This window comes from Alligator mississippiensis, chromosome 2 (assembly GCF_030867095.1).
Source record: "Alligator mississippiensis isolate rAllMis1 chromosome 2, rAllMis1, whole genome shotgun sequence".
NCBI lineage: Eukaryota > Metazoa > Chordata > Crocodylia > Alligatoridae > Alligator > Alligator mississippiensis.
In genome coordinates, this window is record NC_081825.1 from 175,461,870 (window position 1) to 175,533,958 (window position 72,089).

General features: G+C 48.0%; 1 protein-coding gene across 1 annotated transcript; it reads left to right on the forward strand.

Annotated features, from left to right (window-relative positions):
• Positions 1–18,779: 18,779 nt before the first annotated feature.
• Positions 18,780–31,913, forward strand: LOC109285500 (proto-oncogene Mas-like). Its single transcript, XM_019496748.2, has 2 exons — positions 18,780–19,021; positions 28,684–31,913. The coding sequence occupies exon 2, from the start codon at positions 28,747–28,749 to the stop codon at positions 29,710–29,712; it is 966 nt and encodes a 321-aa protein (XP_019352293.1). The 5' UTR covers positions 18,780–19,021; positions 28,684–28,746; the 3' UTR covers positions 29,713–31,913.
• Positions 31,914–72,089: the final 40,176 nt, after the last annotated feature.

Consider the following 72,089-nt stretch of genomic DNA (forward strand, 5'->3'; position numbering starts at 1 on the left):
TGTATCAGTGTCCCTGCACTTAAAAACCACAGTGCGGGCAACTGAACTAAAGCTCATTGAATGAGCTATAGTTCAAGCACCCCTGCAACCATTTTTAAGTGTGGGGATGCTGATACATGAGATGCTGGAGGGTGCTGGAGCGTGCCAACTGCCACACTTGATTAATCAAGTCTGCTCCAGTGCACTGGAATTCCAGCACATCAGAGCAGCATCTCTGTTCATGTATAGGCACCCAGGGTGTGTCTACACATCATCCTACAGTGAAGTGCTACGTCACCATATGGCACACTATGGTGACGTAGTGATCATGTTGGTCTATATGTGCTCACCAGCTATGTTTCTGTAGTGAAGCACTCCCTGGATATAGCATGCTGCTCAAGCGATATGGCTGGGAAATCTAAGCATTCACCCCCCACACAGCACAGTAATCACCCGTACTGTGCCATGCTTTAGTACTTCCAAAAGGAAGTACTAAAGCATGGTGCCATAGCAACACCATTGTACGGCGATGTGTAGCTGTATCCCATAGGTACTAAATTTAATGTGCATTAGGAAAAACATCTTAAAGCACATGTAGATGCACCTCCTATAAGTTAGATGTAAGGCCTTCCAGCAATTAGTTTGAGCCAACTAATGGAACAATAGGGCTTGAGGCCTTTCATTGCTCACAAAAGTTAACAGCTCACCAGGAATCTAAGTTTTCTGTTTCCCACAGGAAAACACAAAAAACCCCACATATTTTCCCTTTTACCCAAGAAAAATGCGGATTTTTCATTTTAACGGAGAAATGCATGGATTTTGCTCTTTTGCATTGCTGTCTCTGCAGGCTGGCAGAGTTCCTGCCTGCAAGGAGCAGCGTGGAGCAAGAGAAGGATGGTTAGGCAAGGGTTGCCATGTCCATATACATGCACATGGCCACCAGACTGCCTGGAGAGCAGCTCCTGCAGGTAAGTCTGGGGGGAGTGGGAATTGAGGCCCCCATAATGAGGGAGGGAGTTGGGCATGGCAGGGCTGGGGCTGCTGTCCAGCTGGGCAGTGGATGGGGCTTGGGGCCCAGGCCCATAATGCATGGCCACAGGACCCTGGCAGGGAGTGGGATGGGGCCATGAGAAGCTCATCTGGGAGGCAGGGCATAGGGCTGGCTCCCCATCACTGTACACACTCCCAGAGGGTCAGGGGGGACCTGTGCCCCCCCCAGATTCGTGTGCAAGGTGGGGGCTGGGGTAGATGCTGGCTACCCACTGAAGGCTCAGGCTCCCGAACCTGCTGCCCTTTCCCGGGGCATCCACAGCCTGGAGGATGGGATCTAGTGGAGCAGGGCCCTTCAGGGAAGTTCCTTGATAGTGAGAGCCCTGTGCTGTCCTGGTGATATGCCCACTGTCCTCCCCACAGCAATGAGGTGGTAGTGCAGGGTTGTGCCCCTTGCTGCTCTGAGGTGGGAAAGGCGAGGGTCACTAGGACAGTGCAGAGCTCACAGCAGTGGCACTGAGCTTCCCTGCCTGTCCCTGCTCTGCCTTGCTACACTGGGTCCTGCCCGCCAGGCTGCAGAGGCCCTTGGGGGAGGGCAGCAGGGTGAGGAGCCCAAGCCTACACTCACCCCCATGACGCACACATATATGGGGGACATGGGTTCTTCTTGCCCCCATGGGAGTGTATGCAGTGGTGGGGAGCCGGGCCCACCCCCACCCCACGCCTGAGCCCACAGAAGGCAGTTTGCACCTGCCCCCCTCCACTATGGGCTCTGCTGTGGCCATGCCACATCTGGGGGAAGGCAAGCTAGGCTCCACACTCTGCTCTGCTGTGGCAGCAGGGTCTCAGACCCTGCTGTGGGGGGCAGGGAGCTGTGGAGCTGGGTCCCTGGCCCAATAGCCCTGGCAGCTGGGGGGGCCCTCCAGCAGGGCTGGAGGGCAAGAGGTGTGGTTAGAGAGTGAGGGGCACCAGCAGGTCTGGGGGGTTGTGGGTGTGGAGTGAGGGGTACCAGCAGGGCTTTGGGACTGTGGGTGGAGAGTGAGGGGCCTGGACCTGCATCCTAGTGAGCTAAGGGGGCAGAGAGATCTCTGGTTTTCCATGATAAGAAACCCAAAATCAAATACCAAAATTTATAGGTACTTAGACTTTATTTTACTATAGTGATTGAGGCGTGGTAGGCTTCCAAATTGCTTTAAAACTGTAAATATATCAATAAACATTGTGTTCAATTGACACCTCAGAGTGTGTAGACAAAATAAGAGGCATGTGTGCATGACACTTTAAAATAGCCTAAATGCTTTTGAACCACTTTAATGGTGTTGTAGGAAATCTGGCAATGTAATGTACCTTAAATGACTTGGGGTGCAGCAAACTAAAACTCCTCCACAGCTCTGCAGGAAACCCTTCACACAGCATGGCAGCAGCCTGGGAAAGCAGGCTTCACCCAAGAAAAGTAACAAGCCTGATCTCTACCCCCCGGAGTCTGCCTGCCTGAGCTGTGTGGGGACCCGGCACTTCATTCTGTGGCTGCAGTGCCCCCCAAGACCACCCAAGTCAGATGCCTGCAGGTGAGTGTCACCTGGAAGGGGGGAGGAGGGGCACCACTGCTGTGAAGGGAAGCACCAGCTCCCTCCCCACAACCCCACACAACTCAGGGACCACTCCATCCACCAGCAGCTCACCTTCCCTTCCCCGCCAGAGAGGCAGGTAAGTCAGCAGGGTGTGTGCACAACATACAATTTTAATCAGCCCTAAATTGAAGCAGTGTTTTTTAAAACCCACCGCTTCAATTTGGGGTCCCTGTTTCGTCTACACACACCCTCTATATATATAGTGGCATTTAATTTTAAGCGTGGCTTTAGGGGTTTTTATCAGAGAATTTGTGATTTTTAATCAGGGAAAACCAGGATCACTGCAGCTCACATTCTATAGTTTCCTATAAAACAAGATATTACAAGAGTCCTGTGCTGATGTCCTCAATAAAATTCTATCCCTTTGTGACCTGTGAGTTACCATATCCTGAGGGATTCAGTTCTGTGAGAAAAGGATAGGTTATAAACTTAAGTTTTATTAAATAATGCAATGAATAATCATACATACCTAATCAAATGTTCACTGTTTCCTGATTCTTAGCTATAGTATGGACTGAACAATTATTATAAATAAGGAAAACAAGGTTTTTAAAATAAAAATCTAAAAAATTCATCTGCCTAACTTTTAGGTTAAATTTTACGGCATGTCTAGATAAAACGGGAGCCCTAAATTGAAGTGGTGGGTTTTCAAAAACACCACTTCAGTTTAGGGCCCTTTGAACCACCGTGTCATGCACGTACCTTAACTTACCTGCCTCTCTGGTGGCAGGGAGGAGAGGGTGAGCTGCTAGTAGGCAGAGCAGTTCCTCGGTTGTGGAGTGGTGGTACTTCCCTCCACGGCAGTAATGCTTCCCCCCCCTCCCCTGCCCTGCTGCCAGGTGGCACCTGCCCAGAGGCATCCAGGTAGTCCCGGGGGGCACTGCAGCCACAGAGGGAAGCACCGGGATCCGGCTCAGCTCAGGAAGGCAGGCAGGCTCCAGAGAAAAAAAAAGATTTTGCTTGGAGCCTGCCTTCTCAGATTGCTGCCAGGCTGACTATACAGGCTTCCTGCAGAGCCCCTGAGCTGCATGGAGCCCAGTGCTTTGCTCCACAGCTGTAGTGCAGCAAAATAAAACTCCTCAGAGGTGTGTAGATAGGCAGTTCGAGCGGGCAGGGTCTTCCTCCGCACACACCGATCACAGTTTGAGCATTTAGTCCTTACATCTTCAGCCATTTTGGGCGAAAAGAACCGCTCACGGGCTAGCACCAGGGTGCGCTCCACTCCCATGTGCCCAAAGTCATCATGCAAGGCCCGTAATGCAAGGGCCTTATACTTCTGAGGGAGGACCAGCTGCCAATATTTCTGTCCTTCTGGGTCCTGCACTTCCTGATGTAGCACTCCATCAAACAAGCGAAGACTTTCCCACTCCCTCAACAGGAGGTGGGCTGCTGGGGTAGCATTATTAAGGGTCGTAGGGTGGGTATTCCCTGTTCTTTGGGCACGCAGCACCTCTCACACATCTGGGTCCTGTTCTTGGAAATCCAATTGGAGGGGGTTTTCCCTCCTGCTTAGGGCTCACCACTTCATCTTCCTTTATCAAGGCCACCTTCTGTGACCACAATATCTTTCAAGGTTGGGTTAACCACTATCACTGTAACCAGGTCTTGGTTGAGCCCTTTTTTCTCAATCACACCATCAGGGACCCTCAGCACACCGGGTCTCTCTCTCTCCCAGTGGGAGTCTTCACCACCAGCAGCTTATTATTTTCATCCCTCTCAATCCAATTGCATAGAGTAGGCAAAGCCCTTTGGCCCTGTGCAGGGACTCGCTGGGGCTTTGCTCCAGAGAAGTGCAGGGTCCCCACAACCTCAGGGTGACACCACATCTCTCTATGCTCCCATCGGTCATATGCCTCTGAGCACAAGGCATGTATTGTTAACCACTGTTGGTAACCTGGGCCAGCTTGTCGTTTACAGTAGCGAGCAAGAACCTAGAAAAGGCTGGAGTTGGTCCCCACAATGAGAGTGGCCCCTTTCATCCATCCTGGATCAGGGCACACTAGAGCAATGGTTGACACTTCTTCCTCCACCCCAGCTATTTCAGCAGGGAATTTTAGCCTCACGTTCACATAACCTCTGTAAGGATACTGTTCCTAGCTTAAGCCACAAAGTCCCAGCCCCGTAAGGGGAAGCAAAGGCAAGTGTCTCAGATGTTCCTCATAGAACATGTTCCATGTATAAACTCACTAGGGGGGACCAGAAGAGTTTGGGGGAGACCTTGTTTCCCCTAGCGCCCCCCGGGATAACAAGGAATAATGGCCACAAGCTGTTGGAGAGTAGGTTTAGATTAGACATCCGTAAGAACTACTTCACAGTTTGGGTGGCTAGGATCTGGAACCGACTTCCAAGGGAAGTGGTGCTGGCTTCTACCCTGGGGGTCTTTAAGAAGCAGCTTGATGCCTACCCAGCTGGGGTCATTTGAGCCCAGTTTTCTTCCTGCCCAGGCAGGGGGTTGGACCTGAAGATCTGCAAGTTCCCTTCCGACCCTACTTCTATGATTCTGTGATTCTATGATTCTATGAAGGATTCAAATAGGATGGTAACCTGGGACCCGCTGTCTAGAATGGCCCAGCATGGGCGACCATTCACAGTCACAGGGACCTCTGCATGGGGTCCCACTAGCCCCTTTGGCAGTGAATCAAAAACCCATGGCAGAGCTCAAAACCCATGGAGCTGGTGTGCATGGATTTCCTAGCCATAGAAGGGGAGGGGCACCGAAAGGGAAATGTGCTGGTTGTGACAGACCATTTCACCCGATATGCCCAGGCCTTCCCTACGCGAGATCAAACAGCAAGAACAGCTGCCAAAGTACTGTGGGAAAAGTACTTCTCCGTGTTTGGGCTGCCCACAAGAATCCACTCCGATCAGGGGCGAGATTTTGAGAGCCGGTTGTTGCGTGAAGTACTGACAGTGGCTGGCGTACACAAATCGAGGACTACACCCTACCACCCCCAAGGGGATCCCCAACCTGAGCGCTTCAATTGCACTCTTTTGAACATGCTGGGTACCCTCCAGCAGGAACAGAAGGCTGCATGGAGTCAGCATATCGCATACCTGGTGCACGCCTACAACTCCACTAGGAATGATGCAACGGGGGTCAGTCCGTATTTACTCATGTTCGGGAGGGAGCCCCGATTACCTATAGATTTGTGCTTTGGGGTAGAACGAGTCTACCAACAACTTTTGACTCATGGTCAATATGCACAACAGTTTCGGGACTGTCTGCGTCGTGCATATCGACTGGCAGCCGAAATCTGGCAGTATACGAAATCTCCCCTGAGTCTGGACCAGGTCGAAGTCGTGTGGTCCACCAGAACCTCCCACTGCCTATTGGTGAATTGGTGTGGCCCCCTCCACCCGAGAGTGAGCTGCGAGAAGACAGGCCTAGGTCTCCCCGTAGAAGGAGGCCTCACACCACCCAGCCAGCAGTTGTACCTGCAGCTCCCCCTGAGGACTCAGACTCTGACTGGTGGTACCCTACTGACTTACACCCAAGCTTAGGACCTGCCACTCCTCAGGGCGAAGGGGAGATGGGGACTGCTGCTCGTGGGGCCCCGCCTGGTGAGACCGAAGGAGAAAATATCCCCATGCCTTTACCTGCCAGTGGGGCAGACTCCTCGAGTGAGAGGGAACCCAAGTCACTGGGGCCCTCGCAGAGTCCTGCCCCAGACCGCACCCCACAGCCAAGGCGGGAGCTTCGGCCAGTCCGCCACTTCACCTATGATGCCCCAGGGGTGCCAGGGGAGGCCCCCATTGCTGCCCTGTGGGTCCAGTAGTCCCCCAGGCTGAGGCCTGTGCTTCACCGGAGATGGTGAAGGGTTCCGCGTGGGAGGATGTGACGGGCTAGCTGGCAGTGACCTAGACCAGGGGTTTTGAAAGGGCAAAAGATGATTGGAGGACTTGGGATTCCCTTTCCTCACCAATCAGGCCCAGAGATTCACCCCTCATGTCCCCTGATTGGCCTCTTGGGTCACCTGCAGGGGGATAAAAAGGGCAGCATGGCTGACTCAGAGGAGATCAGCAAGGGACTACGAGGAAGGAGCTTCAAAGAGCTGGCAAGAGCTGAGCCAGCGGGGTGGAAGCAGTTGCTCCAGAAGAGCCTGAAGGAGCAGGACCTGCAGGCAGCAGTTGGACCCTCAGCAGCACGGTGTGTGGCCGGCAGGAGAGGCTTCCTGCTGGGCTCCAGGATCCCCTACGAGAGGCTGTGGCCAGCAGGAGGATCTGAGCAGTGACCTGAGCGGTTCCCAGCTTGGCTTCCAGCTCCTCCAATCAGAGGCCAGGCAGCTCGACATGAGGTCAGGGCTCCAGGAAGGTCAAGACCCCTAGCAACTTAGAGCAGTACCAGCACTGGTGGCTGTGTGGCAGTGTTCCTACCTACCATGTGGGAGATCTGAGTTCAAGTACCAGTTTTGGTGACTTGGGGTGAGTGAGCTAACAAGGAGAAATTCCTCTTGCAGTAGAAAGGAGCCATTGTGTCTTCTACCCCTCCTGGCACGTAGGCCCTATATTTCTTTGACATTTTGTATTTTGTGCCTTTTTATATTTCCCCAACCAGTATTGTTTGCTCTGTTGTTTGTGTTTTGTGTTTCTATATTTTGTTAACCCTGTCTTTTGCAATGATTGTAAGTGTCTAACCTTTGTTGAATCAGCCCCCTTGGGGCATTGTGGTGTCCACTATACCCCCCTGATTATGCCTGTTATGTTCCCTCATTAAAATGTATATGGTTAAGTCCCCAGTGGTGGTCTGTTCTATAGGGGGAGGAGAATCCGTACACCTCCCACAGCACTTGTGCACCTGCTCTGATCCCTTCAATTGGAGTGCGGGTACCTTTTGGAGTACCGCCCGGGTTACACAACCAAGAGGACGAAGCTTCCCAAAGCAATCATCCCACTATTTGCAACAACAATGATGCCAACAGCATAGATGTCAGTGCAGGCCAGCTGCAGCAAAGGGTGCACATCACAGAAATAGTGGTCAGTTTTGTTGAGCCCCCAGGAAGGGACCTGGGTGGTCAGGAGAATCTGTATGACAATGCACAAAAACCACCTAGCCAGGAAGCCATAACCATCTGGCCACACAAGTGCCTGGTCATGATGATTGTGTAGTGTGGGGGTTTGCAGATAGTTATATACTGATCATACACCACCGCTGTGAGGCTGAAGATCTCTGTGCAGCCAAAGAAATGGACTCCAAACAACTGTGGTATGCAGCCTACAAAGGAGATGGTTTTCTTCTGTGTGAGGAAATCTACAATCATTTTACAGGCTGTGACAGAAGAATAGCAGATATCTACAAAGGACAGGCAGCTCAGGAAAAAAAATACATGGGGGAGGTCAGACGGTGGCTGCTAATTATAGTGACAACAATTAATGTTTCCTCCATTATAACTATATAGAAGAATAAAACCGGCACAAAGCATATTTTTATATGTCTTGCTTTTGAGAAAGATCCAAGAAAATGAATTCAGCGACATTGTTAATATTTTCCATGTGTTCTTCATAAGTGGCTGTTCTGTAGTACAGTGGTAATTCACCTGGCAAAATAAGATGTCTTTAGTTTAGATTTATGTTAACAATGAGATAAATATCAACATTTATGAACCGAAGAGGTAGATAGAGATCAACATGAAGATAAGGGCAGGTCACAATTGGTTTCTGTATTTGTCCCCTTTTGGGTAAATTAATAATTATTCCTTAGAAGAAAGCAAGACATTCTATAGCACACTGGTTCACAGATACGTGTGAAAAGAGGGGATTACAGGTGGAAGTTAAGCTTCAAGACAGGTCAAGCAAGGCTTAAATGTTTAAGCCCGAACTCAAGTGAGGGACGTATACACAGAGCTACTGACTATTTTAGGATTGCTCTTTCTCTAATAATAAATTCTATCGTGGACATGAGAAGCCATTGTATTCCTGTTAAAATTTAATTTAAATGGACATATTTCTGTAAAAGATTTAAACAAATTTAAATTTTTAATCGAAAAAATCCTCAAAATAATCCCATCTGGTTAGAACTATATTGATTTCATGAGAACTAAAAACATCTTATTTCCACTAAAGTTTGGCTTTTTTATGTCCTGATTGTCACCAAAATCAATAGAAAGTATAAACTTGGGCTGGATGAGGGATCTGGATGGAAAGTTATGGAAAGCAGTGGGAGCAAGGTGTCCATCTAAGGAGTCTGGCTAAAGTAGGCTAAGATGCACACTCACTTTAAACCTAACCTAGTCTGCACCCTAACATACAGACTAAACAGCATTGTAAAGTCACTTCCTCATCTCTGAAATCATGTTAGACCAACTGGTGAATTTGAATGACAATCAAACTTTTCTGGCTTTCAGTTTTCATCAAAATCAACAGGAATCGGCCCAACAATACCTAGAACATTCTTGAAAAATTGGAATTCATCTTGTATAGTTTTTGGAAGTAATTGAATTAAAAGCAGACAAACAGAGAAATCCTGTTGAATGCAAGTGCCTTGCTTCAATCAAATTAGTTTTTTAATACTAATATACTAATTGGTGGAACACAATTTTGAAAATTTAATTTCATCCCATAAATTTCAGTTTATGATTTATATGTATTTACCATGTAAAAAAACACCTTGAGAGGCTGGACACCTTCAAGTCAGCTAGTTCTGATAGTATCCACCCCAGGGTACTTAAGGAGCTGGCAGGCATCATAACTCAGCCCCTGGCAAAGATCTTTGAGAACTTGTGGCACTCAGGTGAAGTGCCTGAAGACTAGAAGAAGGCCAGTGTGGTGCCTATCTTCAAGAAAGGGAGGAAAATAGATCTGGAGAACTACAGGCCAATCAGCTTGACCTCTATCCCTGGGAAGTTCTTGGAAAAAATTACCAAAGAGACCATTCTTGGCAAGCTGTCTGATGGCAACATCCTGAGGAACAGCCAGCATGGGTTTGTTGCAGGTAAGCCTTGCCTGACCAATCTCATTTCCGTCTACGACCAGGAGACTTATCACCTGGACAAGGGAGAAGAGGTTGATGTCATATATCTGGACTTTAAAAAAGCCTTTGATCTGGTGTCCCATGATCTCCTCATGGAAAAATTGGTCAACTGCATCCTCGACTACCTCGCAGTCTGGTGACTGGGGAATTGACTCTGAGGTCAGACCCAGAGAGTGGGAATCGACAGAAGTAAATCATCATGGTGCTCCATGACCAGTGGTGTCCCTCAAGGCTCCGTCCTTGGCCCTATACTCTTTAACATCTTTATTAATGATGTGGACATTGGTGCGTGAAGTGGACCGGCCAAGTTCACTTATGACACCAAACTTTGGGGTAAAGGGTCCACACCTGAGGATAGGCTGGTGATGCAGGCCGATGTTGACAGGCTCAGAAAATGGGCAGACAAAAACCTGATGACAGTCAGTACAGAAAAATGCATGGTACTCCACCTCAGGGGGGAAAAGCCACATCACGCTTATGGGTTTGGCAGTGCTATGTTTGCTAGCACCACAGCCAAAAGGGACTTGGTGTCATGACTAACCACAAGATGAACATGAGCCACCAATGCGATGTTGCAGCTGGTAAAGTAAACAAAACTCTGGCTTGCATCCACAGATGCTTCTCAAGCAAATCTCAGGATGTCATCCTCCCACTGTACTTGGCCTTGGTGAGGTTGCAGCTGGAGTACTGCATACAATTCTGGGCTCCACAATTTAAAAAGTATGTGGAAAAGCTTGAGAGATCCAGAGGAGAGCCACCTGCATAATCAGAGGGCAGGTAAACACGCTTTATGAGGAGAGGCTGAGAGCCATGGGACTCTTCAGCCTGGAAAAGCACAGGTTCAGGGGTGACTTAGTGGCTGCCTATAAGTACATCGGGGTGTGCATCAGGATCTGGGGGAACACCTGTTCACCAGAGAGCCCCAAGGGATGACAAGGTCAAATGGTCACAAACTCCTCCAAGACCGTTTTAGGCTAGACATAAGGAAAAACTTCTTTACTGTCTTAGCCCCCAAGGCTTGGAATAGACTGCAAGCACCAACTCTGGACTCTTAAGAAGATTTGGATGCTTATTGTGCTGGGAGCCTTTGACTCTAGCTGACTTCATGCCCCTCAATGATCTTCCAATGTCCCTTCCAGCCCTAATGTTTATGAAATCTATTTGTGTTTAAACATAAAGGCTGCCATCAGGTGCTCTAATAAAGACAAAAAACAAAATGAGTAAAATTCCATAGTTAGCATTACAAAAGGAATTCTACTATAAATGCTAAGCCTTTAAGTGTTTAAAAAAAAATGCCCTGCATAGACTTCTTGTCAGGCTTTAACGCATCAGGGTAATTAAGATCCATTTAAGCAGTTTGACTGAACTGGTTATGATCAGGAAGGATCTGGAAATTTAACACATTGTTTTACCCTTTCATGCCTGTGTGCCTCATAATGACCTTGTGAGGTAGGGAGTTCTGATAGGCCCTATTTCTGTATAGTATACAGGCAGTTGCCAGGATCACACGGGAAGTTGATACTGAGAGACAGAATTTAACTGCACTATCCTGTAGGAGCTCTTTATTTTTTTTAATGGAATCATACTCCTAAAATAAGTTGAGGTTATGAGGGCAACCATCTTTTTTGTGAATCCAGTCTTCATTGTAGTCACTGCAGCATCACCCATGACTTTTAGTGTGTTTTGGATCAAACACTGAGTTCACTTTAGATCAATCTTAGAGGCAGGATTGAATAACAGAAATAGGACCTACCAAGGGTCAGCTCACACTCATAAGATCCACACTTGGCATTTCAAAGAGGGTGGCAGCTACCTTCATTACATCACTTCCATCTCACTTAATTCTTTAAGGGCTAGCAAATTGCCCATCAAGAATGGAAGTGGGGACAGAGCCCTGCATTCAGCCTCATGCCCCTCCCTTCCACTTCAAGTCCGGCCCTGCTCTACCACCCCCCCCACTCCGGGTCCAGCTCCGCTCCACCCCCACCACTGCTGTTCTGGGTCTGGCCCTGATCCACCCCCCTCCGCTGCTCCAGATCTAGCCCTGTTCTACCCCTGCCCCCCTCTGGGTTTGGCTCTGCTCCACCCAGCTCACCAGTTTAGATCTGGCCCTGCTCCCCTACCACCGCTCCAGCCCAACTCAACTCCCCACCCCCCCAGTCTGGGTCTGGCCCTGATCCACCCCACCCTGCCACTCTGGGTCCAGCCCCACTCCACTCCTCCTACCGCTCCACTACCCCCTGCCACTCTGTGTCCACCCCTGCACCCTGCCCCCCACATCACCACTCTGGGTCTGGCCTCTCTTCATACTCCCGGTGCTCCACCCCCTCCCCCCCGCTGCTCCAGGTCTGGCCCTGCTCCATCCCCCAGCCCCGCCACTTCAGATCCAGCCCCACTCCATCCCCCCCAGCCGCTCCAGGTCCAGCTCTGCTCCACCCCCCCAACCCGCTGCTCCCCTCCCCTGCCACTCTGGGTCTAGCCCTACTCCACCCCCACACCCCCTGCTGCTCCAGGTCTGGTCTTGCTCCACCCCCCACTGCTCTGGATCTGGCCCCATTCCATCCCCCTGCTGCTCCACCCCCCTGCTCTGGGTTCAGCCCTGCTCTACTCCCCCCTCCATTCTGGGTCTGGCACTGCTCCATCCCCCCCGCCCACTACTCCAGGTCTGGCCCTGCTCCACCCTGCCACTGCTCTAGGTCCAGCCCCATTCCATCCCCCTGCTCCAGGTCTCTACCCCGCCCCCCGCTGCTCTGGGTCCAGCCTTACTGCACCCCCCTGCACTGCTCTGGGTCTGGCCCTGCTTCACCCCCCAGCCCCACCACTTTGGATCCAGCCCACTCCATCCCCCCAGCAGCTCCAGGTCCAGCCCCACTCCACCCCCCGCCTCCTTCCCCCTGCTGCTCCCCTCCCTTGCCGCCCTGGGTCGGGCCCTTCTCCACCCCACCCCTGCTGCTCTGGGTCTGGCCCTACTCCACCCTCCAGCTGCGCTGCTCCAGGTCTGGCCCTACTCCACCCCGCCCACCACTCTGGGTCTGGCCCCATTCCATCCCCCTGCTGCTCCACTCCCCTGCTCTGGGTCTGGTCCTGCTCTACCCCCCCACCCCCGCTCTGGGTCCAGCCGCACTCTACCCCCCCACCGCTCTATCCTACAGCCCCACTGTGCATGTGGTTGGCCCGCATCTGGCTCCCTCCCTCCCTGCCTGTTGCCTTCCCCTCCCTGCCAGCTGGTTTGAGGGGCACTGTTGCCAGGCAGCAGGGGGAGTGGCACCACTGTGATTCTCCACTTTGCCCTCAGGCAGGGAGACAGTGGGGGGGAGAAGCCATGCTGCTCAGGTGTCTGGGGCATGTTTGCCACCATCACAAACTTCCCCAGCAGCAGCACAAACTTGGGCACATGCAGCTTGGTCCATGCAGCCAATCGCCGCCTGCCATCTTGGCAGCACATGCACAGCTGCCCAAAAGTATTATGGACAGACACACACACAGACAGACACACAGGCAGACAGACTAAGCCTTTTTATTATATTATAATTCTGCTGAGAGCTGGGATCCATATAAGGAGCATAGGTGAAAATTGGGTGGACCTGTATTAGCTGAGCTCAAGCCAGAAGCAGAGGATACAGATCATGATTTATGGCCCAACTGAGATTAGGCAGGAAGATAACACATCATGGAATCGCTCTTCATTCCCCATACGTGGTATGGAGATCTCTGTGAAAAATTACTAGGTATGGCCTCATCTAAGCAGTATGGGAAAAAATTTATTTCAGTGCCAAGAGGTGCATGTAACACAGATTTTGCGTGTCCAAAAAATTATTGTTCACCTTGTATAAAAGCTGAATTATGCTTACCCTCCTCAATGCCTTAGGTAGCCATGGTAGCCAGGATCTCATGAAAGGAGTGCAGGAGCAGCAATCTGTGCTTCAGAGGGGACTACACATTGCCACTTACACTCCCACACATACACCAGGACAGGTGGACTGCACTGCCAGAGCATCATCGGGGGACTTTTCTTAAGTTTCTCAAGTGGGTAATAATCTTCCATCTGCCCTTCCTTCCCCTCCAAACTCAGCCACATATTCCCAACCTTCTCCTTCTCCTTCTCTCCCTCCTCCTTTCCACCTACCATTGCCATAAACCCCAGCTGATCCAGGGCTTGTGGGTGGAGGGGAGGCTCTAGAGCTGTTCCTACTTTCTCCCAGCCAGCCTGTATATGAAGCAAGGTTTAGCCAGAGACAGCAGCAATGGTTCCATTCCTCTACACCTGCTCCAAGGCTGAAAGGAAATATCTGTGGGGACGAGGAACTGAAATATCTGTGGGGACCTGCCTGCTGCTGTTCTTGGCTAAACCTGGTTCCATGCAGAACCTGGCTGAAATGGATGAGAAAGGCCCTTGTTCTTCCCCCTACCAGTCCCCATGACAATCATAAACAGTGGTGGGTGAGGGTAGCATGGGCATGAACCACTGAGCACAGAAGGGAAGTGAAGGGGGATTCTTATTTGCTTTGGGGACTTAAAAAAAGTCCCCAGCTGCTGCTCCTGTGGCATGTTTGATTAAAAGGAGGGGTGCATCTCTGGCACTGGATCAGTTCCTGTATGCAGTTACATTCTTATGCTACAATATTAATATTTTCATAGCTCTTCAGGACTGGAAGAGAGTCAGATTGCAGAAATGCTGTTTAAACCCTGCAAATTATTGGCAATCAAATAGCATGACTAGCAAATGCTTGATACAGCTGACCCCTACCTTTTGTTCAATAATTAAAGAACCAGCCCAGGAGACAAGAGACTAGGGGTTGGGCTCAGAAACCCCTCAGGTTGTTTGAACTTTTCACATCACAAATTAGTACTTCAATCACTAAGATCCCAGCCAGACAGCATGCTCCAATAGAGACCTAGCCACTAGGCAGTCAAAGGGAAAAGAATCATGGGAAAGTATCAAGCAACAGATTAAGTGAGTCCTTACTTCCATTGTTCATTGTGCATTTTGCATTATAGTGTCATGGAGAGAACTGCATAAACAGTACTGGGTGGCAGAAAGCAGGCTTTTTCACATGGTGATCCACATGTTGAAAACTGCCTTCTCGTGGAGCTGGAATAGATGCTGAGGCTATGCTGCTGGTAAAGCCTGTGAAAGACAATTTTTGTCACAATACAGCTTCAGGTAGGAAAGGCCTCTTGGAAGACATGTTCCAGAATCCTTGTTGGGAAGCAATGTCTACCTTTGTTTTGAAAAAGGAAAAGAAAGCCTGGTGGATTAAATCACAAAAACAATGTGGTCTCAAACTTTCCTTTAAGAAAAGGAAGTCACACATGCGCAAATCTTAGACTTCTCCAGCTCTCCAGCTCTCCATCACTATCCTACCCCACCAAAACAAAACAAACAAAACACAGGGGAGGCACAGTGGTGGTGCTCCGCCACTGCCATGCCCCAACAACAGTCCCAAAAGTGTGGGGAGAGGGCCCAGCCCAAAAGCGGTGGGGATGAGGGTGGGGGATGAGAAGCGGGGACGGGTCCAAACGCGGAACTCTGTCCCCACCCACCATGATGGCAGGGAGCACACCACTGCTGCCCCACTGCCGCCAGGCCCCGAAAAAAGCTGGCAGAGAGGGGGAGGAAGTGAAGGGAATGGGAGGGGGCACACGAAGGTGGCACCCCGCTGCTGCTGTGGGGCCCTGCCAACAGCTGGATGAAGGGGAGCGGCAAGGGGAGTGGGTAGTAGAAGCAGATGAACACAGGCTGGGAGGACCTGGAGTGGAGGGGGTGGGAAGCAGCACCAGACTCAAAGCAGGGGGTGGGGAACAGGCCCAGACTTGGGTGGGGGGCAGGGGAGCAGGGCCAGACCCAAAGTGCTGGGGAGGGGTGGGGGCTGGAGACAGTCCTCTGTCCCTGCCCCTTACACCCCCACCCCCCCAGTCATTCTTGATGGGCTATTGGGTAGTGCAATTTATATTTCCCATGTTGCAAGTGAAGGTCATTTCTTGTTTTGTGCCTTGTGCCCACAAAAACATTCTATCATCAGCTTATAATCTCCCTTCATGAAATTGAGGACTGTTATCAAATCTTATCTTGGCCTTTTCTTCTCAAGACTAAATGCTCACAGTTCTTCTAAATTGTCCTTGAAAGTCCTAAGTCCAAAACCTCTAATCATTTGTGTTGCTCTCTGCTGTCTATGTCTTTGTTGCAGTGCTCAAGCCAAAACTGTAGTGTCTGAATCATATATGACATCAGCTGATTCTGCTATCAGCTATTCTGCTATCCCCTATAGAAATAAATGAAGTCCTAGAGGCTTGGTGGTTACAGCACTGTGCTGGGATACAAATTCAAACCCCCTCCTGGGTGAGAAGAATCTAAGTCTAGGTTGTTAACCATGAGGCTATTGGGCTGAAACACAGCTGTGCTTTTTCTCTCTCCCCAACAACTAACATTCATTAGTCATAAGTTTTTGCTTAGCGACAGTTTTAGGACTTACCAGGCCTTTCTCATGTACACCAGTAAGAATACAATGCTGTGTGCTGATGCAGCCCCATGGAGTCTACTCAGTGAGCCTGTGGACATTTATGCACCTGGAGCTGAATCACAAACTGTAATTAAATACCATTTAGGCACATGAAGAGAATTAGTTCACACAGGTCTACAAAAACATTTCCCTGACCTTGGTCATGGATGCCAGGATTTTATCAGAAACTATACATTGGCCTAGTGGGTCAAAAAGAATTTCATTTATTATGCCTCTATATGCATCTTATGGAATGTGAGAGTGTCTGGATTTCATGTGCGCTTACTCATATCTTTACATGATGTAATCTGCACATTGGCAAGAAATTCCAACTTCAGAGATGGTGGGTCAAGTGTCCTGTGGTGTTAATTCCCTGAACTCCATCACAATGGATGGAGAAGATCTTCATATCAACACCAGATTTGGATCTGTCCAGTACTTCTTTGTTCTGAAACATTTTAAAAATCTTCTTTCACAAGCTTTAGTCTTCTTTATGGGCTAGTCTTTTGTCCTTTCAGTGAACATCCTAGTTGCCAAGGTTGTCATGAGTGTTGACCCTAATCCAGCTCCCATCCGCATACAAAAAGAACTAATTCAAGTTAAGTAGTATTTTAAAGGTGGCTTGACTTGGGCTTTAGGGACATTTATACACATACATTTGTCTGCTCCAACACACTGGAGATCCAGTGCATCAGAGCAGACTCAATTGAGTCTGCACCGCATGCAAGCTGATGCGCCTGGTGCTGCGTTGCATGCATTTGTATAAACAGTGAAATGCGTGTCAGTGCTGAGAAAATGGCAGCAGTGTGCTTTTGAACTAAAACACCTTCTATGTGTTTTACTTCAAAAGTGCCACTGCCGTTTTCTCAGCACTGATGTGCAATTCGATGTTCATACAAATGCATACACCACACTGCTGGAAGCTCTTAAAAGTGCCCAGTGCTGCAATGCAAACTTGTACAAATCTCCTAGGTGACAGCTCAGGTACTGCTTTTACTTGGACTGGCATGCAGCCACTCCTTGGTAAGATGCAGGCTAAATTACTCAAGTGCTGAGAGTCCTCCAATAGTTTCTGTTAGTCCTTCCTTTGTGGGCTCAGAGGAACAGTCAAGTTCTCCCACAATTCTTAAACTGTACAGTGGTCTTAACTCTCTGCAACACACAGTAAAATGGGCAGTCCCTAAAGATGTAGAAAAACGTGCATGTAATTCTACTGGGCACATCTACCCATGCAGGTAATTTGCACAAATAAATTTAAGGGTTTATTGCTCTGGAGTTTATTTGTGCACAGCGTATGGAGCCTGGTTAGATCACCCTGAGCTGTCAGGGGACCCAGGGAGTCAACCTGAAAACCCAGGATTGATCTGACTGGGCTCCATGGACTGCAGAGGGGCTGGCTGGGGCATGAGAATGCTTCAGCATGGAGGCTGCCTGCCAGCTAGCCCTGTACTGAAGCACTCTTGTGTCCCAGCCACCCCTGTCACTGTCTACACATGTGCTGCAGCACATGAAACAAGGCTACCACAAGGTAGTATTTGTGTTTAGGCAGACTACCCTGCAGCAGCATTTATTATTCTACTGCAACTTAATAGGGTCTCATATGTAGACAGTGACATTTTACTACAGAGCTAATTAGTCAGCTATGCAGTAAACATTTCATGTAGACATGTCCTCTGAGGATACAGTAACAACTGTGGCTGCTCATATCTTGACTAGATAAGCTTGATGCTATGGCACAAGGGCCAGTTGCTCAAGCTAACTTGGAGGTGAATTCATTGCCTTAGAGTCCTCCTTTGCTCATTCTTAGGATTGGCCTTTAGTACACTCTCTTATTTTAATGAAATCTTCTCCTGTTTTGCCTAGAGTTGTAGTCCATTAACATCTTTCCTCACATGAATATCAGAGAAGTGAGGATGAATTAAAGCTATGACCTCCATTATTTGGGTTTGCAGGGTGTGCCTTTTTTTTAATTGTTAGCAACTTTAACTTTTTAATAACTAGGTAATTTTCACATGAAATATCTATACCATTATGCTTTGGAATATAGACAGCCACTAGGTAATATGTAATGATGGTTAGTACCAGTCATTACTGGAGACAGGCAGCTGAACTAAGACGAACCCAGGCCCAGTTTGTTTCAGCCATTCCTTGGACTCTTGGGGAAAGGATAAACACCTTATCCAAAAGGGATAAGCGCCTTATCCAAAACAGAGCCAGAACAAAACTACCATGACCAAGATTTAGGAGAGAGTTTAAACCAGGATCCAGGAAGAAGTCAGCAGATGCTAAGGAACCTTCAGAGCAAACAAAGAGCTTGTCTACGCACACAAATTGATCTTGTTAGATATTGTAGAAGAGCTTCCCATGTGGATGCATTTGTTCCAGAGTAAATGTGTCTTTTTAGCTGTAATCCTAGTTCTAAATCCACTGCTGAAGTGATTTAGGGTGTTTTCTGTCCCTGTGATAATGAGCAAGCAGAAGTGTGAACTATTCTCTTTTCCATATCAAATGCAGGATGCAATAGGTTGCGGAAAATGTGTTGAGTAAGGGAGCTACTGAGGATGACTAAATAGTCATTTTTTGTCAGGCAGTTCTGTTTTGCTTCAGAATATGAGGCTAGCTAGAAAAGGAAGCAGCAAGAGGCCACTTCCTGAGCCTAAGTGGTTATATGAGAGAGCACAGAGAAGTAAAGAGGAACTGCGGTGGCACCAGTTTAGTGCCTGACCCCATCAAAAGTGAGGTAGATGTTTTCTGCAAGAGTCCAGGAGTGACTGGCTGCTTAGAAAATGACAAGACAAATCTTAGGACTTTCTAGGCTGGAAAGTCTATATTAGGACTTTGTACCATATTCTTGTCCAAATATCCTGTTAACAGCATCACCGACGGAACTACAGATCCACTCCAGGCCAGCTGCTACAGGCAATGCATCCAGACCCCTAAAAATTCATAGAAAGGTGAGAAATCCATGGGTGATGCCATTCGTGCTTTTATTCATTTGCTGTTTTCTGACATGACTTCAGAGGCATATAGAAGGTGTAAGAGACTCTACCTTCCTTTTGATTAGAGGGTGGAAGTGGGGTATATATAGAGAACTATATGAGTAGTTTTGGAGAAAGAGACACCATTTCTGTTCTGTGTCTGTACCGTAGCTACCTGGTTTAGGACTGGTGCTTCTGGGTGCTATACCAATACCTATCAGATATATTAATTGTACAAGCAGACCAGGATTTTATTATGCAGACATACTGCTTTAGCAGCTGTATCCCTTTCAATGACATATTAAGGTACCTGAGAAAGTGGAACAAAGCAGCTGCAGCTCATGATGGTTATTTAGTCCTTGCAGGTGCAAATAGGGCTTGTTCTTTTGAGCATAAAGTTATTGAGATGCTTGACTTCAGTATCCAATAATTTACCTAGAGTAAAATTATTTGATTGAGGAGAAGCCCTGAGTCTTGCAGTTATCATTGAAAGATCTATGGAAAATGATGCTGGATAGGTAATCTCTGCCAGTAATCCTAATTCATTTGGGACAGTATGTGTGTCAGGGCTAGGCACTTCTTTTGTTGCTTCTCCCATTAAGGCCAAAGGCATGTCTATACCAGGACTACAGTGCCCACTGGATGTCATGTTTCTGACCATGTTCCATCCACTCTTTTCTACAGTAAAACTTCAAACCCTGAAATTTGTCAGTTTAAAAAGGGACTATGGATTCCTATCTCATTACCTGGATTAGTTTTTGTAACCTCCCACCCCACCCCCTGCATTGTTCCTATAGGTTAACTGCTTGTTTTCTTCACTCCCCTTCCTCCTTGTCTCTCTCTCTCTATCTCTCCCCCTCCCCACTTCTCTTTTGTATTCTAATTGATCTTCCCTTTAATTTCTCTCTATTTACACATGGCTTTCTGCATGTCCTTCCAGTATCTAATGAAGTGAATTTGGATTCATGAAAGCCACTATCTGGGCTCATCTATGCAGGACATTTACTGCTCAGTTGACTAATTAACTTCCTAGTAAATGTCTCAGCGTCTACACATGTGCCTTAATAGGGTGCACAAAAGTAATAAACTGCACAGCAGGGTAGTACTTGTACATAGAAGTACTACCCTCCTGTAGAGTATTTTTCTGCACAGCTGGCCACGTAAAGATGTTGACTGGCTGGCTAGTTCACAAGGGTGCTTCAGTGCCAGTGCTACCTGCCAGCTACCTGCCAGCTAGCCCTGGCTGGCTAGTGCACAAGGGTGCTTCAGTGCCAGTGCTACCTGCCAGCTAGCCCTGCATTGAGGCACCCTCATGCTCCAGCCAGCCCCTCCACAGCGTACTGAGCTTGGTCAGAGCAGCCCCAGGCTGGCAGGCTGACCCCTGGACCCATTACCAGCCAGGGCTGCTGAGACCTGTCTCAATGTGTTGTGGTCCAGATGTACATGCAGACATGTTCCAGGGAGCTTCCCCAGGAGCAATAAACTGTGAAGCAATAAACTCTGCAGTTTATTGCTGCCCCTTAATGGCATGTATAGAGGTGCCTTCTGTCAGTGAAGACATTCCATGGCTTCCTTCTGCAGTAATTGTACAATAGCTATTCTGACCGAACTCCCCATGTGGATAGTCTTATTCTGAAATGAGTGGGTTATTTCTGATTTCTTAAATCCCTATTTTTAGTGGATTAAGACAAATGACACTCTAAAATAGTGTCATTACTTAAATATACAGTTCACCTTTATTACAGAATAACTTCATAAAGAAAATACTTAAGTCATTATGACTCATGATTATTTCCAGTGGCATAGCTTTTGTTCAGAGTTTTCATAAGGTACTTCTAGTCATTAGTATTCAGTTTCGGAAAACATCTGGATTAGTGAATTCATTTCCTAGAATATAATGGGACTATTCAGGGTAATGTTTCCTTATTATCCCTGCCCTATGATCTCTATCATAGATTCTGGAGTAGAGTTCTTCCTGCTTTTTTGCTGAATCAGAAAATAGAACTAAACACTGTTGCTGCACACAATTTAAAAAGTAAATCTGATTGGTGGACTCAGTTCTTCATCTATGGAATCATTTGAATCCTAATAAATATATACAAAGATGCAATTTTAATCACTTCAGATAGATAGATATCTATATCTATATATAGTGATTAAGAATGAATTCTTATATATATATATTTCCCTCCAGCTGTCTAAAACATTGAGGGGGAAATTCAACTTAGTTTAAGAATTAACCATAATTTTCTCAACATTTCATTTTCTATAATCAAAATTATGGTTATTATGTAATTCATATGAAAATAGTCTGCAGCTCTTAGTCTTCTAGCAGGCTTCCAGTATGATCGTAAGTGGTAGAAAGTTTGCATTCCCTTGGTCCAACAATTAACAGAAAAGTCTGCTTAGATAATTGTGTAGACCTTGGCATGGAATCCACCTAACTTCTGTCCTACATGTTGAGAGAAGATGGAATGAGATTTATGGCACAGAATCAAACAGTCCTTCTCCTGTGCATTTCAGTAGAGTTGTTTAAAAAAATTTAAACAAATCATTTCCACATCATAAAACAGAGCTTTGTCAACATTTTTCTTTCAACAGCAAAAAAGATTGTTTTTGAAGGTCTTCCCCTTGGGAAAACTGAAGAAAAACATTTCATTTTTTGCAAAGCTTCAACAAAAAGGGTAGAAAATGCATCCCCATCCCATTCCCCCAAGCGAGTATATAGCCTGACAGTGCAGACACTTTCTTGGGAAGTGGAAGATGTGGGTTTGAAACCCCTTAGGCTAAATCCAAGTTTCCCATTTCCAGAGTGAGTGCTGTAACCAGTGGGCTAATACGTAAAAGGTAGGTACCACCATCTCCTCTTCCAGCCATATTGTAAAAGAAAAGAGGGGCCCCTGCTAATCAGTTTCAAACCATGCCTGTAGGCATCAGATTTAAGGAGGGGACTAGATTCTTAAAAAAACCCTTTATTGGCTGTAGTTGCATGGGCTACAACAAGGAGAAATGCAAAGTGCTGCACCTAGGGAGGAAAAATGTCCAGCACACCTACAGCCTAGGGAATGACCTGCTGGGTGGCACGGAGGTGGAAAGGGATCTTGGAGTCCTAGTGGACTCCAAGTTGAACATGAGCCGGCAGTGTGACGAAGCCATCAGAAAAGCCAATGGCACTTTATCGTGCATCAGCAGATGCATGACAAATAGGTCCAGGGAGGTGATACTTCCCCTCTATAGGGCGTTGGTCAGACCGCAGTTGGAGTACTGCGTGCAATTCTGGGCGCCACACTTCAAGAAGGATGCGGATAACCTGGAGAGGGTACAGCGAAGGGCAACTCGTATGGTCAAGGGCCTGCAGACCAAGCCCTACGAGGAGAGACTAGAGAAACTGGACCTTTTCAGCCTCCGCAAGAGAAGGTTGAGAGGCGACCTTGTGGCTGCCTATAAGTTCATCATGGGGGCACAGAAGGGAATTGGTGAGGATTTATTCACCAAGGCGCCCCCGGGGGTTACAAGAAACAATGGCCACAAGCTAGCAGAGAGCAGATTTAGACTGGACATTAGGAAGAACTTCTTCACAGTTCGAGTGGCCAAGGTCTGGAACGGGCTCCCAAGGGAGGTGGTGCTCTCCCCTACCCTGGGGGTCTTCAAGAGGAGGTTAGACGAGTATCTAGCTGGGGTCATTTAGACCCAGCACTCTTTCCTGCTTATGCAGGGGGTCGGACTTGATGATCTATTGAGGTCCCTTCCGACCCTAACATCTATGAATCTATGAATCTATAGGACCCATAGAGAACAGCACCATGTTTTTCCATTTAGTTTCTCCATGTCCTGGCCTGACTGTCTTAGCTACAGGGTCCATGGGTAATGAAGAGGATGATGATCATGATGGCCTCTTCTACCTTATTCTCATGACTAAAGCACAAGACATCCAGACAGACATGGTAGGCAGGGAGAATGGGCAAATCTGTGGACTTTTTTGGCAGCACTATAGGAAAGTGGGGCACGAGTGGGGAATGAGTCCATTTCCTCAATTTGTGGCACTTTATCTACTTAACTGCCCAGGTTTAAAGACATATCTTTTTCTATTGCAGGAAGCAACTCTGTCTCAAGGGATTATTCAGAATGTTGAGATTTCCTTTAACTCATATGTGTCTGAGTGTCCCTGATTCCTGCTTCCCTCTTTTCTCCCTGGTTTTCTCCTTCCATCTTCCATGGAAGCTCCTCAGACTTGGCACAAAGTCACAATTTGAAGGCAGGGCAGATCTGTACCTTATAGACTAATCAAAGGGTGTATATATACTTACCTAAATATAGCTATAGATATGAGCTATATATAACATAAGCTGTTGTGGGCTGGAGTGCACTTAATTAGATGCTTCTTTATCAGATAATAAAAGCCTCTCCTGGTGAGAATCTTTTAACTTTTTTCACTTTCTATGTCTCTCCTCTGGGCATCATCTAGTTGTGCTTTCATGGATACTTCCCTGGGCCTCAGTTGCCTGTGACCTCAACAGAGTTATAATGCTGAGGAGGGAGGAAATTCACCTGTTCTTCAGAAACCAGGGGGATCTCCACCCTTACTTTGCCAAGGAGCTGCATTGGTTAGTGAATGCTGGGAGGCTGTCCCCAGAGGTGTAACTGACCAAGAATGAGCAGTCCTTCCTCTCCCTTCCCCCTCTCCCTTTGCCTCCAGAAGCTTCAGCCTGAAATTTTATGTTACAGAGTGAAGGGTACTCTGGGAATTATAAGTCACTGGAGTGTTGCTGGATTTTGCTGCTGTTCAGGGGAGAATTCACCCTGTTTTTTGCAGAAGATACTCATGTCAAGAGGGCAAAAAAATCTCTTTTGATTTCTGCAACAAGAACATGGAATGAAATCTCCCCCTCAGCAGCAGTAATTTTGTTTCACTCTTGAGAATTACAATTTTTAGAGCAGTGATTCTCAACTCATGGCTTGTGGAATACATGTGACCCAATCAGCACTGCAGTCCATGTGACATCTTGTCACATCCATTTTTTAATAGATACACAGAAAGTAAATTGTGCGGGTGAGACCCACACAACACATTGAGAGCTGCAAATGTGCTCCACAATAGCAAATAGATTGAGAGCCACTGTCCTAGAGTGTCCTACACCTGACACAGGTCTGTGCCTTCCTTGGTCAATTCTGGCATCTCCCTTCTGTTAGACACTGCTGGAGGTATGTGCCACACTCACCTCCCCCTTGTCATACCACTTTTCCTCACACAACACGGTTAAACAGTACTCACAAAAAATCACCTCCACCCACCTCATAGAAGCTAGTGCACATCACTTTTATGCTCTGAAATGTAGCACAAGCATATTGGTTGCTTCTCCAATTTCCCATTCCCTCATCTGTCCATCTCCTTGCTTGTACTTCCTACTAGTACTTTAATGCAAAGTTGTTTCAAGGCTCTGATATCATTCAAGTGTTTGCTTCCTCATGGTTTGCACTGGCACAGTAGTTAAATCAGAGGCAGGCAAAATACAGGCCAGATTCAGCCAGCCAAGCTATTCTATCTGACCTGTGGGGCTGCTAAAAAATTTAGAAAATTAGTATTTATCTTCCCCTGGCTGCTGGTCAAAGATGACAAGGCACCAAGGGCACTAGGACCCAGAAGGAGCCAGCAGCAGGACAAAGCAGCTGCAGCAGAAAGGCCTGCCTGGCCTCAGCCCACCCCCAGCCAGAAGCCTAACAGTCCCTGGAGCTGTTCCCACCTCCCTCTGCTGGAGAGGGAAATTCAGATAAGAAGGAGGGGCGGGCAGGGATGAGGCAATTGCCCCAATCCTCAGGGCTGGACTGGGCTGGGTCCTGCAGTTCTGGTACTGCAGCCAGGAACCACATGGTGCTGGAGTTGGGGATGGGCGGGGAGGAATAGTGGTAGCGGCAGGCAAGAAATCAGGGAAATGGCGGCAGTAGGTGGCAGGAGAGTGAGGAGAGTGGAAGTGAGCAGGCACGGGGAAGCACAGTGAGAGCTGGGTGTGAGCATGGGGCCCATGCTGGCAGGGGCCCCCTCTCGCTGCTGGTGCAGCCCAGCCCAGCTCCACAGAGCCCCTGCTGGCCTGGGCACCATGACCCTGCTGCTCTGCTCTAGGTGTCCTGCCCAGCTATTGTTGAGCTCCTACTTCCCGCTCACTACAACTCCCCCACCACCTGCCACCAACATTTCCCCCTTTCCTGCCCGCTGTTGCCACCATTCCTCTCCACCCCCCACAATCCTTGGCCTGCACTCTACCACCACACGGTTCCCGACTGAAGCTCTGGACCTGTGATTCTTGGCTGGCTCCGTGCGGTGCTGGCCAGGCTGGGCCAGGTTGGCTCCAGCTGTATCCTGAGGTCTCAGCCATGCAGCTGGGATGTGGTGGTGGAGTGCTTGCAGGGGATGGGGAAGTGGCAGAAGAAAGGCAGCAGTAGCAGATGGGGGGGAAGTGGTGATGAGCAGGACATGGGGCCCACACCAGTGCCCCAGAGGCAGGAATGGCAGGAGGACAGAGCCTGGGCTTGGAGGAGTGCTGGCAGGGGCTCTGCCTGCCATGGGGGGGTTGTGGGCAAACCCTCCCCCTCCATACATGCCAGAACCCTCCCCAGACACCCTCCCCCCATACACAGTCTCCCACAAACTCCATACCTACCCACACCCCTAATGTCCACCCACACATCCACATGCTCCCCCACCCCACATACATACACCCTCACACCCTCCATGCCTATCCACCCCCCCAGAACTCACACACACCCACACCCTCCCCACACCACATGCACACATGCCCACACCCTCCACATCTATCCACCTCTGCACAAACCTCACACATACCCACATGCTCCCCTACATCACATACACACACCCCCATGTCTATCCACCCCCTCACAAGCTCCCCCCACATACACACCCTCCCCCACACCCCGCACACCCAATATACATGAGTAGGACTTCATTTTAAGCTATTATACAATCACCTCTATGTACATGACACAAACGCATAGAAATCAGGACAAAAATATTTTTTTTCAAATCAAATTAATGAATGTTGTAGTAGATGTTTAATTTCTAGAATCTAATTTGTTAATTTTCTGGCTCCAATGTGGCAAACCCCCTTGCTGAAAGGAGTACTTCCAGGGAGCAAGGGGAGGGACTTCTGGTGACAAAGGTCAGGGGTTAGGGGGCGGGACTTCTGGTCCATAGATGGTGAACAGGGGGTGGGGCACCTGTCAAGTGGTGGGGCTACCCTTGTGGCTCTCAACAGCTTACCAAAACTTGGTAAGCCCCTGAGTTAAATGACCATACTATGGGTCCAGAAGTCTATATTTAAGCCTTGCTCCTGACTCATGGCCAAGGCTTCTCTCCCCAGTCCTAGTCAACCCTCCACCATACCAGTTAACTGATATTTAAATAGGTTCAGATTATGAAGATAGAAGTGGCTGGAAATAAAACAAGCCAGTTACTCTCCTGTGCACAGCTGGCTACAGAAACATGCATGCATTAACTATACTGGCCCAAGGGACTGGGTCGATTCCAGTAAAACTTTGGTTCAGTCTACTCTTGGAGCACTAGTAACAGCAGAAGCAAAGGATATCTTTATTGTGATTGAGTAGCATTTTCCAAGCCAATTCCTAATTATCAGATGGATGCCTTTGAATTATAATTAACCCTTTGGGATCCTATTGGTCCTGACCTTGGCCTGATGATGATAGACCGTATCTGGGAGAAGCAGATGCCCTGATGCTATACTTAAAAAGGTAAACCTTTGCAACCTGAAAAATTGGAGATTTCTATTCTTTGTTGCATTTACTTGCTCTTATCCAAGGCTTTAAGAATTACTTGCAAACTGTCTGTGTGTTTATCCCAAACCATTGAGTTGTTGATGGTATTTTTTTAATCCATGATGGTTTTACTTCTAGCAAACTCTGAATCTGCTGTGGTATTTATTACATTGGATGAGGAGAAAGTTTTGGTTGGGCCGAGCATGATAATCCTTTAACAATGGAATACTTTTTCAGGATTCAGTGTTTCTTTCATATTGTTATTGTATCATCCTCCTTTGAGTGTTTACAAGATTAATCGGGCCCTGCTTGATTCCTAATATGGAGAGACAACAACCAGCATTAACTTCAGTCCAAGATGTTGTATGTTCTAAATCTCCCATTCCTACAAGATCAGCAGACTAGCCTTTCCATGTTGGGATGCTGGACACTTTCTTTCTTTTACTTCTCTGACATTTCACAGGAAAGTAACAAAAAGCATTGTAATGAGACACAAACTGGTAGTTGCACAGCTGCCTTAGTGTGGCCCTTACACACATGCTCATAAGATCAGCCTCTCAGCAGACATTCACTGAAGAAAGAAAAGGAGTTCAGATGTCTATGTACCCAGATAAGTGCACTAAAATTGGGAATGCATTCAGGCTCAATCCTTCTGCCTCTGGTTTCATGAATCTTTCATTACTTTCAAATAAATGAAATGAATTTTAGCAGGAAAGAGAGAGTCCAGCCCTAGAATATCCTGGAAGCCCAGATGGCTCCCTGCTCAATGCTCCTGTGAAATCTAAACCTAGGAAGCTACCTCTCCCCATGAAGTAAATAGAGCGACACAGGTACATTACTCGGGTTTGGTAACTACACCAGGGCAGTACAACTAAAAGTTAGGTACTGTAACATAGAAGATTTAATCCTATTTAACCATATACATGTAAGGGGACATATAGTAGCAGCATAACTGCTGTTTTGGGGAGTTCTTTACAGTTTGGAATTCTCTGTGAATGATCTTGCATATGTACTTAGTGGATGTAAATTGAAAGAGGTTATCTTTCCTGCCTTTTTAGCTCAATAGCATTAGTCCAAGGGGCAGGAGCTCCAGGCTCTGGGCTACAGAGCATGTTTAAAAATACATCTGCTGCTTCTCAGCAAAAGGTTGAAATAATCAAACCATAGGCTAGGAATTACTTGGCTCATTCTCTAGCCCTGCATCTTCCATTTACTATTTATCAGAAAAACAGCACTGGGGAAGTATATGGCCCATTGGAAACAGTGGCCCAGGTAACCAAGGAGCTCTTCCTTTTTAGGGCCATATACATCTAACTAAGCCATGCACCCTCTGTCTTGTTCTCTTCCTCCTTGTCCCAATGTATCTCCCTATGCTGGGAGTTGGCCAACTTCAAGAGGAGGCCTGAAAGGAATTCTGAAGGGAATTCTTGGCCCATGTCTCAGTGGTTAGAGTAGGTTACTGGGAAACAGGAGGCAGAGATTCAAATCCTCTCTGGGCAGGATGAGATAAAGTGAGGGGCCAGAGCCTGGGTCTCTAGTTCTGTGGGCAAATGCCCAACCTACTAAGCTAAAAGGTAGGAGGCGTGCTTTAAGGCTTCCCGCACAAGGTATGACAATATTGAATTGTAAGCTGTGGAGAAATGCCAAAAACTGTAGTTATGCAACTACTTCTGTATCATTAAAACACGTGAAGTGGAATAGGACTTAACTCTAGGTGTTGAGATATATGTCTCTTTTGAGACAGTAGTCTCAGCTGTGTCAGGCCATGAGTTTGGGTAAGGTTAAAATAATTTTGAAACGAAGCACTCGTATTGGCCAAGATACTACTTCCCTTTTCTCTTCCCTGTTCACAGGTTTGTGTGAAAAAGCAAGACAGAGGGGAAAAGGAAAAACAAGCATTCTGAAGAAATCCCATTATGAGTGCATTGATCGCAACATCCTTGCCCTTGGCAAAGACCAGCATGGATCCTGGGGCTAGTCTGAATGATACTAAGACAGAGATGGAGGCATCGTATGCTGTGCTGAAGTTCATGGAGAGTTTCTGCCTGCTCAGCTCAGCATGTGGGATGGTAGGGAATGGGATCGTTATCTGGTTCCTTGGCTTCCACATTAAAAGGAACCCCTTCACCGTCTACATCCTGAACCTGGCAGTCTCTGACTTTGGCTATCTCCTGTGCATTGCAATTGAAACAGTTCAATATTTAATGCAGTTTAATGTAGGAGTTCAGTTTGGAATATTCCTGTTCCTGGATCTTTTTATGTATGGGACTGGCCTGTACCTCCTGACAACCATCAGCATTGCGAGGTGTCTGTCTGTCCTCTGTCCAGTCTGGTTCCGATGCCACCGTCCAAAGCACTTGTCTTCCATTATGTCAGCCTTGCTGTGGGCCCTCTCATTCCTAGTTTGTGGACTGGGGTACATTTCCTGTAGTGTGAGTACGCTGCACAATTGTCAGCAAATACTCATAACTATTGGTGTGCTGGACTTCCTGATTTGCACCCCCCTTATGGTTCTGTCTAGTCTAACCCTGGTCTTCAGAGTTTGTTGTAGTTCCCGCTGCTTCAAAACAGGAAGGTTATTTACAGTGATCCTTCTCACCATCCTTTTCTTTCTCATTTTTGCTGTTCCCCTGGGTGCCCTGCTCTTGCTTGATTTTTGGAATTACAAATTTCTATATTCTCCTGAGATTGGTTTTGTGCTATCTTGTGTAAACAGCAGTCTCAACCCAGTCATTTATTTCCTAGTTGGGAGCTACAGGGATCGATGGTTCAGGGACACTCTGAGAGTTGCACTCCAGAAGGTCTTTGAGGAAGAGGTAAATTTCAGAGGTGAACGCGAGACTGCTTCTGCAGAACCTGAAATGACAACAACAACCCAGTAAAACTCCTACTTTGTTCTACACAAATGACTGTACTTGAATGAATATAATTCTGTATCACAGAGCCAAACAAACCAATGATGTAATGGTTACCCACTGTTCTTTAATAAAGGACACATGCATTTGTGTATTTTTCTTCACCCTTCTAGACAGGTCTCAACAAAACCAGATAGGAACACCCATCCTTCTACTGAAATGTGAAGCAAAGCTCCTATTGACTTTGAATGAAAACCAAATTAGACTGATAATGCTCAGTTTAAGTTTTATTTGGAATGGCACTAACCTTGAATTTTGTTTTTCTGTTTGTTTTCAAATGTGTGTTATACACTATCTGCTCCTGATAACAAGTGGCTGCAGCTTCTTTATTAAATGAGTGACAGTGACACAGAGCAGACTTTAAATTTCCTCTGTATAAACACACAGTGATAAAAAAAAATGGTGAAACATAAAAAGGCAAATCTGTATCTGTATCATCATGAATCAACCTCTTCTGAGCCCTTGTGCTGTGAAATGCCTATTAACAGTATTTTTAGTTCTGCACACTTAAGGTTGTGTTACAGGTTACTTTTAAATTATTTTAAAGAAATTTAAATGGGCATGTCCAAAAACAAAGGGTGTCAAACTGTGCTAAGTACTCACTACGAATTTTAAAGTTATACCACTTCAGATGCGGGTTATCATAGAGCCATTCTACCTACCTCAAGTTAGGGTGTTAGTCTTCTCCATGGAGATACAGAGACCAAATTGCAGTCATCCAGCATCCCAGGATGCCTGGTTCCTGACCACTCTACACCTGCCAAACTTTCCACCATCCCAAGCTCCACTGCCCACAGGTGGGACTGGCACCAAGCCAACACACCCACCAAACCCCAGTGAGTCCAACCTCATCCCACATGGCACCATGCTGCTGGTTTCAAGGATCCCAAGATAGCCAATCTGAGCTCCTGGACTGGAGGTCAGGCACACTCCCCTCCCCTCAAAGGGATAAGATCTTGCCCCACATCTGGGCAGCTCTCCCCTTGTCAAGAGAATTTGGGGGAGTGGGGGCACAGCTTCTGTGTTCCAGGGCAGGGGAGAGGGAAAAAGGACTCTAGCACTGAGCTTGATGACAGCATAAAGCTGAGGGAGGAATGCTTTCTTGGGATCTATGGTTTCATTGCCCTCAATTCCCAGGCTCTGCTCCCAGAGGAGAAAAAGAGTCTGGCTGTTGGCCACACCTCTGGTCTCCAGGTCCTCTAGTTACAAGTCTAAATAGTGCAGGTTAGGAGCAGCATTTGGCCTCATGGGCAACTGGTGCCACCTGAGTTGGCGACTGGTGCCACTTGCCCTCCCTGACTGAACAGTCAGCAACTGTGCGGGGGGTTCCCCCACAGCCAATCTCACAGGCCAGGGGGTGGCCCCCTGTGGCCAATCCTGCCAACTGGGGGAAGGGTCCCCCTGCGGAGGCTGATCCTGCCGGCCCGCAACTGGCAGCAGCAAGCCACTAGCACTTCCTGGCACACCGCTGGCACTTCTGGATTGGGATCAGCCACCGGAAGAGGAACGCTTCTCCTGGTGCACCCCTGGCCAGCACTGTCAGGGGAGGCAACAGCGCTGTTGCCTGCCCCCCCTCTCCCAGGAACGCTGGCTGACAGGGTGCCCTGGCACTCTCAGGGGGGGCATGTGCACTCCCATGCACCCTCTACACATCGCCACTGCTTGGCTTTAATCTGTGACTGCTCTGATACCGTCTTTAAAACCGCCTAACATTCCACAGGTTTAGAAGGGTTTAAAGGTAACCTACTGCAGCATCCTTATGCAAATTTATAGTTGAAACTTTAACCTGAATTCAAATGGAGGAGGGAAAGGAAAACAAAGAAACAAACAAATATATTAACTTCATTCCAAAAAAAGTCTGACCCCACACAACTAAATATCAAATCCCAAGTATTTTTCCCAAAGTGTGGTTGTTTTGCTTTTTAGCTAAAATCCTCCTGCATATCTATTTAACTCTGCTTACTTTGTAGCTCTCTTCACGATAACATCAATAAACACCATTTAAAAAACAACCTGTCGGTATCCCACTACTTTTGCACCTCATTGTGCAGACTCCTCCTCCACAGCACATCCATCCTCCCCTGGCCAAGCTTCCTGTTGGAGCTGCAATTGTGCAGTCCTGTCACCACGGCTGCCAGCAGCTGGGCCCACATGGAATGGGGCATGATGCAGTGTACTGAATAGTTGTCCTGCTTGACCAGCACCACAATGAACTGATGCTGTCACGTCACCACACCAAGAAATTTGACGAAAGATACCCTGGGATGAGCCCCCCACAACTTTCACAGAATCACTTTCCAGTGGTGCTCTGGTAGCAGTGGCTAAATTGCTACGGGCAGGTGGGTGGGCAAGATGGCTACTTAGCATGCTGCATCATGCCCCATCTTGTACAGGTCTAGCTGCCGGTGGCCATAGTGCCAGGACCGCGCAGTTGCAATTCCACCAGGACACCGGGTGGGTGGGGATGGATGCAGGGGGCAGAGGAGGGCAGACGAGTCTGCGCACTGCACTGCCCAGCCCCAGCTGAGGCAGAGCGGAGAGGCATGGGGCTCAGCCCTACCTCCTCCAGCTTGTGGCAGTGGCCAGTGGGCCAAATAGGATCAACTGGTGGGCCATATATGACCCTTGGTCTATATTTTGTCCACTCCTGGTCCACAATGATGCTTAGGGAAATGTTAATGACAGACTTTCAGCAGTAATAGCCTGCAGTGCACCTGTGAATTTTTCAACACTGCACTGAGGGGCAAGAGAGAGAAAACCTCAACCTCAGAGCCTACAGATCAGCAGAGCATCTAGGGCCAGATAAGGCTGCCATTGGGTGTCAAAGTTAGGGCTTCCTGGGTGCTTCTATATGAGACGCTGCCCATGTTGTAGCCTAATACTACTGCACAGTACTGTCACATGGCAAAAAAATGCATGTGTATACTTGATTATACAGGTACTAAATAAATACTCTGTAACCCTGAGCAGTAGCGTCTCACATAGATGTGCCCCCTGTGTGCATATGGTACGTAACATCAACCTGAAATAAAAGTGTAGCCATTCTTTCCACTGCTAATGAAGCAGCCACCAGCCTCTGAATTAGTATTAGACGATGTCTTGCTCTCTTATTGTCATGGTTTCCCCAGAGGAGCACTTATATGGGACCATATATAATCTGACTACCTCCTGAAGCTAGTCTGGGAACAGCTTCAGCAGAGGGTCAGACTTTGACTCTTGAACTCTGAGTCCTTGCCTCTGAGGGTCCTTGAGCACCCTCATTCTCCATGCCCTCCCTCTATGGCTTATCTCCTTTGGAGGGATTTCACATCTTACAGCAGACAGAGTGCACCCAAATCACATGCAGCAAAGCAGACATCTCTTAAACAAAAACAATAGGAGTTAGTCAACCTCAGTAAAGCAAGCCCAGTCATTGGAACATGAATCCCATGCAGTCCCTACCAGGGAACACAGCTGCAGATATTTTCTCACAAGCCTTTATGGCTCCTCTCCTACTCCTTCAGTATCTTTCTTCCTCCTTATCTAGATGAGTCCCTATTGCTCAAGTTCACTTCCACTTTCAAGTCCTTTCTTCAAACTAGAAACTGGAGGAAATCCCTTCATGTGCTAAGGGTGGAATCCTCTTGGTGCTGTCATATGTCTTCATATGCAAACTGACCTATTCAAATTTGATGGTCCAGTCTCATTTTTTTTGCAAAAATATATATTCCTATTTATACACATATACACACACACACATATCACAGTATCTCTACCAATCTGTCTTGTGACCACTCAACAATCCAAAGCACATTATTGCAATTACATCAAACACATGCCCATCACAAGATCTGCACCACAGTCCCACGCATCCACGAGCCAGCATGTCTATCACCATCACGATTATGCAAGAGCAGTTCCACAGTTTATTCTTCCAAACACAGTTTAATTCTTTCCTTTGCCTGGGTATAAGCTAGTTTGAAAAATTGATCCATGCAACATCACTATAGCATAAACACATTTAACTCAGGAATATTACAACAAACCTGCAATATCACACTTAACAATTAATTCTTTCTCTCACCTAAAAACAAAGAGAAATTTATATTAATTATGTTTGTCTGACTTCCTGTTTCTTTATATATGACTATTATATCGACTATGACTATATATATATGACGTTATCTTGATTATATTTAATTCTAAGTTGTTAATTCATTTGTTATTTACATGAATAAATATTTTTAAAGAATCTTCATTATCTAAATTGCTTAGCTCCATAAACGATGCATATCCCCAGAGGCTGGGGGGCACAGTGACCGCCCACAGGCTGTGGCAGTGATGTCGGTGGCAGGGGCATGGCAGCAGTGAATGGGGAGCTCCCGCAGATCCTGCCAGCAGTGGCGGTGGCGGCCAGCAGTGATTAGCAACCGCCCACAGATGCTGCCAGTGGTGTCGTGGGACGGGGTGGTGGGGGGATGGCCAGTGTTGACCACTCACAGGCATCACAGGCACCGCCAGCAGCATCAGCAGTGCTTCTTTCAGGGGGTGCATCACCAATCTCAGGGGGTGCACATTATGTCTTAAAATATATTCAGATATATATTCAGAAAATGCAATTTACAACAAAGGGATATTTATAGTGGGTCCAGGCATCACAGTGCTGAGTACATTTTTTGAGAGAGAGAACTTCCTAATCAAATGTACAAAAATACAAAAAATACATAAGTCAATGCTTTGAGATACCAAACTTTATGATCCTCATGGTAATCAAATTACACTATAAATGTATCACATCACTTTCAGTTTTCCATTTTGTTTATCCCCAAGCCATTAACTTCCTTTACAGTTAAGAGTTTAGAAGCAAGCAGAATAATGTTGATGCTAACAAATGATATAAAGTTTTATCATGTTCAGAAGATGAACCTTATGCTGTAATCTGTGTATACCCCCTCTCCTTGGCATGGGGAAGGTATTTCTCTGATCATACCTGGTGGTATTAACATGTTGGATACTGTGTAGGAGCCATCCTAGATGTCCATAAGTCCAGAGACCTAATAATGACACAGAAAGTTTTTTCCAAGAAGATCCTACTGGGAGAATTATAGTTAGTTATTGTTACAGTCTGAGGGCACAGCTTCATGGAAAAGTTAGTGTCTGGTTACATGAGAATTTGAATTTATAGTACTTCAGTTTCTCTGAACTAGTTCCCCATGTGGTCACCCTTCACGCATAGCATCTTATTCTACTCACAAAGTAATGAGTACCAATCACCCTAAACACACCAAAAAAGCTGTGATATACAGCCAAGCCCTCAGATACCACCGCATTTGCACTGAAGAGAACACCCAGGATTGCCACCTCACCAATCTTAAAAAGGCTTTCACCCAGCAAGGACACTCCTCCAGAGAGATAGATCGCACGTTTGAAAGAGCCACCCGGATACCACGTGAAGAACTGCTGCAGTACAGAAGAAAAACACCCACAAATCGCACACCGCTGGTTATGACCTATCACCCCTCCCTTGAACCTGTACGGAAAATCCTCAAACAATTGCAACCCATACTAGAAAGAGACCCTATTCTTAAAAAGATCTTCCCAGAGCCACCCATCCTAGCCTTCAAACAAGCACCGAACCTCGCTAACCTCATCACCAGAAGCAAACTTCCTCAAGCCCAGAACACACCGAACGGATCCAGACCGTGCCATGACAAGAAATGCAAAACCTGCCAACACATCTCCACCACCCCCACAATTACTATACCCCACAACAGAGCCATCAGCATTCCTGGATCTTACAGCTGCACCTCCAGAAATGGAATATACCTCATCCAATGCACCCAATGCCCTGATGGAAAATACGTAGAAGAGACCAAACAACAACTGCGCACCAGAATGAACGCACACTGGAAATCTATCAAAGACAGGAATACCCAATTACCTGTGGGGGCACACTTCTCACAAGCAAACCACTCTCTCTCCAATCTCTCAGTCCTGATCCTCAAAGGAAACTTACAAAACACTTCCCATAGACGAGCCTATGAACTCCACTTCATCAACCTCCTGGATACTAAAAATCATGGACTAAATATAGACATTGGATTTATGACACATTATAACCTGCCTGACATCTGACTCCCCAAGTATCTCTCCACTTTCATCCCCCTTCTCTCTCTCTCCCCACCCACCCCCCGCCTGTCTCTCACCCATTGACTCCTCAATCTACATTTTCACTGACAGCCTGTCTTGTATGCAGACCAGCCCAGCCTCTGGCTTCTTTACTTTTCATTCCATCCAGGAAGAGCACACACCAGCTGCTGAAACTTCCTTAGCCTGACGAAGGGTTTTTGAACCTGAAAGCTTGCTTAATAACTATTCTCCAACTATTTGGGTTGGTCTAATAAAAGATATCAGATTCACCCAAGGAACCTTGTCTGCCTATGTCCTTAGACCAACACAGCTACAAACTACACCCCTCTAAACACCTTTGGCATATTTTCTTCCCACTTTTTTCCCCTCCCTTTTAACTTCTTTCATTCCTTGGACTCTCGGAACAGCAGACACTTCCTATGCCTGAAGAAAGGTGAATGCACCCAAAAGCTTTCCCTACTACTCAGCTGTTCTAATAAAAGATATCACATCTACCCAAAGATTCTTGCCTGCCTCTGTCCTTAGACGAATGCAGCTACAACCAAAAACCCAAATCAAACCCAGATCACTTTACGTCCAATTATATTGTACATATATATGTTATTGTGATTTAAATAATCTATTTTAGATTAAGTCTGATTAACATCCACAGGTAATGGACAAATCAGTAGAAAGTCATACAGCAATGATGCTGGTAAACCATAGAGATTTAGAAACATAGTTAATCATTGGAGGACATACTGGGATTGAGTCTCCCTTTCCTAGTGCCTAGTGTGAACCATTGGCTTATACTATAATTCTTTTTGAGGCCTAATTATCTTCCTCACTCAACTTCTGATGCCTCAGTTCAGTCCTTTTTCTTTTCCTGAGGCCAGCTGCCTGTTACATCAGGGCTTTGTTACATCTTATACTGAGCTGCACAAATGCTGATCAGTGTTAGCACTAACTCAAATTCAGTCACACTTTCAGGCCAGCAGGGGCCTGAAAGGATGGAAAGGTAAGAATCCCTTCCCCCATCCTAGGCTCCTCCCCTGCTTCCTGCTCCCTGCCCCAGAGAGGCTCACCCCTTGCCCTGCCCCACTGCCACCCACCACCCCCCTACTTGTGGCTGCCTGTGCTGTCTGTCCTGGGGGAGCAGGCAGAGAAGGATTCATTGCCTGTCCAGCTGCAGTTGCCACTGCTGGCCTGTTGATCTTCTCTGGGTTAAGCCTGGACCAGGGAGAAAAAGCAGCAACAGTGGTAGCTGATTAGGCAACATAACCCTTCCCTGCCTGCTCCCCCAGGACCAACAACATAGGCAGCCAAGAGTAATCAGGGAAGGGTGAATGGGGGGCAGTTATTAGGGATGTGAGGTCCTGGGGAGGATGGGGGGGCCTGTTTACACTAAGACATAGCCCAGAGTGGCTACACCTTGAGCTGGATAACACAGATTGGAGACAATCCTGCCATTTAGTGGCTTGGATTTGAGCATCATAACAAGTGTTTACAACTAGTTCCAGGTGTTAACATGAAGACAATCTGGGACTTAAGAGCTTCAGGAGCCACGTAAATTACCATGTAATAAGTCCGTCACTAAGTCCTCTGGCAGCTACTGGGATTGGCTTCAGAATATTTTAAGAATGCCCTCTTAAATGGTACATGTATCTCAGTTCTTGAGAAAGAGGTTTTGTGGTATGAAAAGAATGACCAAAGGTGAAGGATGCCACTATTAGCTCTTAAAAATCATAGAAAATTAATGTTGGAAGGGACCTCAGGAATTCATCTAGTCCAACCCTCTGCTCAAAGCAGGACCATCCCCAACTAGACCATCCCAGCCATTGCTCTGTCTAGCTGCAGCTTAAAAACCTCCAAGGATAGAGAGTCCACAATCTCTTTGGGTAACTTGTTCAGTGTTTGACTACCTTCCTACTGAGAAAGTTCTTCCTAATATCTAACCTAAGCTTCCTTGGCTGCATCTTGAGGCTGTTGCTCCTTTTTCTGTCATCTGCCAAAACTGAGAACAATTTAGCTTCATCCTTTTTGGAACCACACTTCAGGTAATTGAAAGCTGCTATTAAATACTCTCTAAGTCTTCTCTTCTAAAGACTAAATAAGCCCAGTTCCCTCAGCCTCTCCTCAGAAGTCATATGCCCCAGCCCCCAATCATTTCTGTTGCTCTCCACTGGACTCTTTCCAATTTGTCCACATATTTTCTGTTGTGCGGGGCCCAAGCCTTAACACAGTACTCCAGATGTGGCCTCACCAGTACTGAATAGAGGGGAATAATCAGTTCCCTCGATCGGCTGGCGACACTTCTACCAATGCAGCCCAGTATGCTGTTAATCTTCTTGGCAACAAACCTGCACTGTTGGCTCATATTCAGCTTATTGTCTACTGTAACCCCCAGGTCCTTGTTCCATCCTAAATGCAGACCTTTGCACTTCTCATTATTGAACCTCATGAGATTTCTTTTGGTCCAATCCTCCAATTTGTCTAGGTCTCTATGAATCTTAGCCCTACCCTCTAGCGGATCCATTACTCCCCACAAGCTTGGTGTCATCTGCAAATTTGCAGATCCATTACTCCATCCCATTTTCCAGATTGTTGATGAAGATACTGAACAAATATCTTGCACTGTTTTGTCCTGACTTGGAGTCTCATTCCTGTGAAACCCAAACTGTCCTGAGACTAAGCACCACCACTCCACGAGATATACCAGCTTCACTGGGCAACAAACAGAAGGCCCCAACCCCCAAGAACATTTTTTTTTACTGAAAATCTGCAAACTTTTACTGACAACTAAACTTTTTTTATTGACATATGTTTTTACTACTCATCCCCAACATTAACCCTGCAGTGTACCCCACCCATTCTGATGGAGAACCCCACCTTCCCCCTGCCCCCCTTCCTTAGCCCACACCTTTCTCCAGCCACACCATATGCCTCTCTGTCCCACCCTGTGCATCAGACTGCCCAGGGTCACACAGCGCTGACTATCTTCAAAGTAAGCAGATGTTACATACAGATGGCGGCTGACAGGAAACAGTGGCAGCACATGCCTGGATGTAGGAGGCTATGGAGGCTCCTGTGGTCCACAAAGTCCTGATAGAGAACTCTCTGAAGGGGCCAAGCTGCTCTCCTACTCAGACACAAAGTGGGAATGCTGTGTTCTGGCTGTCCATCAACTCTCATATCCAGCCTCATTGAAATTATGGATTTTCAGTCAAACTCATGGTTTCTAATTTTTTTTTATGGACAGTTCATTTTTTCATGGACTAAATAGACAAGTATGTTAGCCCTTCTTTTAACAGACTGTCCTCAAATTTATGGAAAGCATCTGGCATGAAGGATCAACCAGAGACATCATCATCTAGGCCCCCACAGTCCTGACCTTGATTCTCCAGTTACATGCATTACTGCGCACTAAGTACTAACAGTAAATTCATTACGTGCATTTTCAGGTAGCAAATTTGCTTGTGAGTAGAGAAGTTTACTTCACGGTAAATGTGCGCATGTAGATGTACACACTTACTGCATAGCAGACTATGCTAGTTTGCAGTAAAGTGTCTCCGTGTAGATGTACAATGTGTGTCATTAAAAAAGATCCTTTAAAGAATCCTTGTGTCTTTCTCTCTCACACAAACACACATTTTTGTTACCTTGGAAGAATTGATTACTTTGATATCTTCACCTTATATTTCTTTTGTAATACCAACCTCTCAGCCTGAAGCAATCAGAACACAGTGGGTGCATCCCCACATGCAGAGGCATGTGTTTGCAGTGGCAAAAAAAGTAGCAGCACAAATTTGTGCTGCCACTTTTTGCCACTGTACACACCCCTGCACGTGCATTTTGGTGCATGCCAAAATGCCCCAGTTCATGGAAACTGCCATTTCCCTGCTTCTCCCAGCTCCCACCATGCTGGAGGAGCTGGGGCAGCACTAGAGGAGGGGAGATGCTCTGGCTGGCTGCCAGATCATCTCCTGGGAAGACCAAACCTCTGTCTGCCAGCTCATGTTTCCATGGCATGCACCACATTGCCTTTTTTTTTTTTTTTTTTTTTAACAGTGGCTTTTTTTTGCTATTGGGATTTCCCAGTAGCAAATCTTGCCCCCACGCTTCAAAAATGCAGAATGGGTCATGTTTTAACATGCCAGGTATGCAGTTTCTGGCACTGCAAAGAGGTTTGTGGAGCTACAAACTGCACATGCCTGCACATCTGGATCTGGCAAGTGAATGCATGTGAGAAGTGTACAAGAAATGTATAGTTGGATAGGAAACTACACGTAAAGAGACACAAAGAAAGCAGAACTGTAGGGGAGCCCCTCCTATATACAGTGCAGGAAGAAGAAATGAATTGATTAACACAGAGATAAGATGGCTTGGTGGATACTGGGGGTGACAAGTGATAGTCCAGGACAACAAGGAATGTTTTCTCTGCACCTCACATTAGATATTCATCACAGGAACAACACTGGGAAAGCTCAAACCCCACTAGTAGCAGAGGGTGGAGCCAGGACCTTGGTATCATCCTCTTTCAGGGTCATGACCACCACCTTCAGCTGCAGTCCCTCTGGTGCCCTGCCCTAGAGATCCATTAGGAAACCTTGAAGAGGAGAGCTGGAGCATGCTCTTGGCAATGCCTACATCATGGGCCAATGGTTACAGTGTCTGCTGAGTAGTGTGGATGCAGATACAAAGCAGCTCTCTGCCATAGATTAGGAGGGCCTCCTACTGATTGGGAAAATCACCTGAACAGCTGTCGAAAAGATGGTGCAGCCCTTCTCCTCTAGTGTCAAACCATTACTTCAAATAAAGCTAAGCCAAAGAAATGTTAATCAGCTTAGTATTGTTTGGCTTAGTGAAGCAGTCACATCATAAAGGGGAAAAAACATGCTGACTGCCTCTCACTGGCACAGCTGTGACTTACCACTAGAGGCTTGGTGGTTACAGGCAAGACTAGGAGCAAGGGGAAGGACCATCTCACTGCTCCTGCTGGTGCAGAGTGAGTTCTGCAGCCCTGAAGCACCTGGTAGCCATGGTGTCTCCCACCACCCCTCAGACTGCCTCTGCCCCCAGCTCTAGTGAGATAGTCCCAGGTACAGGGGGCACTACCACTCACACTGGTTCTGCTCCCAGTGCCCCCTGCTGCTTGGACTGGTTCACTGTGCTCCTGGAAGGGAGCTGAACCAGTGTGAGTGGTGGTAGGGAGGTGGTCTGCACATCTGGATCTGGCTTGTTTTGCCCTAGCCAGGAGCAGAGCTGGTCCCAGTGGTAGTGGGAGCCACCATGGCTGGCAGGCACTGCGGGGCTGTGGTGCTCACCCTGCTGGAGATGCCCAGGGGGTCGAGCTCGCTGTGCCCGGCACTGCTGCGCCCCAGCTTCCCCGCTCAGCCACTGCCTCTTTGGATGCTGGAGTAGTTCAACTTGTGTTGAAAAGCTGTGGAGGGTGGCCACAAATTAATGGAAAAGGAGTAAAAATAGGCAGATTAGAGATAATCCTGCCCTGGAGTGGTGTAACATTAAAATGAATAATGAGTGCTTTAAGGTACTAAAAAAGTGTTAATGTACAGACAGTCCAGGGGTTAAGAGCTCCAGAAACTGCCCAAAGTTACCATGTAACAAGGCCCCAGCACACAGTTGTTCAGGCTGGCAGGCAATTCTATTCCAGGCCAGAACCTATCCCAAAGGAGTGCAGCCTTCTGAGCATGCTTATAAGGGAAACAGGGGTAAAAACAGCAACACAGATGAAAAACAACTCTAAACTCTTCATAAATGCCCAAAAGTGCACTTAAATGCATAAGGGTAAAACAATATCCTGTATTGTTTTTCTTCTCTCTTCATTTAGCAGTGTTCTTTAAAATTTGTCTCTGACTCATACGAATTAGCAGTGCATATTACCATAAACCCACTTAATAGAAAAAGGGATTGTTATGTGCTTTTAGTCTGGGTGGGTCCCTGTGCAAGTAGCTTTCCTTTGAGTCTAATGGTAAGGTATTTTCTCCTCAAACCTTTTAAGGACCGAAGAGAAAGATACAGAGAGGAAATAATCCAGAGAAAACAATGCAATTTGAGTCCACTCTCATCCAATCCCATGCTCTGGGGGGTTTTGGACCAAGTATTGTCAAATATTGTGATATTATCATGTACCTTATGGTAAGTGCGTTTGCTTAAAGCTTCAGTTCCTGCACTATGCACTACCCAAGCTTTCACTGAATAAAATAATTTCTTGTTCTCAAAGTTGCAGAAAAACTTTGAAAATGTGAACAGCAATTAGACAAACAGAGCTAGTAGCTGTTCCTCATGTGGTTTATCCTCTAGTGTCAAATGGGAGTCAAAGGGAATATCTGTTCAATAAACTTTTATTGATATTGCCTGAGACTGTATGCAAGGAAGAATATTACTGTTCTGGATTTAAGAAGCAAAGGAATTTATTGTATAGTCCATGAATATTATTTCACTTAACAGTAATTCACCAGTTTCCTACAGGCTAAATAGTTTGTATACTGAATTACATTATGATTCTGACCTTGGGAAAGGAATTTTGCACTTCATGCTGCTGAGAAATTGCAGATGCTTTAGGCTGGAATATCATGCACTGAGAAACAAGGTGGGCAGGGTAGGGCATTAGGCACTATAATTTTCAATGGACAAATATAAGACAAAGGCACAAAGGATGTGCCCTTTTTGACAGTATATTTTCTTCCAGAAAACCCCTAATTGCCTCTGCTGGTTTCTTTAGGCTGGTTCCAGCTTTGTAGTAAGAAAGGTCTTTTCCAATGATAGCAGGAATCTCTACATTTCAGCAGCAGGAGAAACAAGAAATACTACTAACATCAATGTATTTGGGGGACTTACCCATGAAGCAAGAAACCTAAGTCCAAAGCCTCCCTTGCCTAGATGGGGGTTGCATCTGCTTTTCTCCAACTTCCAAGCACATTCCTCCAAGCACCAAACCACACATCAGGCATTGCCTGAGCTTTCTCCGGTTCTCCTTTTGAATCTGAACTATTAAACCTTTTGATTTATTAGTGTAACCTTGCTTGTGTTCTACATGTTTGACTGTGGTTCTGTTCTATAATGGTAGTTTACATATTTCTTACCTGCACATCCTCATTAGTGTGTTGCTTTGAGGGACTATTTGTGCCTCTTTTCACTGTTTGTTGGGTGTTATACTGTTTCAGTTAAGTACAGACAGCCAAAAAGCCTGAAGATGAATTGATTCAATCTTTGAAGGTTAGTTTAGACTGCATAGATTGAACCAAAAAACAACTGAGCAGACATTCACTTTTGACTCTGGATATGCAGCCTGCAATGGCCCAGGCCAAAAACTGGAGGGGCACTAGAGCATGCCTCCTAGCCCTCCCACCCTGTGAGCAGAGGCTTGCAGGGGAGGTGCAAAGTACCCTAGGATGTTAGAGAACTGTGAGTTAACTTGAATCTAGAAAGGATCTGGGACAGAAAATAAATAAACCAATTTAACTTAAATCACTTAAGTCTGATACTACATCCATCCAGGTTTATTTTAAACCAATTTTGACCATTTTTGATGGTGGTAATGATTACCTCAGTATTCTAAGGAATGAAATCTGATTGACTTTATTTAAAGTTCTTCATTTCACTGGAACTTTCAGAACTAGACTGAACTAGATTTCTTGCAAATCTTTAACCTCTCACTTAATTGGGATTCATATCCTGCAAATGCAAAAAGGTGAAGGAAGACAGGTTTCTTATCTCCTTCCCTTCTTTATTAACACTGGTCTGTCACTTCTTCACTTTAGTTGATGATTTGGCATGATTTGCTTTCCTTTTATATGTAAGCATCTACTATTAGCACAATTATATCATTCAAAACATTTGGTCCTTTCCTCTAATGTTAATAAATAAGTGAAGTTGGATGGTCCCTTGTTTTCCCACACATTGTTGTCCAAATGTAAATGTTTTTCCTGCTTTTCGTATGTCACAAAACCCCCTTTTGAGAGACATATTGATTATGGCAGTCTGTCTCCCACTTCTTACAGGTTTTATCTTGAAATGTAAATGTGGCTTCCTGCTTTCCTGTTTAAGCAAGGAGTTTGGTAACCTTCCCTGCTCAGGTCTGTCACATAGCTCCAGCATCAGTTAGAGGGCCCATTGCTTGTAATGACTAATGCCAGTTCACTGCTAGCCATTCTGTGCCAATAGGTGGCTCTCCATTTCAGAGCAAAGAGATGCAGATGTGAGAAGCAGGAACATTTTCAGACAGGAACTGTTCTATGGATAATTTTGTGGTTCAAGAACTTATCAAGGAAAAGGGCTTGTAAGTACAAGGCAATTCAGTGGGTTCAGGAAAAAAAAAAAAACCCTGAGAAAACTGAAAAAAAAAATCTCTAAACCTAACAGTGATATAGAATAGGGTCTAAAACAGGTAGGAAGAGTGGCAGAGATCCCTAGTGTTAATGGCCAGAGCAACACTTGAATTGCATCCTAGTATTTCTCCCTGCATCAATGGCAGTATCTTCAATGCAGGCCTCCCTACCCAGCACTTGCCACTGTAGGTGATACATGACAGCCCTGGGTGAGACTCCCTTCTCAGATGACTGGGCTAGGTAGTAGCTCCTTGCATTGGTTTGCCTGTGATTTGTTTGACATATAGTTAAGGGGTAATAGTTAAATATTCTTTACAGTGTATGCTGGCTTTCCTTTTCCCTTGTAATAAACCCTGTTTTAATTTTAACATTTCCTTGTGAGTGGGGAAGTTTGTTCACATTAGAATACCCAGTTAAAATATGTTTCCCCAGATTTCTGATGTAAAGGCTCCTAAAGTTGAACCCAGCCCTTCTCACTACTATCCAGTGACTGGCAGAAGGTTTATATTAGTCATTTGATACAAAGAAAGGAGGTCAGTGCAGTGGGGAAATGTATGTCACATTGAAAGCTGGGGCCCAGGGATTGCTCCCTTTTAGAGCAATATTAATCTTACTGAGCCACATACTCTGTAGACCAAAAGGTCTCAGCTGCCAAGACAAGTGTCTGATACACTCAGCTATTGGAAGCAAGACGCAAACAGCATCCTTCTCTGTCTAACATGGTTAATCATGGGTTTCTGTGCAGCTATACTTTTGTGACTTAGAATCAAGTATGCATGCAAAATTGGTGCTTAAATACAGCTGCGAAGGTGCAGAGGCAATGCATAGCCTGCTGGCTATGCTCAGTCTATAGAAGCCCACTATTTATTTTTGATTGTTTATAATAATCTATTCTACATGGAAAGTAGAATCACTACCTATGTGAAAGGGTTAAAAACACCATTTGTGCAGACAGACAGCTGTCATTTTTGGTGCACAAAGGGAAGCTGAATCGCACACTAACTTGGTTCTCCTTCTTGGCCTTCTGTATCACTCTGAGCAGGCTCCTTTGTGTAACCCAGTGCTGTGTGTTTTGATGGCCTGAAAAGGCTTGAACCATTAAAACATTCTGCATGGAGACACGCCTGTGGCAATGTGTGCCCTCCCCATTTTCCTGCTGTGCACCGTGCCCCTCCAGTGCAGTGGTTCAAGCCTGCATCCCTTAAGTGCAAGGGGTGCAGAACCATTGGCCATCATCTTTGAAAACTCATGGCAATCAGGAGAGATCCCAGATAATCAGAAAATGGCAAATATAGTGCCCACATTTAAAAAAAAAGAGGATACAAGGAACTACAGACTAGTCAGCCTTACCTCAGTCCCTGGAAAAATCATGGAGCACATCCTCAAGGAATCCATTTCTAAGTACTTGGAGGAGAAGGTGATTAGGTACAGTCAGCATGGATTCACCAGGGGCAATTCATGTCTGACCAACCTGATTGCTGTGGGAGACTGTATCAAAAGCCTTGCTAAATTCAAGGCACACCACGTGCACCAGTCTCCCCACATCCACAGAGCCAGTCACGTCATCATAAAAGGCATTCTCCCAGGCAAGCTAACAAGGTATGGGCTGGATGAATGAACTGTAAGGTGGATAGAGAACTGGTTGGAACATCAGCTTCAGAGACTAGTAATCAATGGCTCAAAGTCTAGTCGGCAGCTGGTATCAAGTGGCATCCTTCAGGGGTCAGTCCTGGGGCTGGTTTTGTTCAATGTCTTCAATGACCTGGAAGATGGCATACAGTGCACCCTCGGCAAGTTTGCAAATGACACCAAGCTGCAGGGAGTAGTAGATATGCTAGAGGGTAAGGCTAGAATTCAAAGTGACCTATACAAATTGGAGGATTGAGCCAAAAGGAATCTTACAATGTTCAACAAGGACAAGTGCAAAGTCCTGCACTTAGAACAGAACAATCCCATGCATCATTACAGGCTGGTAGCTGACTGGCTAGGCAGAAGCTCTGCAGAAAAGAATCTGGGGGTTACAGCAGACAATAAGCTGAATATGAGCCAGCAGTGTGCCCTAGTTGCCAAGAAATTTAATGGCATCCTGGGCTGCATTGGTAGGAGTGTTGCCAGTAAGTCAAGGAAAGTAATTATTTCCCTCTTTTCAGCACTGGTGAGGCCACATCTGGAGTACTGTGTTTAGTTCTGGGCCCCCCACTACAAAAAAGGATGTGTACAAATTAGAGAGAGTCCAGTAGAGTACGACATAAATTCTGAGGGCTCGGGGACATGACGTGAGCAAAGACTGGGGGAACTGTGGTTATTTAGTATAGAGAAGAGGAAACATAACAGCAATCTTCAACTACCTGAAGGGGGTTCGAAAAAGGATGGAGCTAGGCTATTCTCAGTGGTGGCAGATGACAGAACAAGGATCAATAGTTTCAAGTTGCAGGAAGGATAGTTTAGGTTAGATATTAGGAAGGATTTTCTCACTAGGAGGGTAGCAAACACTTGAACAGGTTATCCAGAAAGGTGGTAGAAGCTCCATCCTTGGAGGTTTTCAAAACCCAGATAGACAAAGCTTTGGCTGGGATGATCTAGTTGGAACTGGTCCTGCTTTCAGCAGGAGGTTGGACTAGACCTCCTGAGATCCCTTCCAACCCTAATTTTCTGTGATTCTATGGTTCACCTTTCCCTTCTCTCATGGGGACAACTGTGAAATGGCCATCTCCTTGGCTACAGGTTCTTGCTCACTATCAGTACTGGAGGAGTGGCTCTGTGTCTCCACTCTTCCTCCCCATAACACACACCCCGTGTAACAGTTTCCAGGGCTCCCTGGGAGTACTTCCTTCAGATCAGGAGGGGGTGACCAGGGGTTTGCTGGTACCAATATAGTAGAAACGTTGTCAGGTTACAAGGGAAACAAAAGCAGGGCCCTTCCTCCCCAGTGGCTCTGCCATGGGTAGGGGATATGGGTGCATGTCTAGGTGCAAATGATAAGTGAGGGTAGGTAAGGTGCATTTACAGGCAACCTCTGACACAACAAGGCCTTTTTGCAGGGGCTGAAAGACGACATCGTTTTATCACTCCCTGAGGAAGCAAGCTTCCACAAACCTCTTAAATAGATACAGTACAGACCCAGGGGAGGTCATTGGCTATCAGGAAGACAGAGGTAGAGGGAGACACCCTCCATAATGAAGATGGACAGATTTCCAGAGTCTCACAGTGCCTGAGGAGAAGCAAGAGAAAGAGCAAGCTATAGAATAGCTTGTCTAGGGAGGCACCCTCCACATCCTCTACAGAGTATCAAGCAGCCTCCCATTGCCCCACCAGCCATTTTTCTCAAGGCTAACTTCTCTGCAGCAGAACACATGATCACAGGTATCTGGGGTAAGAGAGAATGCATTGTTTACAGACTGCAGCACTGCCTGGGTGAGACAGGAGTATCTGCTTTTGGAAGTGCTTTTCTCTGAACCTGCTGAAAGCATATCCAGCCTGTGAGCTGCCTGCCAGAGTTGGGGATGGAGTGACCTAGCTAGGATCTGGAATTTTTTTTGTACATTTATAGGGGAAATTTTACCCTAAGTGAATACCATGTTCTTTCATATCTGTAATCTTCCTCCTCCCCTTTGTCTGCCTCTGGCCTGCATAGGTTGAATCTAATGTATAGCATCAATATGCCTGGGCTCACACCTGGGCCTGGCAGTGCCAGAAACAGTTAGGGTCAGTTAAGATTTAATTAAACAAAAGCAGTAAGTTGGAAAAAGAAAGGAAAATAGGAGTTCATGGAGGAAATAAAAGAGATGTTCTCTTGGAGTCTGCCACTCATGTCCAGTGCTTAGGCTTAGAAATCTCCCATGGGCATCATGGGACATTTGCATGACTTAACTACAGTGTGGAGCAAGGGCAGGGAATTATTTTGGGTGGAGTGCTGCTTTTCGAGTTTTGGCAATCTGCTAAGGGCCGCATGCGTAGCCCCACCCTGTAACAGGTGCCCCGACCCCTGGTTGCCATCTTGGAACTGGAAGCCCCTCCCCCAACCCCAACCTTTGGTATCAAAAGTCCCTCCCTTTGCCCCTGGAAATATTCCTTTCAACAAGGGTTTTTTTTCCATCTCAGAACCAGAAGTATACCAAATGATATTCTAAAAATCAAACATCTACAACATTCATTAATCTGATTTTAAAAAAAAATCTTTGTCCTGATTTACATGTGTTTCTGTAGCGTATGTAGAGGTGATTGCACAATAGCTTAAAATGAAGCCTTACTCTTGTAAACTGTGGGGGACATAAGGGGTGAGTATAGATTTGGGGTGGGGGGTGGGAGCATGCGAGTGTGTGTGGATATATGTGGGTTTGTGGGGGAGATGTGTGGGGGAAGGGTGGCTGGGCTGTGTGAGAGAGTGTAGGTGTCTGTGTGTATGGCAGTGTGAGGGGGTGTGTGGGTGCATGTGTATGGTGGGGGGTACTTGTGGCACTCACCCTAGAAACACACACACACACACACACACACACACACACACACCTCCAGGCCCCGGGGTACTGTTGTGCCCCTGCAGTCAGGTGATGCAGTTGGGGGCCAGGTGGTGCTGGAGCAACCGGCTGCATGCAGGGAAAACTGCTGCAGGCAGACACTTCCAGGTGGGGGGCCTGGCCTTTCTCCCGACTCCTACAGGCTTCCCCTGGGTCCTACTGCCTCTGACTCCTGTCATCTTTCACTGGGAGCCCAAAGCAGATAAATATTAAATTTTCTAAACTTTGTAGGTGCCCTGCAGACCAGATAGAAGGGCCTGGCGAGCCGTACTTTGCCCACCTCTGCCCTTAAGCCAGTATGGTTAAGTCATGCAAGTTTCTGTACCCAGTTGTGCACAAGAGTGCAACAGGCTTATATTACATCCAACCATTTCTGACTTCACAGCCTCAGCTTACTTAAAACTTGATTGACTTGGTTAACTGGGGACTGGGATGTGTAACAGGTAACACTGGCCCCTATTACTAGGAAGGTCAGGGAAGGACAAGAATCTAAGGGCTCAAAGTGACAGCAAGTAGTCATCACACAGGTGGACTGAGCCAAAGACTAAGAAGGCCTCCCTGACAGCCCAAAAGATAAAGCAAAGTCATTGCAGGTAAGAGACAGGAGGTGAGGTAGGGGCAGGAAAGAGCTGGCAGGCAGACTGAACTACAGCAGGGCAGCAGGAGTGGGGGTGGAAGACCCCTGAGGCCTACTATGAAGAGGTAGTCATCATGTCATCTTGGTCATCATGTCATCTTGGTCATCATGAGTCAGGAACAAGGCTTAAACATGGGACTCTGGAGCATATGACTTGGATGGTACCCAATGGGATGGTGAGCAGAACTTAGCAGAGAAGGTGCAACAGTATGCATCACAGAATGCAGGGCACTCTGGGAATTATAGTTCACTGGAGTGGCAACAGATTTAGTTGCTTTTGTGAGGAGATTTTTCTCTTGTTTTTAATTCTCCAAGTTCCCTGCACTATGAGATACATTGCTGCATGCTGGTGTTCCGGCATTCAGAAGCCTTTGGAGATCAAGGGAAAGGGGGAAAGAGAGAGGAAGGACTGTGTCAGGCATGTGTTTAGGTAGTTATCCCTCTGGTGAGAACCTCCAGCATTCACTAACCTAAAGGTCTGTGGGAGATAATATAGCTCCATGGCCAAGTAAGAGTGGAGGTCTCCCCGATTTCTGCAGAACAGGGGAATTCCCTCCCTCCTCAATGTGATAAGTCTGTTGGGGTCACAGGCAAATGGGGCCTCGATGAGAATCAACGGCTGGATGACACCCAGAGGAGAGACATAGAAAGTAAAATAAATAAATTAAAAATAAAAGCCACATCACCAGGATAAAATTAAATCTTCATAATTTTACAAGGAGGAAGCAAGTTTGGTTACCTGAAACCCGAGACTCTACTCTTGCCTTTTTTCCAGGCAATTTGCATCATCACAGAGCCTCACCACAGAGCTCAGAGACACCTTACCACATAAGACCATTCCATTTTTTTTTGTTTTTTTTTTTTTACTCCTCTGTGAAATATGAAACACCATAACCAGAAGGAAATATGACTCGATCCTGCTTACCAAACAACTTCAAGGCAAACAGACTATTTCAGCTTTTCTCCGAGCCTAATTTACAGATAAAATGAACTGTTTCAAACAGGAGATTTTAACCACACATTCAACTCTCCTATGAAATATGAACTTTCATTTCTACCCAGGAGAACTTTCACAATATTTTCTCCTATGCCTGAAGAAGGGTGCTTGTCCTGAAAGCTTGCAATGAAAGGTTTTTTTGGAGGTTTTTTTGCAAAAATCTAGTTGGTCTTATATAAGATATCACCTCTACTATGAGTTTTGATTCCTTTTTCCTCTAGACCAATATGGCTACAACCTAGATACCTGACATCACCAAGATATGCCTTTACACTATTGGCCAGAGGGGTTTTATTTTGCACCCCCCCCCCCCTTTTGTTTTTGCCAAGTAGCTCCCATGGAAAATAGAAGGAGGTTTAAAAAAAAAAAAGGGAAGATAGGGGCACTCAGGGACATGTGAGCCAGAAGAAGTCAAAACACCCTCATCACTCCCTGCCCACTTCCTCAATCTTCCCAGCAACTTGAGACAGAATTGTTTCCTGCAGGAGGACAAAGGTCTCTCTTGAAACCAGAGCAACTGGGTAAACAAAGTACTGCAAATTAAGGAAACAGAGCTCAGGCCTTACTCCATTTCCCATAAGTGCTATCTAAGAATTCACAGATCTGCCCACACTGTCTCTGCCTACTAGATGTGTCTGGGTGACTACAGTATCAGTCATGAGAAAGGAGCGTGAACTTACATCACCATCATCCTTCTCATCACCGTGGATTCCAGACTTCAGAAGAACAGCCCAGGGGAAACATGAAGATGCAAAGCAGAACACCACTGTGTTTTGTCATTCCAAATGACAGCTTGAAGTAATAGAGGTTTTCTTGCAGCAATAAATATGTTTGAGAATATAAGCAATGATGAAAACCACTGTGCAGAGAAAGTTGTCATAGTCAGTTGCCACATTCAGGATGTAGGCAGTGAAGGATTATTTTTCGGCTGCCAAAGCCAAGGAGCTCACAAATAATCCCATTACCCATTGTCTCAAACAGGTGAGCAAAGTGATAAAGTCTACAACAGACACTTTACACCCCCCCACCTTTCAGTCTAGCCATGTACCATAACATTATAATCTACAGCAGGGCAGTCCAACTTCCAAGTATCTGGGGGCTTTATTAATCAGGGGTCACATGCTGTAAGAATCTCACCATGAGGAACCACAGACCCCCAGACTACATGTTGCACTGTGTGCATAGGTGGGAATGCAGGCACCCCTCCACTGCACCTTACACAGTACCCTGATTCACTTTCAGTTCCCAGCACATGGGCTTCCCCATTGTACAACGTGGCATGGATGCTCTGAGGTGTTGGCTTCCCCAACACTGTGGGCTCTGCAATACCCTACACCCAACTCCTAGGGCAGGGGCATGTAGCAGAAACCAGAAGAGGCAGGAGGAACCCCAAAGCCCCGACTCCTGCTTCAGTCAGAGATAGGGGCAGTAGCAGTGGTGTGGGAGCTCAGGGATAGCATATTAACCCCTCATGAGCCTTATGTGGCTCACAGGTTGCCAGCTGGACAGCCTAGTCTATAGTTTCATTCTCAGCCATGGAATATTCAGGTATTAAGAAACGTACATCAACATGATCTTGCCTGCCTATTACTTCTGCTCCTCCTATCCCCCCCACCACCACCACACACACACACACCTGTGAACAGCAAGGAGAGAGTGAAGTTAGGGACTCTGACCTCCCCAGTTTCCCTAGTAATTCCAGCCCCACTCAATCTTTGCACCTGTAATGGACATAATCCATTGGCTATTAGTAATAAAGACCCAGTGAGAAAAGGGTTAGGTCATGGTAGGAAAGGAAGATAGAGTGAATAGAATGGGTAGAAGGACATACTTAACAAAAAGTATACTCAACGGGAATATGGGCATTTGCAAAGAGTAAGTGATATGGGTGGTGCCTGGGATGGAGGGAGATAGCACACCAATGTTGACCAATCTGGATGACAGAGTGGGGGGACATGGAGAAAGAAATAGAAAAGGAGACAGAGATGGGAAGAAGAAAATAGTTATTAAAAAGCTGTGAGCCATATGTGGGATGTAGTAAAGCCACAGGAGGGAATTGATATGAAAATGTAGGAAAGCACCACAACCTCTCTGTGCTAATAACCATATAAAAAGCTTCCAGTAAACACTTACCTCTTCCCCCACCCCTTTCCTTCTTCATATGACTGGGCTAGTCAAGAGTTGGTCCAGTTTAGAATCTCCCTTTTTCGAGATCAGTAACTCCTTCTTGCTGTTGGATCCCAGGAAGGTAATTAATTTCTCCCCTTCAGATAAATTTCTTTTTAGAAGTTTGAACGTAAAAGACAAAGAGAGTCAGGCTTGTGTACACATGCCCTCCCTTCTCAAATGGTAGAGTTGACAAGAGGATTGAATCTCTAAGAGAAAGTTAGTTACTTGTTGCAGGAAGGTCTGTGCTCATCATGACTTGTGTGGAAGTCCAAGGTGAAGGGACCCTCAGGTCAGCAAGACCAGAGGGAAAAAAGAAAATCCAGAGTTCTAGTAAGGAAGTAGTACTGTATCCATCTGTAGCAGGGTATATTTCCAAGGGTTGTCATGTTACCCCCTGGGGGTTGTGCAGCACCAGCTGCCTACCCCAGCCCCCTAACCTCATTCCTCTCTCTTACCTGCCACACCTTTATGTTAGAGTTAGCATGTTGTTTAGAAGCCTGTCTTTGGGTTGCCAGAGTCTGAGCATGCCTTGTTTCCCCTTCTCCTTCCATGATGGGGGTCATGTGGGGATGCCTTTCTGCCCCTCACTCTCTCCCTATCTTTGGCTGGAAATAAGACCCTGTTGAGTTCCAGCCTGCCTAACTTCAATCAGGGCTTTTGGCCCATCTGAGCCTTCAGCTCCCTCCTGGCCTCTGCCTGACACATGCAGCCTCCTACCTCCCTCTTTGAGAGCACCAGAAAAATATTAGAAAAAGGTAAACAAAAAAATCCACAAAAAAAGCAACCCACCACCACAAGCAAACAAAGAAAACAAACACACAAGGAGTTAATGGGGTGCTGAGCACTCTGTTCTGTGACCTCCGCACCTCCCTCACAGCCACTTCAGTCCATAGGGCATTACCAACAACTAAGCAGATGAGAGAAAGAAAAGCAAACCCCTACCAGGTCAACATAAGCAGTTCTTTGTGGGCACCCACTCCCCCAGACTAGCATAAACAATTCTAATCCTCCAGGTATACCCACTTTCCCAATACTCCTCCTGGTTTAACATAAACAGTCCTTAGCCTACTAGGTCAGGGGCAGACAATTATTTCAGGCAGAGGGCCACTTACTGAGTTTTGGAAAGCCCATTGAGGGCTGCATGACAGGCAGCCAAGGGCAGATAAATATTCATTTTCTAAAAATTTTAGGAGCCCTGCGGGCCAGATAGAATGGCCTGGCGGGCCACATGCAGCCCACGGGCCCCATTTTGCCCACCCCTGTACTAGGTGCACTCATTCCCTCTAGGATCCTTTCTGAATTAGCACAAAAAGTTGTTCATATTTTCTCATGCACTCACTCACTCTATTTCCACCATCAGAGACTCCTCCTCTTGGACTATAGGCCCTTCTGCTGAATTTATCCTTGTCTGGATTCAATCCTTCTCTGGTGCAGTAACCAATTCTCCAACTTCTACCTCAAGGAAGGGTTTATATCCTAGTCAACCCTTCCCCCTCAGTCAGATGACCAGGCCTCCTGTCTACTTGGCCCAGGTGCTGCCAATCCCCCATCTTCTCTTCCTGCTACTATTTTCTGTAGCCAACTAGCTAACAAGCAGGCCTTTGCAAAACAAAAAAGAAGTGTAGGAGAAACTCTGCTCCAAGCCCACAATGTCTCTCTGAGGGGTTTCTGCCCTCACCTACAGCCAGCAGGTTGCCATCATTCCCAGCTCACCACTTTGTGTTCAATTTCTGGCCACTGGTGTCTCAGCCCCTCTGGCTGAGTTGTCAGTGTTTTCCCTTCTGCAGGCAGCCAACTCTCTCCCCTAGGCTACAAAAGTCCATGCCTTAAAGAGACCATACTGATTACCCAGGATTTCTCTGTTTAAAAATTGCAAATTCTCTGATAAAAAGAAACCAAGAAAAACAAACTCCGATTTAAAAACCAAATCTGCATTTTTCCACGATTAAAATAAAATGTCACTATGTATATGGGTATCAGTTCAGCATGCAACATTACAAATTAAATATTTTCTTTTTCTCTCTTTGGCTTTTGTTACCCACAGGTGTCTTTCCTATTGCTGCACCTTTTCTGTAACTGTGGGGTACTTTTATATAGGACAGCATGTGCATTTTCAGCTGTCTAGGAAACACTGATGTAAATCATCCTGTTCCATCTTGGGACATAAAGGTCTTTTTGTACACGAGTAAGCTGACAGTAAAATGAAACTGAACATTTATGTATCAAGTAGTGTGTTTAGATGTAAAATAGATTAGACTTATCACTTCAATATAAATTCAATATACAACTCTAATGGGTCTCTCTCTGCCTTTTCATGCACCTGGGAAGCCAACTACTTTCTTTAGGTTTCCAAGAGCTGATCAGCTGTAAGAACTGATGATCAGTATCTTCATAAAAAGAATCCTGCTTGTGTTAATCCAAACACTTGAACAGTTGTTGAGTTCATTGCATGCCACTGTTAATCTACCAATCAATGGTTTTGATTCCAGCTGTAGTCTTAAATTGATGACTGCGTCATTCAATTTTGTTTAGTAAAGAAAAAAAAGACTAAACTATACTTAGCTAGGATAAAACACTGCTTTTTGTTGTTGCTGTTTCCCCCTTCCTACCCCCACTCCTCCCTCTCTCTCACATGTGACATTGAAGTATGTGTCACCCAGCCAGAAATATGTGATGTTTATCACATATATGTGATATGTGATATCCGGTATATGAAAATTGTTTTCCTTTTGATTTTGCTTCCAAATGTATACTTGTGTCTTTTGCATATAGGCAGGGAAGCCCAAATAGGAAAGCAGGGAAGGGGCAAAGCCCACAAGGGATTCCCAGTAGCATCAATATTGGTTTATTGTCAGGAAGATAAATCAGAAGTGGCATATGATACAATTGAGTGAGGACTTTCTCTCAACGATGTCCAGACTTCACCGGTTCTCATCTCTGACCCTGCAGAAAATCTCCCTTATACCTTCTGATACAGCCCATCTGTTACCAAATTTCTCCAGCTGCTATGCAGGTCTTTCTTTGTCTGTGTCTTCCTAGGAAATTCTCCATACCCGCTTTGTCCCTCCAGGGCAATTCAAGAGATGTTCTATCAAGGGACTGGATGCCTTTCAGTAAGAAAGGCAAATCTAAATGGGAGTTCCCACCCCACACTTGGCAACATGGCATCTGGATTTTCTTTTTTAAGAGCCAGTATACAGCAAACTGGATTTGCCCATTTGATGAAGTAATGGAGCTCTCAGGTAAAAACCTAAGAAACAGTGAGCTTGGTTGAACAGCTGTCATTGGAATGAGGTTGGATGCACCTGTTAGTGGACAGACAGAACACAGCAGTGCCTCCTTGTGTCTGATTGAAGGGAATGCTAGTAATACTTAAGGTTGCACGTTGGTCTAAGCACATAGACAAGGTTCTTAAGGTCACACATGCTAGTGATCAGTGGCACATTAAGGGTTAGTATCCTCTCTAATATGCACTGCTCAGACCTGCCAATAGAGGACTGGTGAGCAAGTGTGTGGCTAGTAGGCCTATGCAAGTTGGCAGCAATCCGATTTGGCTTTGAATCCGGTGGCTTTGGATGGCTGTAATACGATCCAGAGCTCTGGATGAGTTTGCCGCTTCAATCCGGCCAAAGCGGCTCCGAAGCTTCGGAACCACTTCAGAGATCCAGCTATAAGTTATAATGGGGGGTGAATGAAATATCTATAACTTTGTTATTTTAGCTCTGATTTTGGTGCAACTTGCTGGAATGCTAGCCTCTGCTGAGAGCATGAAGCCTGCCAAGTTTCAAGAAGATCAGAGCAGGGGCTTGGGGGGAACTGCACCCCAAACTCTTGACAGCAAAAAACTCCTGTCACATCCGTGTGTTACACCACAGGGGGCTGAAAACTGTAGGGGTGGTGGCCCCTGGAGAGGCCATGGAGCCTGATAAGATTCAAGAAGATCAGTGCAGGGGCTTGGGGGGAACTGTACCCCAAGCTGCTGACAGGCAAAACTCGTCGTGTGTGGGTGCTTGGGTGACTGTGTCTGTCTTAGGAAACAAGGGGATTAAATCTAGTGCAGGCCTGAGTGCTCAGCCCTGCCAGGCCATGAAGCCTGCCAGCTGTGTGTGTCTCACTGGGGGAGTCTGTCGTCCGGGACCCTGCACCCCAAGCTGCTGACAGGCAAAACTCATGATGTGGGTGGGTGACACTGTGTATGTGTTAAGCTGCACACTTCCTCATGCTGGGGCCTCTGCACAACATGACAGTGTGCCCTAGTGAGGCCTCCTCCTCCCCTACAACCTCATGCCCAGCCCTCCGCTTTACGTGACAACAGGTACAATAACTTAGCTGGCTCAACACCAGTAGCGTCAGCAGCTGCATCAAAAGCACCCAAACTGAACTGTCACAGAGCCTGTCATTTTATAAAGGAATTGACAGCAAGAAGTAAAGGTGTGGTGTGGTGTGGTGTGGTGTGGTGTTTTTATGTTTATATGTGTATTATGAAAAAAAAAGGAGTACTTAAAAAAAATGTATCTTTGGAAGCTTTAGGGTTGAAAACCTCTTTGTCAGGCTGAGGAAGTACCTCTGGTTGGTGCTGGATGGAAGGAATAGTAAAGAAACCAGAGGCTGGCCTGGGCCACAATGCAGGCAAGAAAGCCAGTCAGTGAAAATGGAAATGGAGGCTTCACGGGGTGAGGGACAGGCTGGGGTTGGGGGCAGGGGGGAAAGGGGATGTAGCAGCTCAGGTAAAAGTGCAGAGGTGCCTGGGGTTCAGAGTCCGGCAGGTCGCAGTGTGCCAGAACTCCACTGTCAGTGTCTATATCGAGTGCACGAGTTTCTGTACCTACTGCCTAGGAGGCTGATGAAGTGCAGTTCATAGGCCCAGCTCTGAAAAGTGGTTTGTACATTCAAACAAGCACCTAACCTCATCACCAGAACTGAAGCTAACTTCCTACAGCTCAAAACACAAAACCTGCCAACTATCTCCAGTACCCCCACAAACTGCACACCAGAATCTATCAAAGACAAGAATACCCAACTACCCACGGGGGCACATTCCTCACCAACGAAACACTCTGCCTCCAATCTCTCAGGCCTGATCCTGACAGGGAACAAATTACAATGCAAACCGCTTTTCAGAGCTGGGCTTATGAAGTGCACTTCATCAGCCTCCTAGGTAGTAGGTACAGAAACTCATGGACTCAATACAGACAGTGGAGTTCTGGCACACTGCGACCTGCCGGACATCTGACACTCCAGGCACCTCTGCACTTTTACCTGAGCTGCTACATCCCCCTTTCCCCCCTACCCCCCACCCCAGCCTGTCCCTCTCCCCAATGCCTCCATTTCCATAGTTTCATAGTAGCTAGGGTCAGGAGTGACCTGAACAGATCTTCTAGCCTGACCCCCTGCCACAGGCAGGAATGAATGCTGGGTTCACAAGACCCCAGACAGGTGATCGTCCAACCTCCTCTTCAATTTGCCCATGGTAGGGGCGAGGACCACTTCCCTGGGAAGTTGGTTCCAGATTTTGGCCACCCTAACTGTAAAATATTCCCTTCTGATCTCCAACCTAAACCTATTCTCCATCAGCTTATGACCATTGTTCCTCATCACCCCAGGTGGTGCTGGGGAGAAAAGTGCTCTCTGCCTATTTGCTGTTGATCTCCCCTGATGAGTTTGTAGGCAGCCACCAGGTCCCCCCTCAGCCTCCTCTTGCTGAGGCTGAGCAGGTTCAGGTTCAGGTCGCTCAGTCTCTCCTCGTAGGGCCTGTCCTGCTGCCCTCTCATCAAGCAGGTGGCCCTCCTCTGAACCCTCTGCAGGCTGGCCACATCCCTTTTGAAGTGCAGCATCCAGAACTGGATGCAGAACTCCAACTGCGGTCTGACCAAAGACGCACAGAGGGGGAGTATCACCTCTCTGGACCAGCTTGAGACGCACCTTTGGATGCATGACAAGGTATGGCTGGCCTTGCTGGCCACGGTCTGGCATTGGTGGCTCATGTTCTTCTTGGAGTCAATAATGACTCCAAGATCCCTTTCCGCCTCTGTGCTTTCAAGAAGGGAACTCCCCAGCCTGTATATATGCTGCCATTTTCACTGACTGGCTTTCTTGCCTGCATTGCGGGCCAGGCCAGCCTCTGGCTTCTTTATTATTTCTTCCATTCAGGACCACCTGCAGGTACTTCCTCAGCCTGACAAAGGGGTTTTTAATGCAAAAGCTGGCATCCCAGGCAGCTAAGCTGAGCTCACCAGGAGCCTCACAACTGCACTACAACCAGCAAGCCTCATACCTGTCAAAGATGTAACAGATCTGGATGTTCCCCAGCCAGGACTTTGTGTGTGCATGAGTTAGTTGGAGGTAATGGTGCCTCCTACTCATCTTTCACCAGGGGATCATTGGTCCTGGTATTTACAGGGCTGCCACGCTGTCAGCAGTCCCACCAGGCCTCCCTACCCTGGCAGGGTGCAGTTTTAGTGGTCGTGTCCAGGACCTGGGGCCTCCTCCTTCCCCCCATAGTCCCAATCCCATACTTCTAAATTCATCCTGGCAGGGGAATGAGCTCAGCAGGGACATGTTCTTTGCCTGCTGGCTAGTGATGCAGTTAGTGCCCCTCCAGCTGAGAGTGGGGCATTACTCGGCTTTAAAAAAATTCAAAAAAGGAAATTGGTGCAGACAGAGTGAGAAGGGTGGCACTCAGTCCATCTGCAAGTGGAGCTTGGGGAACCCCAACAGTGGGAGGTTCACCTTTAGGAACACGAGCTGCTCCATCAATGTAGGATCCAAGCAGGTGCAGTGGGGTATGACAACATCCCCAGCAATGCTGAACACCCTCTCACTCGGAACACTGGTTGGTGGACAGGACAGGTGTTACCAGGCAACTGTGACCAGATCCTGCCATATCTGGCTGCGGTTTGCCCACTAGGCCAAGGAGTCGCAATCCAGTGGCTCTACATCCTCAGCAAGATTGGTAGCCATCGAAGCCTTGCTGCTACCTGCCGAAGGCTGGGGTCTGGTGCATTTGGATGCCAACATTGAAGCCATGCCAATGGCCCACATTGGCCATGGCTGGCACAAAAGAGACTGGCTGGTGCTGGTGCCGATGCCAGTGCTGGGAGTACTGGCATGGGAAAGTGGATCCCCCTCTTCCACATCCCCTCACCTCTGCACTTCAGCTTCCAACTTTGTTCACCAGCACCTGCGTCCAATGATCAAGCGTTTTGGGGCTGCCAGTGCACATGCTCCCCTTCACCCTCAGGTCACATATGCCTGCCATCATGTGTATTGTAATGGACTGCAAGGGATCCAGTTGTCTCCTGATGCCCTCCTTCGGCCACCTCACCAGTGCCTGCACATCTGGTGACAGCAGCCTGCTCCAGCCAGGAACATTGATCCCCTGGAACTTCTCCATTTGGTTCTCCAGTTCCCTCACTCGGGGGATCACCTGGCTGAGGAGGGCATAGCCAGTGCTAAGGGTCTCAGTGGCCTCGAGGAAGGGCTTGAGGACCACCAAGATCTGGGTACCCCACTCAGCTCTGTTCAGGGGGGCACTGATCCCAAATCCCCCAAGCTCATCATCCCTGGTTCCAGCTGCAGCTCTTCCTCTGGCAGTGGGAGGCTCATGCTGAGAGCTGAAATTGGGGTGGAGGAGGCAGTGATTCCACTGCTGGTGGATTGAGTGAAGGTGGTGCAGGTACAGGGATGTCAGGTGCAGACACTGCACCCACCGCCTGGCTTCCACTGGCAGCACTGATGTCATGGCTGCTTGGGAATAGAATGCATCTGTGTTTGGGATGGGGGGAGGGAGGCTTGCAGCTCTAGCTCTCCCCCTACCCCCTCTCCCTCCCCTGCCAGAAGACCTGGCACCTGCCTTTCCAGCACACTTCATATTGATCTTTCCTGTGCTGCAAAAGGTCTGTGTGTGTGTGTGTGAATCCTTTTGTATTGTGTGTTTAATGTTGCGTGCGTGCACTGGCCTCTTCTCTGAACGTTTGCTTCGGTGTTAAGGGTTATGTAAAAATTCTGTGCTGTCTGTCTGTCTGTCTTCTTCTGCTGCGAATATCTGATTTTTTTTCTATAATGTGCATGTGCATGGGTGTGTTTGCAAGCAATCTATGCCTCCCTGCACAGTGATAGATGACACTGGCTGGGAAAACACACCTTTCTTTTTGCAAAGGTCCCCCCCCCAAAAAAAAGAACAAGTATAAATTCAAAGAAATAAATTGAATCATAATACTAATAATAATTGAATAGAATAGCTAAGCTAAATCCTACCCACTCATTTGTAATAAGAAAAAGGAGCAGGCAAGTCTCAGTCTGAGCATTCCTCTCTCTCACAGTTGGTGGCAGGGAACAAGCTGGAAAAGTCACAGAAGGGCTCCAAACAGGGGCTTTTATGCTATTTCTAGTCCCACCCCACAGACGCTGCCATTGGAAAGGTAGCCAGGGAGAAGTCCTTCTCACGGGCTACCAACAGACATCAGTCTTCACCCCCACTCCCCCTCCCTCCCCCCCACTCTCCTTCCCTCCCCCGCTCTGCCTCCCTCTTCTAATTGTCAATCAAGATGTCCGAAGCAGGTCCAAAGTGGATCCGACCAACTTCAGATGCTCCAACCCACTTCAGATATCTTTGCTGAGTCCCTAGGCATGCCGCTTCAGATGCCAAAGCATCCCTGGGTCCAAAGCAGGATCCAAAGACTCACACAGCCCTAGTGGCTAGGGGCTGCAAGTCTGCTGTGTCTTCCCTGCTCCCCCCCATCAGTGTAGGCAAAGGCAGAGGGGGAGGGGGAGGGGAAGAGGGAGAGAGAGGGAGGGGGAGAAGGCTGCATCTGTACCATTTGGATCTCCTCTCTGCTTGCAAATCACCCCACTGTTTTCCATCATCCCTGGGATCATCTCACCTAACCCTTGATCATCCCTTGCACCACCCATCAGCCTTCTCCATCCTGCAAATTGTACCTTTACTTCCAAACATCTCCTGGTTTGTGCCGCTGTCTTTATAGTGGCTTCTCCACCTCTGGATCACCACCCTGCTCTCCTGATCAGCCCAAGAGTGGCAGCAGTGGCAGTGACAGTGGGTAGGTCCATTTCTGCCTGTTCTTAGACTTCCTGAATCCTGCACAGTTCCCAAGCACAGTTACCCATTCTGTCCTGGGCCCTGCAGGTGCCTGGTAGCTTCTTGCCCTTACCCCCTCTTCCCCGGTGGGGAGCTGCTAGACAGCCAAAGGGCCTGACTGGGGTTGGATGGTGGTAGTACGCACTTCAGGGAACCCAGGAGCAGGGAGGGGCCTCCCCCACACTGGTGCTGCCACCGCCACTCTTGGGCTTATCAAGGGATCAGGGCAGCAATATGAGTGAGGGGCAGATGGAGGGTAGAAGGAGCAATCAGTGGACAATTCCAAAGGCAACTGGGGGTGCGACCTGGGAGGTAGGGAAAGTCATCCTGTGAGTTTTGGGGGCAGCAGCCCAGCAGCTCCCCTCCACTGCTCCACTCCCTGTGCCATCCTCCACTCCTCTCTCCCTCCTCTCAGACCCCATTCACCCCCTTTCCTTTCCTCCCCGGTCTCTCTTTTCTCACTCACCTGGTGCCTTATCAGGCCAGGGCAATTGAGTCCTGGATGACAGCTGCTGCACCTGGGAGTAGCGTCTCCTGGGATATTGGAGTGCCATAAATTGGTGGTGAAAAGTGCTCTTACCATGGTCTGATTGTAATATGTAATCTCACATTTACACAGTTACTGGAAGTAAGATAATTCCACACCTAGAAACCATTTGGATGCCTAAAACAAGGAATGGGATCTGATTCCTGACTTGTTCAAAAGACTACAAAACAGTAAAACCTTACTCCATCTCTGGGCAATCTCTTATAATCCACCCTCCTCGGCATGAAAGATTTGCATTTTTTCCTCTTCCAAATTTGCTGACATACCTGCCAATCCATTGGATCTTTCTATGTTTACGTCTACTAGAGGTATAGACCTGCATGTATTTTCTACCAACAGTGGCAATGGAACCCTACGTGTCTTTCTAAAAAGTTCAAAGCACTTCTGGTTGTGAATGATGAAACTGCTTTCTATGACTCTCATCTTGTGAGTCTTAATCATTGCCAGGCCATTTCCTTTACAGTTAGTAGATCAGAAACAGTGATCAGAGAAAGGAAGGAAAGCATTAATGTTGTCTGATGTTATAAAATTACAGTGTTTACAAGTATGGACACCGTGATCTATTACTCTCCCTGAACAACATGGGCGCATCCAGACGAGCATGCACGTGCCTGTTGCCACATCTCAAACCCGTTTGAGACACAGTAAAAGTCATGTGCGGGAGTGAAAAAAATGTTCCCCATGCTGCAAACTTGCATCACAGGGACAAAATTAGACCCCTGGATATCCAGGGGATAAAAAAAAAACAAAAAACAAAAAAAAACCCACACTCCAGAGAACAGTGGGGCAAGGCACGGTCCCAGACCATGGCTGGAGCAAACACAGGAATCAGTCCTCCAGAATAGATGTTCTGGTTTCAGCCACAGCACCTCCGTGGTGCTTCTGCTACCCCCAGCACTGTCCAAGGTAAGTTAGGGAATGGGGTGGGGAGGGTTTGTGGGTGTGGGTGGGCGTGAGTGTGTGACAAGTGGCAGGTGGATGGCGGTTGGGTGTTGGGAGTCGAGAGATGTCCTAGTGGGTGGGGACATGAAGGGGCTAGAGCAGGGTCTGCCACATGCCTGCCCCCCAGCACTGGCAGCAGCAGGAAGCGTGTCTCTGCTGCAGGCACAGTGGGCAGTGTCACAGTGCTGTGTGACCCGGGCTCCTACATGCTGAAAGGACCCAGCCTGGCCCACTAATGCACAGCCTTGGATGGGCTGGGCTGGGCCAGGTCCGTTCAGCATGTAGGAGCCTGAGTCACACAGAGCCGTGTCACTGCCCTCCTATGCCTGCAGCAGAGCCACAGCGATGCTGCCTGCTGCTGCCAGTGCCAGAGGGGGCTGGCAGGGGGGGCAGGTATGTAGCAGGGCCACAGGGTGGTGAAGGGGTGTGGCAGGTCAAGTGGCCAGAGCTAACGACAGAAGCAGGACCCGATCCAGCCCAGCATGACCCAACACCACAAGACTCACTAGTCTGGCTTTGCACCAGAGCAGGTCACACAGCTTCTGTGCAAAGTACAGCAACTACGCGGCCTGGGCCGGATAAGGCCAGCAGGAAACATTTTCCATGAGGCTCAGGCACCTGAGCCTCATGGAAAATGTGCCCTGCTGGCCCGGAGTGCGCAGTTGCTGTGCCTTTGTATAAGAACCGCACGACCCACTCCAGTGCAAAGCCAGACTAGTGAGTCACACAGCACCGGGCTGGGTCCTGCCACACGCTGCCTCCCTACCTGCACAGTGGGACAGGCAGTGCTGCTACCAGAACCCAGACCTGGCATGGCATGGCACGGCACACATGGACTGTGCGCCGATCCACACCAGGTCCTGCTGGCACCGGGGCCATTCATGCTGCCAGGCTGGCCCGCTCCCATGACAGCAAGACCCGGCACAACTTGGTGCATAGTCCCTGTATGCTGTGTTGGGTCCTGGTGCCATGAAACTAGCCCTGTCTGGCTGTGTTAGAGGTCCTAGTGCCTGCAGGGCCCAGCACAGCTAGGTGCGTGGTCCACGCCACACCCTACTGACGCACTCCCTGCCAGCACACAGTCCCTGCTGTGAAGTAAGTTATGAGCCCTGTGCAGGGGAAGGGGGCTGTGGTCCTGCACTGGGGGGAGTGGGGTGGCTGCACACTGTAGGGACCAGTGGACCCACCCCTCCTAAGCAGCCCCCCCCACAAGGTCCCCCCACACCCACAGTTCCCCCCCACAATCACCCCATGCCCACCCACAGACCAATCCACATCCCTCCACAGCCACCCACAGAGCCACCCACCTTCCCCCAGAGCCCTTCCCAGCCCCTTCCTGCAAACCCCACATCCCCCCCATCACACACTCGTCATTTGCGGAGAAAATGAAATGCACACATATGGATGTTTAGAATTAATTTTATTATGATGATAGAGATACTGGTAGGCTTCTAAATTGTGTTAACATTGTAAATATACCAACAAAGCATTGCCTAACAGGGGTGCATGTGTCTTTTGTTCCAGTTGTGGAAGAACATGGATTTTGGGGTATTTTAAAAAATGGATTTGAGTCCTGCTGGCACAAAGGGTAGTGTCCCGAGATACCAGTTGCCCAGGCCCCAGAAGCTCCTGTCTACTTTTATCTCCCAAAGATCATGGGCCTTAAGGCCCACTTAGTTACCTAATAAGCTCACCTGCTGTGTGGGGCCAAAGTTTGAAGGATACAACTAATGTAATTTTTTTTTTCTTTTTGTAGGACAGCTAAAAAAGAAAAGGCTAGGAGTGATGTAGGGGGTTATAGGTTAAAAATGTGAAAAGAAGTTTACCGGAAGGGGGACACCTAGCAGAGCCTACTTGGTCACACCTCAAAAAGCAGCCAATGAACCGATGGACACCACCCACTGGTGCTCTGCCCAGAAATGGGAGAGCAAAGTGGCCCCACAGTCTCCAGGCACCTTCCCAGCCAGAACCTCCTTCCTGGTCAAATACAGGGCCCATTTGGCCAGGGCCAGGGGGATGTTGACCAGGAGGTCCTGGGACTTGGTTGGGCAGTGGATGGGTTGACCAAAAACAAAAAGGTGGGGGGCGAAATTCATTCAGAACATCGAGGCGTCCACATACACACCCATGGCGATGGCTCCATGGAGGATCCACCAGCTGAGGTCCCCAGTGGCTTGTGGGATGAGGGAGGAGTACAGACTCAGCCACTGGGGTACCCCAACCATGCCCCCACCAAGCAGGACACACTACTTGGTGTCTCGGTGGAATGGGATGGTAGCAAGATGGATAGCACAGTGCACGAGTATGTAGAGGTGGTGGCAATGGACGGTGGAAAAGCAGACTGGTCTGGTGTCCTCCAGGAAGCTCAGGTGGTGGAGCAGGAAGTGCCATGAAGCCAGATGAGGCACCAGCCCCACAACAAATTCAGGTGGGCTCAAGGACATTGTGGGGGGGGGGGGGTCACCACCACGCAGGACCTGGTCAAGAAAGGCAAGGGCGTTGGGAGGTATAGGAGATTTCACCTCCTGGACCAGACAGCAGGTTGCACATGTCATGGGTAGACCCATGTGCTGTACCAGCACAGCGGGGTCCACCCACTCCTGTGTATCATAGTCCAGGATGTCTCTAATATGGGTGACACCAGCCAGGATCATCCTCTGTCACAACCAGGGTGCCTCTACCATCAGCACCTCCAGCTGGGAGTTCCAGCGGAGGGGCTTGAAGACCAGGTAGGCACCCTGGGTGACTGTTGCAGGGGACCTGGAGGCGGAGACCAGCCTCCGGGCCTGGAGGCGGTCCTGGAAGAAATTTGGCAGCCCTCACAGGTCCTGCGGGGAGAAGTCCCACAGGTTGAGGAGCTACCAGTAGTATCGGAGCCCCCAGGGTGCACTTTCCTCCACACTTCTAAGTGGCCCCATGCTGCTTGGTCACTGACACCATATAGCAGTTGCTCCAGGGCCTGAAGGCAGAATGCCAAGACCTGGCTGCACAGGCTAACCAGGCCCTGGCCGCATTCCCACAAGTGGAGCCTCAGGACCTCTGCAGCGACCCATCCTGTGCCCCCTGAGGTCCTGGTGGGACTCCAGAGATAGGCACAGGTTTTGCTTGTCCACAGCTTGAGGGGTAATTTCCCCCAAACCCCTGCACTGATCTTCTTGAAACTTGGCAGGCTTCATGATCTCTGCAGAGTCTACCATCCCTGAAAATGTCATCCAAATCAAACAAAAAACAAATTTATAGATATTTCATTGATTTCCCCATTATACCCTATGGCCAGATCTCCAAGGTGGCTCTGAAGCTTTGGAGCCACTTTGGCTGGATCAAGACAAAAACCCAGTCCAGAGCTCTAGATTGGATCACTGCCATTCAAAGTGGCTGGATATGATTACTGCTGACTCGCACAGGCCTCGGGGTCTCCTGTCATCAGGGTCTTCTGCAAGAATATCATGGGGTACACCCCCCCCCCCCCGCTGAAGGAAGGAGAGCACCCGGCACCTCCGGAGACCCTTCCTGCAGCCGTCGACATTGAGGGTCACAATCTGAAATGACTTCATGTCTGGGGGGGTGGAGTAGATGGTTCAGAAGGAGCCATGCACACCTCAACGCCCAGTGTGGGGCCCACCGGTTCACATAGCACCCTTCCATACATTTAGAGGGCATCTATGAAACTGCAGGCCCGCCTATATATCTGGGCGTTGCAGCTTTTGGGCCCCTCACCTTCCACTGCCAGTGCCCTTGCAGTGGCGAGGACACTGTCAAAATCTCCCCAGCAGTCCAAGGGTAGCTGTACCTTGCTGGCAGACCGGCAGGTGTAGTCACTGTCAAGAAATGCAAGTAGCTTATCCCTGGGGACAGCTGGGACCAAGAGTTCTGCAGGCTCCATGGAGCCTGCTGGTTCTCAGTTGTCCTCCTCCTGGTCCTGGAGCTCAGAGGGCTCCTTTGGTACCATCCAAACCCTTCAGTCCACTAAGACCCCAGACTCTGGTTGGATTGGGAGACCTCTGCAGCCCCCTGGGACAGGAGTGGGACTGGGGCTCCTTTACAAAGTGGTGGAGTAGAGCTGGAGCCCTGGAGGTTGTGTGCAGGTTGCCCGATGAGATTGGCCTATTGATTAGGGGACCTGACTGCAACCCCCTCTGGTGCAAGACTATGGGGCAGGCTGGAGGTGAGATTTTCCTGGGAGGGGGGAGGTAAGAGACCCACCAGGCACCAGGGTGGCTCTGGAATCTGCCTCAAGGTCCTGGGAAAGGGGACTTCCTCCCTCAGGACTCACCGGGGTGAGCCTCAGGACTCACCGGGGTGAGCCCCAGGGCCTCTGTGTCCCCCAGAGCAGAGGGAGGAGGCTTTGATGTCAGACCTTCCTTTGGGTAGGCCTCAGCTTCAGCACCCATGGTTTCAAGGGATAGGCCCTGGTCAGCAGAATGAGGGGCTTCCTCCATCAGTTCCTGTTCAAGACTACCTAGCAGCCCCAAAACCTCCTCCATGGGGATCACCCGTTTGATCTTTCCTGGGGGTGGGATTTCAGGCACAGCTTGGGAGGCCCCTAGAGGCTGGGCTTCTCCTTCCCACCCCATGTGGTGGTCTTGGGATGGGAAGGAGTCCTCCACAGAGGGCTGCGACTCTGCCCAGGCCTTCCTCTTACCCTTATGCCCAGAGGGGACCTGCACCTACTCAGCAATGGGGTGGCCCTCAGGTGGGCAGGCTCCAGCAATAGAAGGTTAGGGTTGGGGAGGCAGTTATGACAGGGGTATGACTAGGGACAAGTGGGCCCTGCCCTCTCTCTCCCCCCCAATTGATGGTGCCCTCCCTGGGACTCCGCTAAACATGGTTGGAGGGTCAGGGTCCCTTGAGCTCATGGGAGGCAGGGCTTGTAGTTGTGGCTGGGACACCAGGAGGGCCTAAGGGGGTTGGAGCACTGGTGGTTGGGGCACTCCTCTTTCTAATGGGACTCACAGATGCCCTCCGTGCCTGGCCCATGGGGCACTCATGATGCAAGTGCCCCAGGGCACGGCCCTGGAAGCACCACAGATCTCCCATATATAGAAAATCCTCACCAGGGCCCCCTGATAAGGAACTATCAGTCATCCCTCAGCCTCCAGCTGTGATCCCACCACAAGCTGGATCATGACCTGGTGACAGAAAGAGCGCACATGGTGGAGGCCAGGATCTTGGCACCCCAGTGAGAGGGACATCACCAGGGAGATAACACTCCCCAGGGCTTGGAGCTGGAGGAGCAGGGCCCAATTTGGGGCGGGGTATAGGGGAGGGATGGAGCTGAGGAACACTGTGGTCCCCAGCTCTCCTAGAGGCTTAAGGGGGACGTACTCACCCTCCATCACAAGCCACTTCTCCAGTCTTTTGCGCAGCAGCCTCCAAGGCAAGGAAAAAGACCCCCTAGCCATGGAAGTGGGAGGCTTCCACAATCTTGGGGGCCCCCCACTACCCAAGCCAGGGCCTGCACTCAGGTCTCAAAGTGCAGGATCTCCCACTTGGGCAGTTGGCACTTCATCCCATGCCTGTGGGTGAGTGCTAGAAAGGGGGCCCTGCTGCCCGAGCCAGAAGAGCCAGCAGTGGAGGGTCCAGGCCCCCCAGCCTCATGTATCCCCAAAGCTGCCTGTGCATAGCTATGGTTCCCCCCCCATGGGGGGGGGGCACATTGGTGGGGCCAGAACTAGTGCCAGGGATAAGATGAGTGGGCATGCTGGCTGGTGTAGTGCACCTGATCCCCTGAGGTGCTGGTGGTTTAGGCTTGTGGGCAGCTGTGGAGGAGGCTGAAGGGGGGCCCTTCCCACTGCCCTTGCCCTTGGTCACCAATGATGGAAGAGGGAGCTTGGGAACCCCTCTGGGAGGGGGGGCCTGGCCAGGTTCAACATCCTGGTCCTGTTGGCTCCCTACCAGAGTCCTGCCTGCCCCTGCAGCAGAGGTTGCAGGCTTCTGTAACCCCAGAGAAGGTTGGTTGGATTCTGCCTCTGGGGTGGAGGCTGCAGGGGCATGTATCCCCTTGGAGGCCTTGGCTGGTATCAACCCTCATAGTTGGGGCTGCAGGAAGCTCTGTGATGGCATCTGCTCCCCCAAGAAGGTTCTTGCCCTGCCATTGTTTCACATGAGGGTAGGGAAGACAATAAAGAAAATCAGAATATCCTGCACTGCTGATGAACCTAGTAGGGGCAGGCTGGGGTTCTGGGGCAGAAAGGGGATAGGGAAGAAACAGGCTGAAGCTCACTGAGCCACAGCCCCACAGATAAAAATCCAGGAGGCCTATGCTTTGAGAATGTCGGGGGGGGGGGAAAGAGGGAAAAACAAAACAAACACACAAACACAAGGGCTGGGGAAAACTCAAGCTGGCTTACTCAGCCACACAACAAACACCAGGTCAGAGGGAGTGGACCACAGGACTTACCACACAAGGGCAAAGAACACACAAGGAAAGCTGCTGAGGCAGGTGTAAAAGATGTCTGGAGCAGTGGAGGGGCTTTGTGTGTGGAAGATCTGTCCAGAAGTCCCTCAGGCCTCCAGCTGGTTACTCAGCAGTAGAGCAGCAGGCAGAAAGACAAATCAGGATCAGATGCAGTGAGGTAGCTGTGGGGGAGGGTAGGAGCAGTCAGTCAGGAAGTAATCTAATGCAGGTGTGGTGTCAGGTGGTGCAGCAGGGAATCTCTCTCTCTCTCCTGAGAGGGGCCAGCAGCAGAAACAATGACAGCAGCAGCAGTAGCAGGGATGGTAGGAACCATCCAGTTCAGCCACTCAGGGTGTGCTTCTGGTGAAAGTGGAGGTGAAGGTGGGGGTGGCCTGTCAAGGGAGCTAGGACAGGCAAGGTTCCTTCAGGTGCCAGCAGTGATGGTGGGGGAGGGGCCCACAGGCAGCACAGGCTCCCTCCCCAGGCTGTCCCCTGAACATGGCTTGACAGGGGTGCAGAAGCTGGGGTGTGGTGCTGTGCAGTGGTCCCCTCCCTGAGGGAGAGGGCAGCAGCCTGCAGCAGAGGACCACCCCCTTGGGGGGGGCAGCAACTGCAGCCCAAGGCAGGAAGAGGTGCAGCCCACTTACTCCAGAAGCTCTGAGACCAAGTCAGCAGCTAATAGTAGCCAGAGGCAGAAGAAGAGGGCCTGGCCATCTTCTCCCCAGAAGCTCCTGATACCAAGCTTGCAGCAACCACCATCAGCAGCAGCCTAGGACAGTTAGGGCTATGGCCAACTTCCTTCCAGATGCTCCTCCCCAAGAAATTCTTGAGAGAGTAGCCCTGAGCTGCTTTCTAGGGCAGCTTTTTATACTGTTGGGGCCATCACAGGTTCTGGCCCCAGGCTGTAGCTTTCCCTGGCTACAGATCAGGCAGGTTTGTTTTGCCCCAAGTGGTACAATTTGCTCCACAACAAAGTGCATGTCCAGGCACATGCACTGAGGCAAAAGCCCCGGTTCAAATTTGCACCACCTCTATTTGAGCTGCTGCAAGCGCACGTGCTTGCATGTGTGGACACGCCCCATGAGGAAGGTACTGCTCTGAGAGGCCCAAGCAGGGACTGGAAAACTCACAGTGCCTAGGTAACAAATTAATGACCCTACAGGGAAGATCAGAGTGACTGAGGAATACTGACTCCATTTCTGGAGGAAACTTACTTCATTCCATAAACATCTAGTTCAGCCCTTCAGAAAAGAAAGACAAGGGCTCACCAGATGCTTTTGTTATTGATGGGAAAGGGCTATTCTCTTTCCCAACTTCTAACTCCTCATTTTGAATCAAGCTGGATGAATGGACTGCAAGGAGGATAGAAAACTGGCTGAAGCATTGTGCTTAAAGGTACTAATCAATGGATGATGTCTACTTGGCATTTTAGGGGTCAGTCCTAGGGCCAGTTTTGTTCAATATTTTAACAATCTGAAGGACATGATGGATTGCACCCTCAGCAAGTTTGCAGGCGACATCAAGCAGGGGGAATAGTAGATACACTGGAGGGTAGGGCTAGGATTCAGAGTGACCTATACAAATTGGAGAACTGGGCCAAAAGGAATCTCATGAGGTTAAACAAGAACAAGTGCAAAGTCCTGCACTTAGGATGCAATAATCTCACGCACCAGTACAGGCTGGGGGATGACTGCCTGGGAAGCAGCTCTGCAGAAAAGGACCTGGGGTTTACAGTGGATAATAAGCTGAATCTGAGCCAGCAGTGTGCCCTAGTTGTCAAGAAAATTAATGGTGGACTAGGCTGCATTGGTAGGAGTGTTGGCAGCAGGTCAAAGGAAGTGATTATTCCCCTCTATTCAGCACTGGTGAGGCCGCATCTGGAATATTGTGTTAAGTCTTGGGCCCCCACTACAGAGGATGTGGAAAAATTGGAGTCCAGTGGAAGACAACAAAAATGGTGAGGGGGCTGAGGGACATGACTTATAAGGAGAGGGTGAGGGAACTAGGCTTGAATCTAGAAAAGAGAAAACTGAGAAGGGGATTTAACAGCAACTTTCAACTACCTGAAGTGGGGTTTGAAAGAGAATAGAGCTAGACTGTTCTTGTAGATTACAGAACAAGGAGCACAATGGTCTCAAGTTGCACCAAGGGAAGTTTAGGTTAGGTAGTAGGAAGAATTTTCTCACTGGGAGGGTAGTAAAACACTGGAACAGGTTACCCAGAGAGGTTGTGCACTCTTAGTGTTCTGCATTCTCAGTTTTTATTACAAAAAAAAAAAAAAATCTAGGAATTTTTCAGGGTTTATCTTTGAAACATAAAAACCGGGATGAAATTGGGGTTAAAGGAAAAAAGAGGGAAAATTGGTTTATATTTGGGAAAAATCAGCAGTAAGGGAGGGAGGGAGGAAGTAAGGCTGGAACTAGGAAAGGGGTGGGGGGAAGGGGTGTGGTGCAGCCCATTGCGTGCTCACGTGGCTGCAGCAGGGAGCAAAGCCAGAGGAGCATGGCTATTGTTGCTGTGCACCCCCCAGGAGGGCTGCAGGCTGGGGGACTGTGTCGGGCTCTTCCCAGGGGATGTGTGCCCCCAGA

Bases quoted from the DNA above. Each gene is read 5' to 3' on its own strand.
- LOC109285500 (XM_019496748.2), top strand. From the start codon at position 28,747: ATGAGTGCATTGATCGCAACATCCTTGCCCTTGGCAAAGACCAGCATG.